Source organism: Dipodomys spectabilis, unplaced genomic scaffold, assembly GCF_019054845.1.
Source record: "Dipodomys spectabilis isolate Male_0828 unplaced genomic scaffold, ASM1905484v1 ptg000042l, whole genome shotgun sequence".
Lineage (NCBI taxonomy): Eukaryota > Metazoa > Chordata > Mammalia > Rodentia > Heteromyidae > Dipodomys > Dipodomys spectabilis.
Window position 1 is genome coordinate 6,256,606 of NW_024870719.1, and position 72,089 is coordinate 6,328,694.

Here is a 72,089-nt window from a genome sequence, read left to right on the forward strand (position 1 = left end):
TCAAGGGTGATCTTTTATTTTCATAAGCTATTATGAGGCTCACAGGAGCTGAGAATTTCTAGATAACCCAGTCCAATTCTCACATCAAAGATGAGGAAGCTGAAGTGAAAAGGAGTTGGTGCAGTGTTAGCCAGAATTCAGAAGACATTGAGCTTTAAGTGCTACCCCCGACCTTCATCTGCATGACCTGCATCTTATCTGATAGACTGTTCTTCCTATAGTCTAGGTAGATTTTAATACATTCAAGTACTTATGTCCAAGAAATAAGGAATCAGTAGATATACGGACAATTCTTTTTGAATACCCCAGGAAGCAATGCCTAAGCCAATCGGTGTGAATTAGGGAAGGAAAAACAGAAAAAAAGCTGTTTTCTTTGCTGTCAGGAGAGTGGTGTGTCTCAAGAACCAAAAATAGTGATCACATCCAACTAGAGCAATAAAGGGCTTTGTGAAGTTACTACTGGCATATCTAAATATTTGTGCCTGTGGTATAGGAATTAAAAAATTGATCAATGATGTGTTCTAAGTGTGCACTACATTGGGATTTTGGACTAACAAAGGCTTTGTCATTACTTAAAGATTTTTTTTTTTTGTTGGTTGTGGGGCTTGAACTTGGACTGGGAGCTGTCCCTCAGCTCTTCAGCTCAAAGCAAGCACTCTACCTCCTCAGCTACAGCACCACTTCCGATTTTCTGGTGGTTTATTGGAGATAACAGTCTCACGGCCTCTCCTGCCTGGGCTGGGTTTGAACTGCGATCCTCAGATCTCAGCCTCCTGAATAACTAGGATTACAGGTGTGAGCCACCAGCGCCCGGCAGTCATTACTTTTTAAAAACTAAAAACGTCTAAACTATTTTAGCTTTGCTGCACCAAAATGCAGTATCAGCTGACATGATTATACAAAATCAAAGATTATCACAGTTTATTTAATACTCAAGGTTTTCATGCTTCATATACAATAAACTGGATTTCAATGGTCACTTTTTAATGCTTTATTCATTGATTAAAAGAATATACATTTAACATAAACCACACAACATCAGTCATCAGGTCAAACATTCAGCTGGTTTCCTTACAGTTTCTGTCAGGAGTTATTTTATCTGATCACATGTACAAGATAAAATCTCCCCACAGCTGGCATCTGCACACACTGTGCCAGTGGATTCACACTACTGATGTACATATAAAACCCGCATGGTATGTGCTCACTGGAGACAAAACAGTGCACACCTGTCAAAAGGTCATTTAATAGAAGATGGTAAAACCATTTGTAAAACATAGAAACTTTTTCCATAAATAGAATCATATCTGGACATCTGTTGCATAAATTGTGTTTCCAAAGCTTACAATAGAGCAGCCAGGTCTCAGCACTGCTGGGCACCTGTGTTGGCTACTTACTTTATTATTGCAGACTGTCCTTTAACATTAAATGCACAACATTCGTACCACTTAAAACTGGGGTCAGGTGGAAGTCTCACAGAGACCACGTCTGTACCGCGGTTGCCCTGAACAGTTAAATTGGCTTTTAAAGCCTCTCAGATATAACAAGGTTTTAAAACATACTTCATGGAATGTTCTTCATGTAGCATAGCAGCTCATACCTGTGATAGAACAAGCTTTCAGTTTTTCCTTCCTTTCCTTTACATTCACTATTCACAGTGAAACAGGTGCATGTTTTTTTTTCTTTTTTCTTGTTTTTTAATTTTTTTTTCAGAGTTCTGAGGTTGCTGACTGAGCCACAGCACAGCTGTGTACCACAGGTCGAAATTCGACCTTAAATATTACAATCTAGCAGTATCTGGCTGGCCAGAGTGGGCCCGCCCCTGCCAGCATGTGGGCACTTCTTCATTTAAAGTCTATTCTTTGGCAGCTGACATGCGTGCTGACAGAGAAAAATCCAGTGACTTGTTGCTAGGGATTTCACGACTAATGTTTGTTTGCAAGCATGTATGTTTACAACTCTGTACTGTGATTTTGTTTATGAGGTTTTATCCTGGAATATAAGTTCCTTTTTCCTCTACTATGTGAAATCTGGGCTAAAAAGCTAACTTGAAAGTATAATGTGATTGATAAATAAAATTATGTCAGATAGTTTAAAAAATAATCTAACAATTTGAATATTCATGTTTATGTAAATGTATTTTTTAAAAAAAGATTAAGCAATATTCTAACCTAGTACTATATGAAATTCAGAATGGTAATTGGTGATATCAGTTATTATATAGATAATGAAGTTAGACTCTTGGCTTTCTGTCAAAATAACTCATTTGGGATCTTATCTCCCTGTCTATTCCAAATTAAAATTAATGAAATGCTACTGGAATACATAGATACAGTGCATTGCATACAAATCCACCAGGCTATGGATATATATATATATATATACGTATAAAAATATTTTGGCTCCTGAGCTCTGAATTCTGACACATAAAGAATAAAAACGTCCAAAAGGCAGAGTAACTCAGTGAAAAACAAAGTTAGCCAGCAACCTCAGACAATCTTCGGTTGTATCCTTAAGGGATGGTAACAATTCCATTAACCGTGAAAGCCCTATACAGTGTCACTTTGAACTTCTTAACCAATACCCGACTATGTTCTTTGATCAAGAAATAGAATATATATAATTCTATAAAGCTAATACTGATTAAACACAGCACAAAGGGATTAAGTCACACTACTGAAAAAAACATAATAGGACCCTACTTGCATATGTAACCACAGGAATTGTACATTAAAAAAAAGTTAAATGTCTTCGCTGAAGTTTTGCATCTCTCTGTAAAAATGACGGTTTGGTTCAGTGAAGACACTGAGTGATTCGATGTCCATGACTGCATGCCAAGGTTGACTGAGGCCCAGGGATACCTGCTCAATGAGGTTATGCACGGGGTCTACATCCTGGTCAGCCAGTTCACCTTGGTCAAAATCAATACTTTCTTCGGTGACTTCAAGCACTCTTAGGTCAGAGCCACGAAGACGAGCAATGGCAATGAGGTTGTGTGCCCACACTGTGTAACCTGAAAAGTAAGCAGAAGACAACACTGTCATTTCCTTGCAATGAAATTCTAGTCGGTCCAAACTTCTCAACAAACTTTAAATTTCTATTTCACTATTTTGGTCTTCTTCCTTTTAAAAGTGCTGAAATTGGAAAGAGAGGCATGACTGTGTAGTCTGGGGGCTGGGAAAGGCTAGAAGCTTGATACTATCTGCAAGACTACCACTGTAGGCAGTGAACAGTAATCTTGTCCTGATAGTTCATTCATTTTAAATTTCAAGTGTGTACATGTAAATAAAGTTCATAGCTTTGGATAGTGATTTATCACTAGGAACAGATTTTTATTTCATACAAATGTATTTATCAACAACAGCACGCTGACATTTTTCACTTGTGAAAAAATAACTATGGTGTTTCACACCCCAAAGTTTTGAGATGACGGTATAAACTGGGAAGAGAAGAACTGTCCATAGTGAACAGTCATGGGAACATTCAACATCAATTCCAGAGTAATGAAGTTATGTGAAATCTGGGAAGGAATAAAGGGGAGTGGATAGTTGGGGAGTTTTACCTATACTTCACATCATACAAGCTTACATTAGTTTAAATAATCTGACATTGATTCTTGCTGATAATTGGCCAGAGGATAAGGCAATACCTGAAAAGATACCCCCATTCCCTCACCAAAAATGTAAAAATGGAATGTAAGAATTGTGGTTTAGAGCCAGCTGGGCAAACAAATTCAAGATATCTTTCTCTTCAAATATCCAGCAAAAAGTTAGAAGTGGAGGCATGGCGCAAGTGGTAGAGTGGCAGCTGTGAGCAAAAAAGCCAAACGTGAGACCCTAAATTCAAGCTTCAGTGCCAGTACAAAACCAAAAAAACAAAGAAAACATGTACCTAATCAATGGATCATTTGAAAAATATCATGCCAATGAACATATCAAAGTTAAAGAGTATGAATGATTAGGCTGTGACCATAAAAGAAATTTCATTTTCTCTTCTGTGTTAAGGTTTTAAGAGTTTTTGTGATTTATAGGAAATACATTCACTACAGGTTAGACATGTGTGTTTTCTTAATTTCAAATGTCATTTTTGTGAAATACCACATGTAAAGGGAAAAAAAATCAGTATGGATGCTGGAATAGGACACTCAGGGTTGAGGTATGACTTTACCTTTGTAAATGATATATTCTAGCATAAACTATTTTAGGTGTAATGCCAATATTAAATTATAGTAAAATCACATACCATGAATTGCCAAAAGAGAGAGCTTTGTGCATTTCCATGCTAATAAAACCAAAGGATCTTCATTTCGGTTGTCACTAAGATCTGGAAAGCCAGATGTGTCAATCACATCATTCATTAATATAAAATGAGTAAGGAATTTATCATATTGCCTGGATATAAGATCTACAATAGCCCCTGACACACAGGTGATGTAGCTGTCAAAATGAATCCTCTCTAGTGGTATACTGGGTTTCAGAATCTTTAACATATCTTCACTCTTGATATCAAATGCCATCATATAGACCCGAAAGCTGGGGCTCTTCCGTGACAGGGCTTTCCAGTGCTCATCATTTGGCATGTTGTCCAGGGACTTGTGCATCACAGAAACATTGTGGACTAGGAGAGACAGTCGCTGCAAAGGCACGTGGTTGCTATCAGATAAGACTCTTGCCATCTCAGCTGTAAAGTCACAGAAATCCAGGGCGAGTGAGCGCAGACTCATAAATCGCTCTAGCTCCACTGCAGTGATGAGGGTGCTGTTACCAGGAATGTTGTTGTCCAGTAGACTCAGGTGCTCCATGGTGTGGGCAATAGAATTAGAGAGAGATGACAGGGACGTTGCCGTTACTATTTCCAGCATAAACCCACAGGACAGCCATTTCAGTTGCCTACTATTACTCAGTATTTCTTCAAACAGCTGCTGAATTCTACAAGGAAAACATGCCATAATGATTGCACCAAAACTTAGCTCAAATTTTTTAACACTGACTTTAAAAATAAATGGCATACAATATTCAACCAATTCATTGTTTCTATTACGCCCACAATAAATACCCTTAAATTCATATTAAAATATAATGAACAAGATATATGCAACACATTAAATATACAGAAATGTTTCTTAACCAAAGAAACACTATTACAGTAGAGAAAACTGATATACAACTAACTTACATTACTGCAAAGGTAGGTACAAAAAAATAATTATTTTGGGACTGGGAATGTGGCTTAGTGGTAGTGTTTGCCTAGTATGTATGAAGCCCTGGGTCTGATTTCTGAGTACCACATAAACAGAAAAAGTGGCACTGTAGCTCATGTCATAGAGTGCTAGCCTTGAGCAAATAAACTCAGGTACAGTGCTAAGCCCTCAGTTCAAGCAGCCCCAGGACTGGCAAAAAAAAGAAAAAAAGTTTTAAATAGCAATAATCTAGCAAGTCACTTGATTTGTCTTAAAGATTATAATGTGAAATGTAATATATAGTAAGGCCACTTTATAATTATTACGTGCTTTTGGTCATGTGGTAAAAAGAATAAAGATCAAGAGATTTCAAAAACAAAAATTTTATATTCTTGTGTATACAACATCTGCTGAGTATTTCCCTCTCCTTAATTTTGTGAAAATATGACTCAAAAAACAAATGATGTTCCAAAGGCCAGGTAAAAGTGATAATCCTAAGCCAAAAAGGAAATGTAATATGCTTAATTTAAGCAATAAAGTTAAAAAATTAAGATTTGTTTTCATCACACTTCTAGTTTAATGTTTATGGACCAGTTATTTCTAAAGACTGGTGCATACTGTTTAGCAGTGTGTCTGAAAACAAGTATTTGAATGAAAATTTGTATCTTATATAACAGAAACTCAGTATATAATTATTGAATATAGGTTATAAACTACTACACAGCATGGATTTGGATGTTTACCACAGCATGGAGACTATCTGTCTCCATATATATAACATATATATATATATAAAACATATATATTATATACATATTACATATATATCATATATATCTTCTCTCTCTCTCTCTCTCTCTCTATATATATATATATATAAATTGCGATTTTTAAAAGGCCGTCTGTCTTCAGATCAAGTTGAGTGGCATGGGACAAATAGATCAAGCATCCACAGTACAACACTGAATCCACAGTATAACTACCTGAGCACTTATGATTTTCCTCAGAGATGGTCTCCTTGGAACCTTATACCAATAATTTACTGACTGACCACAGCACTGCATTGTTAAGACATTTCCAGGATATAACTGGGCATTGGTGTTTATGCCTGTAATCCTAGCTATCAGCTGAGACTCTGAGGAATGAGGTTTGAAGCCAGTCTAACCAGAAAAATCAGACAGACTCCATTTCAACTACCCAGCAAAAAGCCAACATGGAAGCATGGCTCAAGTGGTAGAACATCACCAGGGGGCAAGAAAGCAAGAGTGATTCTCAGTTCAAACTCAGAAATAGTGGGGAGGTAAATAAAGAGAAATTTCTAGGATAAACATATGTCCATTTTTGAAAACAAGGATTATTACTCTTGATTGTATAATTTTTTTCAGAAAAAAACAAGAATGATTATTAATATAATGCACTGCTCACTATGTAACTTACTGTTTAATTTTTTTGCCATCTGGGTCCACCTTGCTGAGGTATGTATTTGACAAACTTCCTTGTTGTTGTAGTACGCTTATGTCTCCGAAAAGACTAAACTTCTGGAGGTTTCTATAAGAAAAAATATTTAAAATGGCTCTTTAAATGATTAATACCTAAAATATAAATATTGACACAGTAAAAATATGCAAAAGGAATATTCTAGAAAAGTTTCCACCTTAGAATCTAAATAAGAACATCCAGAGTGCTGCATACAATAAAATCACATGAATAGAAGAGGTATAAGCATTAGCGGAAGATAACCTCGGTGTAAAGATTGGTTCAGAAATTCACTGCTTCTATGGCAGTGACAAAACCTCGTAAAGCCGAGACTCAACTTTTCACCAGTAATAACTATAGCTAACTTGTACAGCTTAGGGATTAGTAACAAGATGATATATGAGGAACTATTAGTAACAAGATGACATTTGAGGAACTATATCAGTTCTAAGCTCTACATAGATATTAATTATGATATACAAGTTTCTCAAACTACTTAACAAATACTCTAAAGTGAGACACAACCCTGAAGCTATCTTTTAATTAAGAAATACTGACTAAAATCTTCTCTGATTTTTTTTTTTTTTTGTTGGTCGGTTGTGGGGCCTGAACTCTAGGCCTGGGCACTGTCTTTAAGTTCTTCAGTTCAAGGCATGCACTATACCACCTGTGTCACACCACCACTTCTGGCTTTTTCTACTTATGTGGTGCTGTGGAATTGAACCCAGGGCCTCATGCATGCAAGGCAAGCGCTCTACCACTGAGCCACCTTCCCAGTCCTCTTCTCTAATTTTATGATGAAATGTAATAGTAAGGGTGAAAATTTATGTAAAGTTATTTTTATATCAATTTAAGTATAACATGCTTTACTAATAGCAAAATATTAAGTGAAGTAGAAAAAGTGAGTAAAAATAGTAACCACTAGATGGAAATAGAGTACATTTATAGCACAAAAATTATGGATAAAATGTTTAAACCACAAGTGATGAAAAGATTTCAGTAAGTGAAACACAGAAACAAGTTGCCACATCATGGATAGTCCAAAACACCCCACAAAAGACATCCTCCCTCCCCGAGAATAGCATCTGGAAGGAAACCTTCCTCCACCCAAGACAAATGCCATCTTTGAAACTGACATAGAGCCTGCCACAGCAGCTGGCCAGTAGCATGGGCTGAAGAAGTGGCAACATTTTTCAAGAGGGCAAAGCAATCGGATACCCTTGCACCTCCCTTTCTGGGGGAAAACAAAAGACGTGTCCAGGGAGAGGTAGCTTCCAAGGGAGTAGGGGCTGGGGAGGCAGCCTCTTGTCAGCAGAACAAAGGCAAACTCAACACCCCAGACATATTGCAGCTCAATCTGTAGCTAGCTAGGCACTCTGGAATTACAAAACCAAAAGCCTGTAAAATCTCACTGGGAAAAAAACTGGACAGACTGTAAAAGCTGAGGACAGTTTCAGGCTGGACTAAAAGGAGGGTCTCAGAAGCTAGCTCCTCTGGGGAAAGCCCCTGATTCCAGACACACACACAAACTCTCTTGCAGAGATTCTAAGCAACAGAAAACAGCTACTTTCTTCCTGCTCTACCACACAAAGCAAATTTCCCCTCTCACTAAGCTAAGGCTGGGAAGAGGCATACAAAGACTCCAAGTTTGTAAGGTAGAACTTTTTTCGGTCCTCTCAAACTGGTTTGAGAACTCATCTGTCCAAGTTAGGATCACACAGGCCTGAGTATGGGAATCTAGGTAACAGCCATACCCATATCAAGAAGGCTTCTGAATTCAATTAAGCCACAAAGAAAGCTGTAAGGAAACAGACTCTACCAAGCTGAATAGTGAACACGGGGAGACTCAAGATCCCACAAACAAATTGGAGATTTTTTTCTTCATTATTGCTGCTCTGTTTAGTCCTAGATATACAGTCTACAGTGATTACTAAGCTTCTTTCTTAATTGGGTGCATAGTTAATTTCAGCTATATTTTTGATTACTTAATTTTCTATTTATCTACCCATCTTAGTATTTTAAATTATTATATATTTTTTCTTTTTTTAAACTTTGGTTTTTTTGAATCTATGTTTTAATTCTCTTCCTTCTGCTCCCTTCCTCTATACTTATTTGCTCTTCCCTCTATTTTTCGCTATATCATCTTAATTTTTCTTTAAATTCGACTTTAACCGGTTTTCCTTTAATTCTGGTCCTCCTGTCCTTCCTTTTCTTTAGTCCATTGTTCCTTGTCTGTGAGTTAGTTTGTATTTGTGTCTATTTTGACTGCGTCTTAGTGGCTCATCTTGTTATCCTTTTGGCTACAATTATATATAAGCTCCACTCCTGAATATCAATATCCCTCCCCAAACAAAGAAAAGGAGAGGCAGATAGGGGAATACCTATCTATGATTTTGAACCTCTAAAAGTCTGTGCAATTACAGGGCTCTGGGTTAGTTTTTGTCTTAAAATTGTGTTCTGCTGTGGTACTGGATTTGCTTTTGTTTCCCAATGGGCAGAACCAAACAACACAGGAGATACTTAAAGGCTTACTACACATAGAAAACCAACAAGAACACGATATTGGCAGAGAAATGGACCCTAACCAAAGAATCAGATGAATATAGTAAAAATTGATGAGGCACAATCCCTAAGAAGGTAAGTAACATGGCAGGAAATACCAAACACCTCTTAGTCCTAACTCTCAAGACTAATGGACTTAACTCTTCAATTAAATGACATAGACTGACTAGGTGGATCAAAAAGCAAGATCCAATAAACATAGTTGTGCTGGTAGTTTTAGTATGGTCTTGTTTGTGATCATTCAGGTAAATTCCCAAAAGTGGGATTGCTGGGTCATAGGGGAGCTCTATGTGGAGTCTTTTGAGGAACCTCCACACTACTTTCCAAAGTGGTTGAACAAGTTTACACTCCCACCAACAATGCAGTAGGGTTCCCTTCTGGCCACATCCCTTCCAGCATCTGTTATTAGAGTTCTTGATTATAGCCATTCTAACTGGGGTGAGGTATTATCTCAATGTTGTTTTTATTTGCATTTCTTTTATGGCTAGTACCAGCACAATTATGTTTATTGCAGCATTATTTACCATAGCTAAGATATGGAACCAACCCAGATGCCCCTCAGTAGATGAATGGATCAAGAAAATGTGGTATATATACACAATGGAATTCTATGCCTCCACAAGAAAGAATGACATTGCCCCATTTGTTAGGATATGGAAAGACTTGGAAAAAATTATATTAAGTGAAGTAAGCGGGACCCAAAGAAACATAGGTCCCATGGTTTCCCTTATTTGCAATAATTAGTATATGTCTGAAACAAGCAGAAACGGTCAGGTAAGTTGATGTTAGGCGAAATAAACCCCAAGATAAGGATTCAAATGTTTTTTCTTTCTTGCTATTATTTTTAACGTATTTATAAAGTATTTCTTTGTTGCTTTGTATGTCCCTCCCCCATGGTAGAACCCCTGTTTTCACTGTATTTGATGTTGGTATAAACTGTGGAGGGGAAGGTGGACCCATTACAACAATGAGATGTACAAAACCGATGTTTGAAAAACGAACTTAACAACTTTGGCGCAGGGGTGGGGAGGGGGGGATGGGAAGGGATGGGAAGGGGAAACAAAGGAGGCAACAATGCTTGATAAGAAATGTACTCATTATCTTGCCCATGTAATTGTAACCCCTCTGTACGGTATTTTCACACAAAAAAAATATGAAGAAAAAGAAGAAAAAAAGCAAGACCCATCTATGTGATGTCTTCAAGAGTAATACCTTGTCCACAAAAAACAAAATATATTCTGAAAGGCTAGAATAAAATCTATGAAGTAATGGCCCTCCATAAAAAAGGCAGGATTTGCAATTCTAATATCAGATAAAGTAGACTTCAAATTAAAATTAGTGAGACAAAGAAGGATGTTACACGCTAATAAAGGGATCTCTCCTATAGGAGGATACAGCATTTATTTATTTAATTTTTTTTGGGTCCAGTTGTGGGGCCTGAACTCTGGGCCTGGGCACTGTCCCTCAGCTCTTCAGCTCAAGGCTAGTGCTCTACCACTTGAGCCACAGCTCTACCTCCAGCTTTTTTCTTTTTGCTTATGTGGTGCTGAGGAATCAAACCCAGGGTTTCATGCATGCAAGGCAAGCTCTCTACCACTGAGCCACCTTCCTAGCCCAAGTGTTATTTTTTTAGTATACTGTTTGCAGTTATTTTTTTCTTTTCTTTTTTTTTTTCTATTTTGGTTTATTCCATGTTGTCACTGTTTTTGATTTCTGTACCTTTTGTCTTGTATATAAGTTTATCTGACTTGGGGAAGGGAAGGGGAATCTCAGAAGTGGTAGGACAAAGGGTGAACAAAGTCAACAGTGTTACTCACTAGACTCTATGTTGGAAATTAACTTTACAACGTGGGGGGAATGAAAGTGGGGGGAATGGGAGAAAATGAGGGAGGGGATAACACTGTTCAAAAAGAAATGTACTCAATACCTTATATAACTGTAACACCTCTATACATCACCTTTACAATAAAATTAAAGAAACCATCAATATGAAAAAAAAGAAAAATATCATTTTTTGATAATATATCCCATGTCAATAACCGTAATTTTACTGAAAATCTGATAATTCTTAAGAGTTAGGTTAAGGAATACTCAGTAATACATGTAATTATTTCAAACAAATACTCCCAGAGAATACTTCTCCCACACATATGAAAATATGTCTTAAGGGTAAGCAGGAGTTAAACAGGAGAAAGAGTACATGGCAGGGAATGAAGGGTACCTAGACGAGAAGGGAGCTGAATAATCAGCAGTTCAGAGTTAAGAGAGAAAGAGGAAATATAAAATAAAAAAGGCTATAAACATAGACAACATTCTGTCAAAAAAAATGTTTTTTGCCTTTGCATCAATGACATGGTCCAAAATGGTTTCAAGCAAAGTATAACATAATTAAATTTGTATCTGAAAGGTATTATAGCAATACAGCAGCCTATAAGGAGGGTAGAACCAAAATGAAAAGAAAATGTAGTATTAAAGTGAGTTGTTAGTGATAGAGATGGAGAGAATTCTTTTTTCATTTGTCTGTCATGGGGTTTGAACTCTGGGCCTAGGCGCTGTCCATCAGCTCTTCAGCTCAAGATTAGTCCTCTACCACTTGAGCCACAGTACCACTTCCGGTTTTGTAGTGGTTAACTGAAGATAAGAGTCTCACAGAACTTCCTGCCTGGGCTGGCTTTGAACCTTGATCCTCAAGTCTCAGCCTCCTGAGTAGCTAGGATTACAGGCTTGGAGACAACTCTTGGAAGCCTCCATGTACATATGTACGTGCATACACACACACATATATAGCCATATACACACTTTTTTGGGGGGTGGGAGAGTGCCAATATTGGAGCTTGAATTTAGGACCTCTCTCATTCTTACTTGGTTTTGATCAAGACTGAGGTTCTACCACTCCTAGCTTCTTGCTGATTAATTGGAATAGAGTCTCTCAGATTCAGCAAGGCAAGGAGCGACATTGTAAAAAAGAAGATTCTCTCAAATTTGTTTGGTGCCAGCTGTACTGAAACAGATCTTCAGATCTTAGCACCACCAAGCAGCTAACAGGCATGAGCTACCAGCACTGTATCTACCTACTAAGAAAGGAAAATGGTTACAAATGGGTGTTGGATTCTCTACCTGAGGTAGGAATGAGAGTGGCAAGAATAATTCCTATTATTTCTGGATGGTAAGATTGTGTATATGGTCAAGCTATTCACGGGTACAGAGATTATTATAAATAAGCAACTAGAGGGTTTTTGGATGCATGCAGAGGTGAAGTAACGAGGTAGTGTTTTTGCACATGTTCAGCTTAAGGTAAATTTAAGAACAGTTAAAACATTCTAAGCTTAGAAATAAAAGAATGAGTCAAAAAGGAAATTTTGACTACATAAAAATAAAAATCCTGAGGAAGTGGCGCTGTGGCTCAAGTGGTAGAGCGCTAGCCTTGAGCTGAAGAGCTGAGGGACAGCGCCCAGGCCCAGAGTTCAGGCCCCACAACCGGACCAAAAAAAAAAAAAAATCCTGATATTTAACTGCATACTTCACTAAAAGTGCTCACCAATATGGAAAAAAGAGTTACAAATGCTATTTATATATGTATATATAAATATATCTTAACCCCCAAATATATATAAACATATACAAATTTCTTTGAGTATATTATAAACTATTTATAGATAAATATGTATACATTTACATAAATTATATAAATTTTCTGCAATACACAAAACCATGCCTTAGTAAAGATATAGCTCAAAGATATTTTGGGGTTATCCTAACAGCTTGAAAACAAAAAGGTCTGATTTCACATAAATTAAGTATGAGACCAAAGTCTGATATTCTTTAATGGAGTACAACAAAACAAAAATCCAAGACTTTTTGATAATATAAAAGAAATAATATTGGCATGCAATAAAAAAATTATCTCATAAAGGGAAAAGTGACTCCAACTGCAAGGAAAATGAAAAAGATGAAGGAATTAACAAGGAACTTAAACCAGGTATTAAAAATACACTCAGCTAGGGCTGGGAAGGTGGCTCAGTGGTAGAGTGCTTGCCTTGCATGCATGAGGCCTTAGGTTCGATTCCTCAGCACCACATAAGCCAAAAGAACAAAAGCAGGAAGTGGCACTGTGGCTCAAGTGGTAGAGCGCTAGCCTTGAGCTGAAGAGCTGAGGGACAGCGCTCAGGCCCAGAGTTCAGGTCCCATGACCGGACCCCCCCCCCAAAAAAGTACTCAGCTGGACATTGATAGTTCATGCCTGTAACCCCAGCTACTCAGGTGGCTGAGATCTGAGGATTGTGTTGGCCTGCTATGAAAGTCCATGAGATGCTTATCCCCAGGTAACTGTCAAAACACTGGAAGTAGAGCTATGGCTAAAGTAGTAGAATGTTAGCCTTAGGCACAGAAGCTAGGGGACAGTGCCTAGGTTCTGAGTTCAAGCTCTAAGTCATGGACATGGTTACATACATAGACACACAGACAGACAGACAGACACACACACACACACAAAATACTCCATAAGTACTTATCAATCAAAGACACAGGAAGAAGCAATACTGTCCCATTTGTCAGTTACAAAGTAATTTGCATAAAACATTCTAAAAAATAAGTGAAAAGCATCAGGGAAAAAGAACTCAAAATATAGAAAGAATTCTTTTTTTATTGGTCCTAGTACTAGGACTTGAACTGAAGGCCTTGAATGCTCACTTTCTCTTCACTCAAATCCAGTAAGCAAAAAATTGAGCCATACCTCCCATCAACCTAATTGGAGGTAAAATTTTCCAAGTAACCTCTTATCTCCAACTAGAAGATAAGAGTTTCAAGGATCTGACTATCCAGGCGAAACCATGATTCTCATATCTCAGCTGGTTAACTTGCTAGGATTACAGATGTGAACCACTCATGGCTGGCTATATAAAGAATTCTTATTACTTTGTAAGACCAACTAGCTAATGAAAATATGGGTAACATTTATAGATATATTCATGAAAAAAATGAATAAAATTGCACACTGAAAAGATGCTATTTCTGACATCAGGGAAATGAAAATTAAAACTTCAATGAGATAACTACTCGCACACATAAGCAAGGTCTAAAATTAAAAAGATTGGCAATTGTTATTGAAGATAAGAAGCAACTAGAACTCTCACTTCTGGGAATGCAAAGGGACACACTTTGAAAATAGTTTAGTGATTTCCTTTCCTTCCTTCTTCTTGTCTCCACTGGGGATTAATTCTTGCCTCATGAGTAATAGGCAAGCACTAAAATTTTCTAAAACATTAAAGATACATCTATGGGGCTGAGAATGTGGCTTAATGGTAGAATGCTTGCCTAGCATGCATGAAGCCCTGGATTCGATTCCTCAGTACCACAAAAACAGAAAAAGCCAAAAGTGGCACTGTGGCTCAAGTGGTAGAGCACTAGCCTTTAGCACAGAGAGGCTCAAGGACAGGGCCCAGGCCCTGAGTTCAAGCTCCAGGACCAGGGGGGAAAAAAGATACATCTATGCTTTTGGGCTATTTTTTTTTCTTTTGGCTAACATATGATCAATAAAAATGAATGCTATTTGCTTTTTTCTTTTCAGTATCTTCAAGTAGTTGTACAAAGAGGCTGTCATTTAACAAAGAAGTCTATGAAAACAATATATCTTGATCAATGTCACCCCTTTTAACATTCTTACCCATTGCTTACCTACCCACTTCTTAATTTTGTAGGGTATACATTGGATTCTTGACTGCATTTTCTGCCTCTTCTCTTCACTGGTTACCACTTTCCCCTTGACTCCACCTGCTTCCTGGTGTTTTATTTTGCTGAACTTTGATTTTGCCTTTCTGAGGAATTACATTATTTGAGGTCTCCCTTTAATCTACCATATTTCAGTTAACACACTTGTATACTCTTGCATACCACCCAAAGTAGTTATGAAGATACATTTAGGATATGAGCCAATTCCAGGCATTTACTCAAGAGAAATGAGAGCACACATGTATATAAAGAACTTATGCAAAAGTTCAAAGCAACTACATTCATAAGAGGACAAAACTGGGAATAATCCAGATATTGAGCTAGAGAACAAACTAATCATGAAAAGACTCACACAACAGAAAACTCCATAGCAATAAAAAGAATGGAATACTTATGTGTATTATAATCTGGATTTATAGCAAAAGCACCATTAATGATCATATTTATTGTATGATTCCATTTATGGAATTTTCTAGAATAAGCTTAAAAAATTTAGATCACAATGCTCCATCAGTGGCTCCTTAGGACCTGTGACGGAGGTAACTGCAAAGGGACATGAAGGAACTTTTTTTTCCTTGTATGAAAAAATTTTCAATCAATTATGAGCCAATTAACATTTGAGACTTTCTATGCCTAATATTTCCTCTTCTTATGTAAATCAGGTAATTAAAAGGACCAATCTCAAGTATAACCAAAGACCATAGTATGATTTATGAGGACTAGTAATGTCTGCATGCTTCACTATAAAACTAAAGAAGTGTTCCTCATTTCTCAAGGCAACATAGTAAATTGGATCACACATATTTTCCTGATCTAATTAGCTGAAATACAAAGTGCCTTCCAATGACACTTTTTGTCCATAGAACACTTTCCCATTATTTTTTCTTTTACCCTCAATATCCTTCTTGAGGTAGTAAGGAAAGGGAGCTAGAAATTTCTATTTTGCGCATGAGAAAACTACATGAATTCAGACCACTTGGAGAGGACCTTTCAGACTGACAGAAAATGTTCTGTATTTCAATTGTGGTGAAAATTTATAAAACAAAAATCACTGAGTAACCCTTAACTATGAGTGAATTGGGTTGGGAATGTAGGTCAGTGATAGAAAATTTTCCTAGTATGTACAAGGCCATGGGTTCAATATCTAGCACAACAAAACAAAAAACCAACAGTGAAAAAAGTGTTCAGTTAAGACACAAGAAGACACAAAGTAATGACTTAAAAAGCTATGGATTACTCTACAGTGTAGTAACCATTTTTTCCCATAAATTAAAAACAAAAGAAAACAAAAAACTTATTTGTCATTTTTGCTTAAATTATCAACCATATTTTGGGGTTATGTCTTGAAATTCAACAGTTGCAGCATATCCCTACATTATTAGTTTATCTAATTTTCTCAGAGTTTCTAAGATTTTTAGTATTAATGCTATTAATGAGAACAACATTTTCAACTTTAAGTTTATACAAAGTAACTGATCTTGGAATGATGAGTTTAAGTTTTTCATTGATTGTCTTCATTTATGTAAATTTAAGCTGAGTTACAGAAGTTAAAAGTTAAGATTTGGAAAGAGAATGAAAAGTAGTGTTATTCCTAACTGCCCCCTCCCTGCCCCCCAATATACCCTGATCATGTCTGTTCCATCATGAACATGATATTCTTACAATCTGAACATTTATTTTTTTGTTTAGGTCTGAGACCAAGACTCAATATGGTACCTAACACTTTGCTCACTGGCTAGCACTCTACCAACAAAGCCATGCCTACTACACGGTACTTCTGTTTCTCCTTGTAGTGGTGAGGATCCAGCTCAGCACACTAGTTACGTGCTAACGTTTGAGCTACATCTGCTACTCTTTACCTTTTACTTTTCAATGTCAATGTTGTTTAACTTAGAAATGGTATAGATGTACTTTCTGGGAGAAGAAGCACTTGGATTCTCAAAGGTTAAGGACAAACTATCAGAAACACTGACACAAGCATACAGTCCTACAGGACTATTTTTAAAAAATGAAACAACAATAAAACAAAACAGTGGGGAAAAAAAAAACAGTGGGAAAAGGATGAAGCTTAGCACAGTGGTGAGTGTAACACTTGTCCAGCATGTACGAGGCCCAGCAGCTGATCCTCAGAAGCACAAAAAAAGAAAAAGCCTTAAACTCTATAGATCTACACGTACGTACTGGCTACATTTCAAATGTAATATTTACTACATTTACCAATGTATATCTTTATCCACATAGCTGCCAACTTTTAAGATTTATGTCCCTCCATATGTAGTTAAGGAGGACTTAGCAGCACAGAGCCGACTAGAGACTAACGTAAGAACCAAAAGTAAGTACTTTTTTGTTGGGAACAAAGCTAAATTTATTTTAGGACTAGGACTTCATTGTTTACCAATCTGCTGTCAAGCCTTCAAACTTTGAAAATGCCTTTTCAAAAAAAAAGTGCACTGCACTATTTACCATGGATGAATGGATCAAGAAGATGTGGAATACACACACACACACACACACACACACACACACACACACACACACACACACACACACACACACACACACACACACACACACACACACACACACACACACACACACAGAATTTAATCTATTAGAAAGAATGTTATTACATCATTTGGATAGACCTGGACAAAATTATGTTAAGTGAAGTCAAGCCCAGAGAAAGAAAGGACATGTGTGTTTTATCATATGTGGAAACTAGAACTAATCTATGAATGCAAATCTGTCTGATGGTTGGGGTTGCCAGCAGACAAGACCACATATGTATTTTCCTAGCTCAAAAAAGTATAAAGGCTATTGATAAAAACTACCACTTTGAGTCTTTAACTCCCATTTCCTGCATGGGACTTTTTTTTCCCCTATTTCTCTCTGTTTTAACTTATTATACTCAAATAGATCTTTACTAAGACGTTCTTGTGAGATCCTTCTTTTTTATTGAGACACCTTGAAGTTCTTTTCATGTGTGGATCTCAAGTACCTTTGACTTTTGTATGGTCACATGTCAGGAAATCATTTTAAGATAAGTCTTATGTTCAAATACTTCACTTGTAAAGAGCAGAAGCCTCTGTATTTTTTGATCTCCAAGATCCAAAGCACATTTCCACCCCTGGGTAAATGAAGGCTATCCTAAGAATCAGTGTGAGGTCAGGATTTTGGTTGTGACTTGGATGAAGAATCATGGACAGAAGTCTACATGATGGGAAGTGTGGGTTGTACTGTAGAAGAAAGTGGAGGGATACAGATAGCTGGGAGGTGGGATATCAGCTGTGCAATGCAAGTGAAGCGTTGAAACACTCAAGGGTCTAGGCTTTGTCCCACTAAGGAAGGTCTAGGCTTTGTCCCACTAGAGAAAATAACTTTGGCTTGACTGAGTTTTGTACTTTCAGAGCTCCTACAGATATTTGCCCATGGCCAGGCCTTCACTGGTAGTGTGCCTCTGGTGTAAGAAGGCATTCAACCAGACTGCCCTCAAACTTAGAAGCTGGAGGATGTTTCTGATCCTGATGCAATCACTGAATCTGCATAAGGAGAACATTAATAGCAGTTAAGTCTGCTAATGGTCACAGTACTGTGAGAACCCTAGCAGAAAATGCAGGGCAGGGCTCAGCCTGCAAACAGTTCTTTCTGGTCTAACCTGTTTCATCAATCACCCCTGACCCATACACCAAGAAAACTGAAAATAGAAAAGCTTAGAAAAAAGGGGAAGCATTTCCATCCTTTATCTTTTCAGTGAGGGAAGAAATATTACTGGTTTAATTTTTTAAACCTGCTCTGCAGATTGTGTTTTTCCTCACCATTCTTTCTTTTTCGTGTGTGTGTGTGTGTGTGTGTGTGTGTGTGTGTGTGTGTGTGTGTGTGTGTGTGTGTGTGTATGTGATCTCTGTTTGAATTGAGGGTGTCATGCTTGCTAGGAAGGCATTCTACAACTAAGCCGTACCTCCACCTCTTTTTTGTGCTGGTTATTTTTGAGATAGGATTGCTTCCTACCTGGGCATACAACTGGACTGAAATCCTTCTGTTATAGGCTTTCTGTCGTACCTGGGAATGACAGGAGCACACCACCATGTCTAGTTTCTTTCCACTGAGATGGAGTCTCATGGACTTTCTTGTTTGAACTGGCCTGGTACAAGATCTTCCAGTCTCAGCCTCCTATATACTCTGGGATGACAAGTGTATGCCAATGTGCCCAGATGTGGGTTGAGAAGGGGGGGGGGTGTCTCTAAAACTTTTCTGCCAAAGCTGGACTTAAACCATAATCCTCCCAATTTCAACTTTCCAAGTAGCTAGGTTTACAGGCATAAGTCACTGGAGCCTGGACTATTATTTCTTATACCTCTATTCCATATATTTTCCCTCTGTTTTCTATCTTGCTTCTTCTCTTTTTCCTTGTCCTATCCCTTGTTTTAATATATCCTTATTAAAACATACCTTTCCTATTTTTTTTTTTTTTTGGGTCCGGTAGTGGGGCCTGAACTCTGGGCCTGGGCGCTGTCCCTCAGCTCTTTAGCTCAAGGCTAGCACTCTACCAGTTGAGCCACAGCGCCACTTCCGGCTTTTTTCTTTTTGCTTATGTGGGGCTGAGGAATCAAACCCAGGGCCTCGAGCATGCAAGGCAAGCGCTCTACCACTGAGGCACCTTCCCAGCCCCACCTTTCCTATTTTTTAAAGACTTAAAAATATGCTATCATTTTTCTTATTCTTACTGTGGGTACAGCTGATGCTTCCAACTGCTTTTAGCCATATTTAAATGTCCCGTTTATTTCTGAATTTTTGATATGATAGTCTTTTCTGTCTCCTCTGTGTAGCAGAGATTGAGACCTCACAGAAAGCTGTAAACTAACATGTCCCATACAAAAGATGCAGAATTGAGCTGGGAAGGTGGCTCAGTGGTTACAATGTGAAGAGCAAAGTACAAAGTAAGAATACTGGAAGCTACAAGAGAAAAACATAACAAATACCTTACATAAACAAACTCATCAGCATTACCTCAGATCTCTCAGCAGAAACACTAAAAGCCAGTGAAGCATGGGATGGTGTATTTCAAGCCCTCAGAGTAAATACTAATCAAAATTTCTTCTAGCCAGCACAGTTACCCTTTAAAATAAGTGAAGAAATAAAGACTAAGGCACAAACTAAAACAAGTCATGACTACTAAGCCAGCATTACAGAAGATACATAAAGGAAATGTTGTATACAGATAAGGAAGAAAGACAACAATTGTTAGAGGTCAGGAGAGAGTAAGTTTCATGAGAACATGAATACTAGGGAAGAATCAGATGTAGTCAAATGAGTAAACCAAAATCCAAGATGAATAATGGAAAAAGAAAGGAACAAATAATAACCAGGAAAAACACCCAACACTATTACAGATATTAATAACAAGTAGCTCTCAATAATAACACTAAAAATAAACACCTCTCCAATTAAAGTGTTCAGACCAGTTCAATGATTAAAACAACAACAACAACAACAACAAAAACAAAACCCCCAAACAGCTCCAACATTTGCTTCAAAAAACACATCTCAATGAAAAAGATACAGCTACAAGATGGGAAATGTTATGTAACGTTAATGGAACCTGAAAGCAAGAAGTAATAACTAAACTCACATTTAACAAGTAGATTTTATTTTTTGTCAGTCATGGGGCTTAACCTCAGGGCCTGGCACTGTCCTTGAACTCTTCTGCTCAAGAGTAGCACTCTACCACTTTGAGCCACAGCTCCATTGCCCGTTTTTGGGTGGTTAATTGGAGTTAAGAGTCTCATGAAGACTTTTCTGCCCAGGCTGGCTTTGAACCACGATCCTTAGATCTCAGCCTCCTGAGTAACTAGGATTACAGGCATAAGCCACTGTGGTGCCCAGCTAATGAAGTAGATTTTGAAGTAAAATTAAAAAGATGTGATAAAATAGTGGGGTGAGGGAAAGAGGGAGAAAAATGAGGAAGAAGGTAACAAGTTCAACAAAAAATGTACTTACTACCTTACTTATGTAATTGTAACCCCTCTGTATATCACCTTGACAATAAAATTTAAAAAATAAGATCATTAAGTACCCCAAAGGGGAAAGTCCATTATGATATAACAATTGTAAATATATATGTACCAAAGATTAGGGACCAAATTTCATAAAACAAACTACTAGTAATAGATGGATAGGACCAGAAACAATAATATTGGGAGTTTTCAATACTCTCATCTATTGACTGACTGAGACAAAAAAGTAACAAAGAAACCTCAGAGTTAAACTGCATTATAAACCAAAAGGACTCACCAGACATTCACAGAATAATTCCACTGCTGGTAGAATACATATTCTTTTCAGCAGTCCATGGAATGTATTAAGAAACAGATCACATCTTAGGTCATAAAAAAAGTTTTATTAAAAAAAAGAAACACACTTCAATGGATAAAATTCAACATGCCTTTGTGATGAAAGCCCTGAAGAAACTAGGAATAGAAGGATCATCCCTTAACACAATAAAGGTAATACATGCAGATTAAAATCCAACATTATACTGAATGGAGAAAAATGGAAAGGATATTCTCTAAAATGAGGACAGAAATAGGATGTATACAATCATTCCTCTTATTCACTACATGCTTGAAATCATATCCAGAGCAATAAGGAAATGAAAGGGATACAGGCAGGAAAAGAAGTCAAATTACGCTCGTTTGCAGATGATACAATCCAATCATTAAAAGACTATAAAGTGGGCTGGGAATGTGGCTCTTAGTGGTAGAGTGCTTGCCTAGCATGCATAAAGCCCTGGGTTCCATTCCTCAGTACCACATAAACAGAAAAAGCCAGAAGTGGCGCTGTGGCTCTCAAGTGTAGAGTATTAGCCTTGAGCACAGAGGGGCTCAGGGACAGTGCCCAGGCTCTGAGTTGAAGCTTCAGGACTGGCAAAAAAAAAAAAAAAGACTGTAAAGACTTGAGCAGAAGATTTTTAGATATGACAAATCAACATGTATAGCTTAGCTATACATCATTGGTGAACTTGCTGTCTAAAAAGTGAGGAAAGCAATCCCATTCACAATAGCTTCAAACAACAAAAACAAGACCACCAAAACCTCAGCATAAACTTAACCAAAGATGCTAAAGAGCTGTACTATGAAAACTACAAAAAGCAATACTGATGAAGACAGGGAACATAGTCTGTGTTCATGATTTAGCATAGTATTGTTAAAGACTATAAATAGATTTAAGACAGTCCCCAACAAAATTCGAATGGCATTCTTCACGGAAACAGAAAAGACTCTGAATAACTAAAACATTCCTAAGCAAAAAGAAATGCTAGAGATATCACATCTGACTTCAATCTATAACACTATAGAAATACAGTAATAGTAACACTATGGTATTGCCTCAAAAAGACATGTAGACCAAAGGAATAGACAAGAGGACTCAGAAACTACACAGCTACACAGCCACCTGGCTACGCAGCTGTGTAGCTGATTCTTGAAAAAGGTGCCAAAAACATACAATGCAAAAAATAGACAAACTCTGTAGGAAGAAAATACCTTGTCAACATGTAGAATATTGAAACAAGACTCTTCCCTCTTCTCCTACAAAATATTAACTCAAAATGGATCAAAGACTTTAATGAAAGACCTGTATCTTGAAATGATTAGTGGAATAAATGGACAAATGGGATTTCATTAAATTTAAAAGCTACTGAACAGCCAAGAGCTAAGGGTGTGCATGTGTATGTACGTGCATACACAGCCCTAAAACAAAGCAGCAACCAAAACCACCTACTGAACTGTGGCAATAGGGAGGAGAAATGCCTCACTTTGAAGCTGCGAGACTGTCCATAACAAGACTAATAACAATTTTTACGTAACCTTTTAAAGTAGACATGAAATCTGTTATATGGAATTTATTTTATTCATTCATTTATTGCTAAATAAGTTAACTAAAGAAGTGAACAGTTATTCCCTGCAAAACCTTTATTTATTCAAAAGGCATGTAACAAAACTGTTTGGGAAAGCATTATTGTTGCTTAGAAATATTTTTCTCTCACTCTAATTCTTCAGGTTAATTTGATTTGGTTTCTATGGTAATATTACTAAGCACACAACCAACTCACTTGCCCCTTTCCAAGTTCTAAGGAATATTGTGAAACAGCACAATATTTTAATATAATGACTGGTAAAATCTTTCTAAGGTATGCAAAGGGCCACAATATCATCAAAGAGAATGAATTTCTTCAACTTGTGTTTTTCTTTAGCCATATTTTAAAAAGTCATCAGTTCCAGATGTAGAACATATTAGGAAGGACTTACAATTTGGAAACATTTTACAGGCTGCAATCCTACTCAGTACTTATTCAATTAATAAAACACATTGCATGCCAATGACAGAAGTAAATTATGGTAGCCAAGTTCCTAATACCCATGAACTTCTTATATTTTTTTCTTTCTTTCCTAGGACTTTGAACTCAGGATCTGGGTGCTGTCCTTGAGTATTTGCTCAAGGTTATTAGTGCTCTGCCCTAGCCCCACTTCTAGCCTTTTTAGTGGTTAGCTGAGGTTGACAGTCCCATGGCCTTTTCTCTCTGGGCTGGCTTTGAACTGTGATCCTCAGACCTCAACTATTCTTTGAGTACAAATAGAGGTCTCAAAAATTACTGTTCTTTTTTAAAAAATAGGTAACAGCAAAGTGTTATTAGTAACATTGTAATGGTATTAATGGCATTGTTGTTCTGTATAAAAATGTTCATAATTTCCAGAGCCACAGCCTAATTTCGTGTGTAGGGTAAAATGTCACTGACATCTGGAGTTTGCTTTCAAATACTTCAGCAAAGAAAAAAGAAAGCAAATGTGGCAAATCTTTACTGAATGTAGGTAGTAGGTTTAGTGAAGTAGGCAGTAGGCACAGTGAAGTTCGTGCATATAGTTTTCATGTGGAAAATAAGAAAAACAGGAAGTCACTTCTCTAATCATATAACATTGGTTATATGATAATTACACTGCCTCAGCTCCATTATTTGTAAAATAGTAAAATAAAGGTGCTATTAAACAGGTTCTTGGTAGTAAAAAGTTAAAACACTTCAAAGACAAATATTTTCAGGAAATAAGCTATGTTCAAATCCTAAAACAAATCATTAATGTAAAGAGAAAAGTGTTTTGTAGATATTTAGGGCATGGGCTGGGAAGTTGGCTTAGTGGTAGAGTGCTTGCCTCGCATGCATGAGTCCCTGGGTTCGATTCCTCAGCACCACATAAGCAGAAAAAAGCTGAAAGTGACACTGTGGCTCAAGTGGTAAGAGCGCTAGCCTTGAGCTGAAGAGCTAAGGGACAGCGCCCAGGCCCAGAGTTCTGCTCAAAACGACAAAAAAAATAAAAAATTTAAAAAAAAAAAAGATATTTAGGGCGTAACGATTAAAAGAGTATTGTAATGTTTACATGTAACTTTTATATTCATGTTCCATTTTTAGAATATCTCTCCAGATAAAAATAAACACAGCCTAGCAGGGCAGCACACACCTGAAATCCTTGTATCTGAATCCTAAATTCTCTTGAGGCAGGAAAATTGTGACTTCAAGCTTAGCCTGGGCTACATAGTTTGAGGTAGCTCATGTCTATAATCCTAACTCAAGAGGTTGAAGGCTAAGATTGATGGATCTTGGTTTGAAGGCAACCAACGCAGTTAAATTCCTAGGATTTTTATCTCTAATTAATCGGCAAAATGGAGATGTGGTTCAAGTGGTAGAGCACCAGCTGTAGTGACAAAGCTGACTGAAAGAGCAAGACCCTGAATTTAAGTCTCTGTACCAATACACAAAAATAAATGAGAGTGTGTGTGGGGGAGATGGGAAGGGATGGGAAGAGGAAACAAAGGAGGAGGCAACAATACTTGATAAGAAATGTACTTATTACCTTGCCCATGTAATTGTAACCCCTCTGTATGGTATTTTCACAATAAAAAAATAAGGGCTGGGAAGGTGGCTCAGTGGTAGAGCGCTTGCCTTGCATGCCTGAGGCCCTGGGTTCGATTCCTCAGCACCACATAAGCAAAAAGAAAAAAGCTGGAAGTGGCGCTGTGGCTCAAGTGGTAGAGCGCTAGCCTTGAGCTGAAGAGCTGAGGGACAGCGCCCAGGCCCAGAGTTCAGGCCCCACGACCAGACCCCCTCCCCCCCCCCAAAAAAAGAGTAAATACCTACATACTTACGTACATAATCAGATCACTCACTGCTTCTACTGCTCCCACCATAGTTGAAGTCATCAGCAATATTTCTTGCCTGGATTACTATAGCAGCCTCCTGCTTCTACCTTTGTCATGCTAAAAGTGATTTCCCACATAGCACCCTGAATTCTGGGTCTGGATCAGCTTCTTTCTACCCATGCCTCTTGAATAGATGGGGTTACAGACACATGCAACCACACCTGGTTTGTTTTTTGAAGTGGAGTCTTGGTAACTTCTCTGGGGCTGGTCTCAATCTGTGCTTCTCCCAACCTCCACCTCATATGTAGCTGGGACTACAGATGTGAACCATTGCACTCAGTTAACTTAATTATGTTAAAATTCCAACATAAAGAAATACTTATTTTCATTTTAGCATAAGAATTTCCTTATTGTGGTTATTAACAGTCTTAAGAAAAACCTACAAGTATAGACTTATCAGGGCAATTTTGGCAGGTATATTAACCATATACCTGCTCAAAAAGTATTCTTTAAAATCCAACTGCAGCGAATTAAAATCCTTCACAATTTTCTAGATTCTCTGAACTATTTCACATAACTAAGACTGAAAGTTGAGCTCTTGGGCATGATGACCTGTTCTCTTTTATGGTTCAGAAATGGGATCTCATTCATGTGGTATACATGCCTGTAAAGGTTAAAACCTTTCCCAATTCCCCTCCCACCCTCCAAAAAAGGGGAGAGTACCTAATTTTTCCTTTTTTAAATTGATAGGATAAAATAATCCACATAGTTGCATAAAATCCTCTTAGGTTAATTCTATTCTTCTTAGTCCATGTTCAACTTAAGTGTTTTTGTAGCCACATAACATTTTTAATAAAAATTCTCTTCCTCAAAAATGGCAGTGAAGAGCCACAGCCAAGTGAAACAAACACTTTAGAGAAATGTTATCCTGTAGAACTTTCTGCTACAGATAGAACTATTCTAGTCTGTCTGTATAACATAATAGCCACTAGCTACTGTGACTTTAGAGCACTTGAAATGTGGCCAGTGGGATGAACCAAATCTTTGGTTTTATTTAATTTAAAATTGAAATAGGTATGTATGTTTGTTAGTGGCTACCATATCTGGCAATGTAACATTAAAGCTCAGAAATGTCACTGATCTAAACTAATATGTTATTAGCTTTACTAGGACCCATTAATTAAGGTTATTTTTCAGAATATAGAAGTTTCATCTAAGAATTACCATCACCTCCAAGTCCCAAAAGTTACCTGTGAAAGGCCTATTTAAAACTGCTATTTAACATGTTAAAATAATAGGTCAAGAAAATTGAGTCTTACAGAGAAATGATAAAAAGTATTTGCTTTTTCCCTTTCTTTAACTAGTCAAATCCAAGCAGCAAGTAAGTAGTCTTGCTCTACTATTCTAAACCTGCCAGGGGCTGGGAAGGTGGCTCAGTGGTAGAGTGCTTGCCTTGTATGCATGAGGCTCTGGGTTCGATTCCTCAGCACCACATAAGCAAAAAGAAAAAAGCCAGAAGTGGCGCTGTGGCTCAAGTCGTAGAGCACTAGCCTTGAACTGAAGAGCTGAGGGACAGTGCCCAGGCCCAGAGTTCAGGCCCCATGACCAGACCCAAAATAAATAAATAAATCTGCCATATTTTTCCAACTCTTCTGCCTCCACGCAGGCCAAACTACCAATATCTCCAGCCTAGATGAGTACAAAAGCTTCCAAATTGTTCCCACTTTCTCCCCTTGCACCACTGAGTTCATTATACATTTACCAGACAGATTATCTTAAAATGTAAATTTGATCACATTACTTTTTTTTTTTTTTTTGGTCATGGGGCTTGAACTCAGGGCCTGGGTGCTGTCCCTGAGCTCTTTTGTTCAAGGCTAACCCTCTACCACTTTTGAGGCACAGTTTACTTCTGGTTTCCTGTGGTTAACTGGAGAGAAGTCTTGCCTGGACTGGCTTTGAACCTTCATCCTTAGATCTCAGCCTCCTGAACAGCTAGGATTACAGGTGTGAACCACCAGCGCTCGGCTTACAATACTTTTTTTTTTTTGGGTCCAGTCGTGGGGCCTGAACTCTGAGCCTGGGCGCTGTCCCTCAGCTCTTCAGCTCAAGGCTAGCGCTCTACCACTTGAGCCACAGCGCCACTTCCAGCTTTTTTTTTTCTGCATATGTGGTGCTGAGGAATTGAATCCAGGGCCTCATGCATGTAAGGCAAACACTACCACTGAGCCACCTTCCCAGCCCCATCGGCTTACAATACTCTTGTCTCTAACAAACTGTCAATTACTTTTATTCCTAGACTATAATCCAAACCTCACTTCACAAGCTTACACAGCCCCCACTCCTTCCTCTCTATCTCAGAGCTCATTAAGATATACTCACTCATTTGCTGTGGTCCTATCATTCTTTCCTACCATTAGTGCAGCTCAAAAATTTGTCTGGTATAAGCCTTTGGGACCTACGGACTGTGTTTAGAATGTTATTTTTTTAGACCTTCAAACAGGCAACTCTTGCCATTCCTACTATAGTTCAAATGTCCTCTAAAGAAGTCTTCATGGACTAGCACTATTACATAGTCATCTTTTATTGTAAAATTTCCATTCATTTCCCCAATCTGAAATAATCTTTTATTGTTTTCCCACTCAAGAATATAGACTCCATGAAAATGAGAGGAACCTTCTCTTTACTGATTTGCATATACTAAACTATCAATATTTGGAGGGCTCCATCCACTGATTTTCTGTAATTATTATCTTGGGTCTTATATAAGTTGATCAAGTTGGGTTAGTTGCCTTAGGAATAGTACTATACTGAAATGGAAAAAATAGGAATAATTTATTATTTTATTCAAAAGCTGCTCAAGGGCTTCATTTAAGTCTGAAAAAATTATTTCATTTGTACTTTTATTGAATTTTATACTCTGTCCTCCATCTAGCAGCTTCTCAATAATTCTAAGTAAGAGCTGGGTACTAGTGACTCATGCCTATAATCCTAGCTAGTAAGGAGGCTGAGATCTGAGAATTTGTGGTTCAAAGCAGGCCCAGGCAGAAAAGTCCATGAGACTCTTATTTCCAATTAACTATCAAAAAAGCAGTAAGTAGAGCTGTGTTTCAAGTGGTAGAGCACTAGTCTTGAGCATAAAAGCACAGAGATAGTGTCCAGGCCTGGAGTTCAAGCCCCAGGACCAGTACAGACATGCACACACATGTACACACATGTACATACATGTGCACATACAATGCTCATATAGACTACAGAAAACCTTCTCTCTCATAGCAGCCCTCCCAGAAATTAATTTCTTTTTTACCTTCTCTTCTCAGTGTCTGACCCTACTGTCAAGGTCATATATCAATTTTAAATTAAGAAGTATGTTGGAATTCACAGGCTCACCTGCCTTCTTTATAAAGCAACTGCTACATGGGAAACAGGCTGGTCAAGTCCCCAAAGACTTTAAGCTGTAAGTGGCTTTTTAAAAAGCAAATATTAATTATTAATAAATATTAATAAACTAAGATATGCTGTTCCATATAATAGTTATTAGTTTTGATGAGAAAAAGTATTTAGATAAAAATAAAGGCTATTAAGACACAACATCTTCAAAGCATTTTTGATAGTAATCTTTGATTACTATCATGTGTCTGAAGAACTTTTATTATTGCTTTAAAAGTACAGTTACCTTGGAGTTTGTTTAAACTAAGAGAAAAATATTTTCATGCAATACATACTTGGTTCTTTAAATAGAAATTTAACAGCAAAAAGAAATAAAGAGGGGTTGGGAAGGTGGCTCATTGGTAGAGTGCTTGTCTTGGATCATGAAGCCCTGGGTTTGATTCCTCAGCACCACATAAGCAAAAAGAAAAAAGCTGGAAGTGGCGCTGTGGCTCAAGTGGTAGAGCGCTAGCCTTGAGCTGAAGAGCTGAGGGACAGTGCCCAGACCCAGAGTTCAGGCCCCACGACTGGAGCCCCCCCCCCAAAAAAAAGAGATAGAGTTCTTAGCTGGGTGCTGGTGGCTCACACTTGTATCTTAGCTACTTAGGAGCCTGAAATATGGAGAAAAGAGATTTTTTGCTAGCCCCTAGGTAAAAAAAAGTCCAAGACTCATCTAAAAAAAATGATAAAAAAGGAATGGTCAGTTGTGAGCCACACAAACTACCAACATTTTGGGTTATACATATGTCGCTTTTAGAAATACTGTAATAGCCTGTATGTAGAGACATGTCTTAGGTGGGCACAGGGACAAAACAAAAAAGGAAAGATACCACACTGGAACTACTCAATTAAAAAAAAGTCATCGAGAAAGAAAAGTAACTTTGAGGCTGGCCTCCAGTAGTCTATGCCTGTATTCCTACCTACTTAGGAGGCTAAGACTGAGAGGATCATGGTTTGAGGCCAGCCTGGACAGAAAAGGTTTTTTTTTTGCTTTTTTTTTTTTGCTTTTTTTTTTTTGTTGGTCGTCGGTCATGAACTCTGGCCTGGCCGATGTCTGTCAGCCTATCAGCTCAAGGCAAGCACTCTACTACCTGAGCCACACCACCACTTCCGGTTTTCTGGTGGTTAACTGGAGATAAGAGTCTTATAGACTTTCTTGCCTGGGCTGGCTTTGAACCTTGATCCTCAGATCTCAGCTTCCTGAGTGGCTAGGATTACAGGCGTGAGCCACCAGCACCGGGCTCAGAAAAGTTTTTGAGATCCCTTTCTTAATAAAGAGCTGGATGAACCAGTGTTCATCCTGTTACCTTAACTCTATGAGAAACCTAATATAGGTAGGTGGCATCCAGGTGTATGCCTGGGCAGGGATTGATCCTATTTAAAAAATAACCAGCAAAAATCCCAGTTGAAGGCATGGCTCAGTGGTAATAGTGCCTGGGTGAAGATCTAAGATCAAACCCCAGCACCATGAAAGAAAGAAAGAAAAAAAGAAAGAAGGAAAGAAAGAAAGAAAGGAAGGGAGGGAGGGAGGGAGGGAGGGAGGGAGGGAGGGAGGGAGGGAGGGAAGGAAGGAAGGAAAAGAAAAGGAAAGGAAGAACTATATTGAACTTTCATATTGATTTTATATGTTATATGGTACTTTGACTTATACACGATGGCAAAATTTTAGACTTTTCTTCTCTATTTTTTTTTTTGGTCTGATCATGGGGCCTGAACTCTGGGCCTGGGCGCTGTCCCTCAGCCCTTCAGCTCAAGGCTAGCATTCTACCACTTGAGCCACAGTACCACTTCGGGCTTTTTTTTTTTCTGCTTATGTGGTGCTGAGGAATCGAACCCAGGGCCTCATGCATGCAAGGCAAGCACTCTACCACTGAGCCACCTTCCCAGCCCTCCTTCTCTATTTTTGGTAAACAACTGCATGGTAAAGTGAAGATAACGTTTTCCTCTGGATTTCACCTCAGAGTGGGTTCTCAATATTTTCTTTAAAAAAGAGCAAGTGTGGCACTGTTTTTAGCTTATTTTTAAAATGTATTGTGAAAAAGTCTTCTTAGATGTGTCTTGGTGAAATGATGTTGAGGAAACAATACAAAGGTAGGTCTCCTTAGCTGTGTATGCCAAATTCACAAGACCAGTATAAGAATCATGAACACACCTCTTTACTATAAGAAAGTACAGTACTTTGGACCTACTGTATGCTTCAACAGCCTATGTGTTAAGGGTTTGGTCCCAGTCCGAGCAATTCTGGGAGTTGGTGAAATAGGGTGGAGCCTAGAGGGAAACTTTAGGTCATTGGGGGTTACCCTTGAAGAGATTGTAGGTCTATGGTTTCATCCTCTTTATCTCTACTTTATACTCTGGATATGAAGGGAGCACCATAGGCTTCCTGCCTTGCCATAAGCTCACATGCATGGGCTAAAACCTCCTAAGCTGTGGGCCAAAACAAAACTTCTTTTCATGTTGATTTATCTCACAGACTTATTATAGTAACAACATGCTGGCTACTATAGAGGGCATAAAAGTAGACCCAAGTATGAACTGATCAATCTACATACTTACAAGGTCATCTATAATCCAGAATTTAAAAAAGGAAAATCAACCTGTTCTAAAATTTCTCTATCCTGGTATAAAATGGATTAATTAAAAAAAGTACTATACCACTTCAGTATTTCATTCAAGAAAAGGTTATGAAAAATATATATACAGTCCAGAAAAACTGCCAACAATTAGATGATGACAGTGCACCTATGGCTACTGTTAAATTGTTAAGTAGCACACTTGCCTCGCATACATTAGGCTCACGGTTCCATCAATATGCGTGAGTGCACATACATGTATGCATATTGGCACATACACACACAAATTCAGTATTTTTACTATTTTACTGACTCTATTATATATCACTATGGGCCACAAGCTGTTTAATTTTTCTCTAGTCAATATTCAACTTGACAGATTAAAAACCATAAATTTCATGTCTAAATTTGTTTTGGATGTAGATTTCTTTCTTGCACGTTAAGCAATTGCTCTGATCACTGAGCTAAACCTCCAGTGATCCATCTCTTATTGAAAAACTGCAAAAGAAATCTAGCCTACTTAACGTTTAATTCAATTTTTGTGTACTTACTGTATTTTTTCTTTTTTCTTTTTGTTGGTCATGGGGCTTGAACTCTGGGCCTGAACACTGTCCCTCAGCTCTTCAGCTCAAGGCTAGTGCTCTTCCACTTGAGCCACAGCACCACTTTCGGTTTTCTGAGTGGTTTATTGGAGATAAGAGTCTCACAGACTTTCCTGCTTGGGCTGGCTTTGAACCTTGAGCCTCAGATCTCAGCCTCCTGAAAAGCTAGGATTACAGGTGTGAGCCATTGACACTGGCTGTACTTACTGTATTTCTGTTCTACTTATCAAGATGATAGGTATCCTAGCCTGATGCAGAAAGGGGATTTTTGAAACCGAAGAACTATTTTATCTTTTAAGAGGCAATTTTACTCAACTCTGATTATCCTAATGCATAAATGGTAGGGTATCCCTCATCACTGTGACAGTACATGTGTATACACACCTGAATCAAACCAACAAAATGTCAATTATTCCCTCACAAGGTCAATATCCTTGAAAAATCAACACAATTCACAGTTATGATTTAGGTCTTTTCCTGAGAGGTATGAAAACAACTAGAACAAAATAAAACAACAGTCTGAACTTTATGAATTGTACTCCACATAAACCCTTGAAGCAGAATGTTTATGATCTGGTGTGATTCACTCTCCCCTTTCCTACTTATAAAATGGCAGAAATCACAGCAAAACCATTAACATTTGACAGAACAATGTCAAATGTTTTTTTCTTTTTAGTTACTAAATTTTATGGTTTGAATAACAACAATAATAATGACAACAACAAATGAAGTCACTAACTGAAGTCACACTGTTCTGGGTTCTCAAATGTACCTGAAGCCTGCAATTTATGATTATAGAATCCGAAAAACTATTAAATTACAAGCTTTACCAGAGTGCCTAAATAACTTGGTTTAAAACTTAAAAACTAGTCTCATTTGTATTTCTAACATTTGACTTAATAAACCAATACTTACACTATTGCCAGTGTTGAAATACACTTTCAAAAGTAAGGATATTAAGTTCTTTACAAACATATCAACATAATTTATAATTAAAAATTTAAATTATTAGTATACATAGTAATTAGTACACACTCTATCCAATTACTGTACTTTTTAATTCTAGATGTATAGAATGAATATGTTACCAAAGCACAGCATACTGTTCTATTACAACACATGAAACACAGAAAACCTTAAAATTAGGGATGACAAACTGCATTGTGTATAGAATTGATAGCAGACCAGAATGGGAGCATAGGTAGGCCTTATAGACAGATGGATTAAGATAGTAATTAAAGTGGTAGGGGTGAATAAGACTAGGAGAAGCAAATAAAGGGAAGATGGAATATACCACTATTTTGCGTATGTTATTCACAGGCAATTAAACATCCAAACAATTAAAATATCTCAAATAAACCAGGCACTCTGAGGTTTGTTCTTACTAAAACAGACATTTTTTGGGATGTTTGCACAGAAGCTGATTTCAGAACAGAAAAATGTAATTGGTGTTCGCTGACGTCACCCCCCAATTTGGGCCTCATCAGTAAGTTGCTTCTGGGTCAGCTGGTGCTTCAGCCACACGTTTAACTCTGAGAAATGGTCTCCAACCTGATTAAGACCAATTTTCAGCCTTAACAATATCTCGACAAAAATCAAAGGAAAGGAATGCAATGGCTTGGTGTAAAAGGTGGGAAAACACATGGTTCCCTGGAATATTGGAGCCATGCTCCAGATACAATCTGAAGCTTGTAATGTTTAGTTTTTAATATCTTGATTCAGACAGAATTATGATAAACCACATACACAGACATGCAGGCATATCCTAGCATTAACCAGTCCTATTTGCTATTGCTCTCAGTCCTATTTGCCATAATGATAGTGGCGAATTTATTGCAAAAGGAAGGGCATTTCTCATGTAGGAAACAATGTTGTATGACAATGTTCACATTGACTCTATTAAGTGTTAGCTTCCTTTCAATAAAATGGGATTAAAATCACTCCTTGATTGACTCACAGGGTTACTGAGAGGCTCAAATAAGAAAGAAATCTTGTCAGGCTCTGGTGGATCACAACTGTAATCCTAGCTACCCCGGAGTCTTGAGATCTAAGAATTACATTTGAATATAAATCAGGGCAGGAAAAGTCAAGACTCTTATCTCCAATTAAGCACCACGAAAATTAAGTCAGAAGTAGAGCTGAGGCTAAAGTGGTAGAGTGCTAACCTTGAGCACAAAAGCTCAGGAGTAGCAACCAGGCCCTGAGTTCAGCCCCTAGGACACACCAGTCTCTCTGTCTCTGTCTCTCACACACACACAGAAATGTGAAAGTATTTGTAAAATCTACAGACATTATTAATATGTCAAGCTGTCCTCTTTCGAACTCTCTTCCATTTTTTGAGTTTCATTGTAAGGTTACAATATCCAGATCTAGAAAATACATTTTCTAGAACTATATATTTTGGAGGACGTTACAAAATTAACAGGGTAGAGAAGTTAAAAAAAAATGGTTAGGCTACTGCTTCTGAGCATGGGGAATTAGTTCTAGAAATTATAATTAAATGAGGACAGCCTTCCACAAACTCTTGGTAGACGCTAAGTAGTTTTCTCATCCCACACCTCTAGGCTACGCTGTGTTACTTTTAGGGGAACCACTGGGAATAAATTGAATCTGGCGGTGCATTGGGAGGGGCTTGAACTTCTGACCATCCACCTCTTACCCCAACACCTTTAACAAACATTCCTCCTTCTCCTCTCTGGGCCTGGCACATTCCAATTCAAACTATTATTCCAGGCAAGAATACGACTGTTAAGGATTTCTTTTAAGGAAACTCTGGTAACAATGGGGTATCAGTACCCGCCCCTTCCTCCTTTCCCCCCGTGTCGAAAGAGCTATTTCTAAGTGGTCAGGGATCGGAGTCAGTTTTGCTTCTCGCACTGGCTTCCCTCGCCCACGTAGAAGATGGAAGAACGACGGCGCTAAGACAGCGCTGGTCACCTCCATCCTACCATCGGTGGTCGGTCACAGAGAGGATGAACGAGACCAAGAGCCCGGAAGGTGGCCAGGAGTTGCTGCCCGCTCATCATCGCAGTTCCCCAAGTCTCCTGACAAGTCCCATTATGGCCTCTTATGTCAGGGCAAGAGCCAGACTCGAATCGACAACCCCCCCCCCCATCCTGAGCGCGCCACGCAGAAGCCGGGCGTCGCGTCCGTGGATCCATTTCGGGGGGAGAGGGGTCGGAGGGGGGGGGCGATCCAGCGTCGGCCGGGCGGGCCGGGCCGGAGGGGGTGAGGGTGGGGACCACGACCAGCCTACCTGTTGTTCCGGATGCTGACGAGCACACAGAGGACCAGCTCCAGGTAGGTGCGCAGCACTTCCAGCCACGGGGAGGAGAGCTGCAGGGCCTCGACTTCTTCTCCTCCTCCGGTGCCCGTCTCGACGCCGCCTCCGTCCCCCGGGCCGCCGCCGCCGCCGCTCAGGTAATTCTCGGCGGCGAACTCAACGCGCAGCTCCCGCACGAACCAGCCGCACTTGCGCATGAGGAATTCGAGCCGGGGCTGCTCGGCGGGCGAGACGCGGAGGCAGATGCGGAGCTGGGGCCACAGGGCCGGGTAGAAAAGACACTCGCGCCAGTGCGAGCAGGAGGCCGAGGCCCGCAGCCGGTCGGGCGCCGACAGGAAGGAGAAGATGTGCACGATCAGCTCGCTGGGGAGCGACGCGGCGCCCGCCGCCTGCCCGCACAGAGCCATCCGGTCCCGCCGCGGGCTGCCGGCGGTGGGCCGCCGCAGCCGCCGCCGCCGCCGCCGCAGACCCCGCAGCAGGCCCCGCAGCCGTCGCAGCTGCTGCAGCCGTAGCCGCTGCCGCCGCCGCCGCCACCGCGCCACCCGGGCGGCCCCGGCTCGGGTTCGGGCTCCCGGCGGTCGGGGCTGCGGCACTGACAAGAACAACAACATCAATGACAAGGAAGCAGGGGGCGGAACCGTCGCGGGTCTCGGCGGAACCAAGTGGGGCGCAAGTTGTGGAGACGCGGGGGGGGGGGAGGGAAGAAGGTTTTTGCGGGTGTGGTCTGTGGAGAGCCAGCCGCTGGCCTTTCCGACTCTACTCACGGCAGCCTCGTACCTGCCGCAAGCCCAGTTACCTCAGACTTCTCTCCGGTACGGCCGCGGAGCCCGGAAGCGGCCGGGCTTCTCGTACGCAAACGGCAGCTCTCCCCGCGCCAGGAGGCGGAGGCTCGGCAGTGGTAGGGACTGATCTTGACGTCACCGACGGTGGGTGGGGCTTGGCGCGGGCGAGCGCGACTTCCGGAACTGAGGAGAGAGCTTGGTTGCCGGTAGGGAAGGGGGGGAGACGTGGCACGTGACCTCTGACGCACACAGGGCGGTGCGACGTGGGGGCGGGGCCTGGCGGGGCCTCCCTGGGCGCCCCCGGGGTCTGCGGTTGGGGCCCTTGGACTGTGGTAGTGGCGGCACCTGGGCGTTGGTCCAGGGCTCTAGTTACTTCTCTAACGTACTTTCCAGTCTCTTGAGCTGAGGATTCGCGACACAAACTCCGGCGTGCGGTTTTTGCTACTGGTCCCACTTTCCCGGACCATCAAGAAGTTTTGAATTTGCACCTCTGAGGAGGAGGAGGAGGAGGAGCAGGCCCAGCCTGAACCGGATGTGTCCTGAGAGGGGGCGCGGGGCGCGGGGCGCGGCGGGGCGGCCTTGGGCCCGGCGGGAGGCGAGGCTGCAGGTGGACTGGGTGCGCGCTCCGCGGCGGGAAGGGAGTGAGGACAGCGCCACCCTTTGGATATGGAGGGAAAAGGAAAATAAATATCGTCAGGTCTCCGGGGCTTGAGGAAGGGGGGGGGGGGATCCCAGTTCCAGGCACCGAGACTTAAAGGCGAGATCGTGGTGGCGATAAAGAGTTCCTTGGCAGCTCTAGGTCGAGAGGAATTGTCGACACAGGGTCCCTTCATTTCTCCACCACCTGGCTGGTAGGGACAGTGAAGGAGAAGGGTGCGGTGGTTTTTATGTGAGGATTCCTTTGGAGACTGCCACTTCAAAGCTTGTGATCTTTATTTTTTTGTTCGGTCGTGGGCCTGAACTCTGGGCCTTGGGCGCTGTCCCTGAGCTCTTCATCTCAAGGCTAGTGCTCTACCCATCCTCAGATCTCAGCCTCCTGTGGAGCTAGGATTACAGGTGTGAGCCTGGCTGCTTGTGAGATATATATATATATATATACATATACATATATATATATACACATACATCCATACATCCATATATATACATATATATATAATTATATCTAGGTAGTTGTGCAAAGGAGCTTCCATTCAAAGAAGCAGTTTATGACTACAATGCGTCTTCAATGTCACCTCTTTGAACATTCTCACCCATCCTTCCCAACCCACCCCTTCTCTCACCTTTCTTATTTTTGTAGGATATCCATTGAATTTCTAACTGCATTCTCTCCCACCCTCCACACCCTTCATCTCCTCATTAACAACGACTGTGGAACGGCCTTGTTCTCTTTTGTTAAAACACCCAAGAAGTTAAGTTATTCTAGATTTTTCTTTCCATGGGAGCAAAAACTCTTCCCCTGGTGATTCTTGGCTGCAGTTTGGCATTTTGTACTCAATAGGGTGCCAAAAAATACGTTGTTACCCGTGAATTCTCTTCAGCCCAGTAACTGTTTAAAAACGTCATTCTTGTTAGGTCACTTCTCTGAAAGCTTGTCTGCAAGAGTTCTGTGTAATTGCTATATCCTGTTAATGTTTAATGAGCAGTTAGTTGTGACAGCAGTAAATTAGGAAGAAGACTTGAGTTTAAAATTTTAATTAAATTCATGCGAGTATTTTGAAGTGAGCATAGACATCTAGATTTTCTAAAGGGTACATCTCTATAAAGCGCTTGTATTAAACAAATACATCTTAACATTTTTTGAATATTGTCGAATATTCCGTATTTAAATTTAAGGTTTATCTCCTAAGTTTTTTTTATAGTGCTTTGTCCAAATTAGGATCCAATTAAGTGCTGAAAGACAATCCTTTTGTTTTATTGTACATGTTAAGTCTCTTTGAAGCTAAAAATAAAGGGTTATCTTTATGAATCTAAAATTTTAAGAATTAATCTTTGTGTAGCTGCTCTCACCAGTTTGTTTTCACATTCTGGTTTTCCAAAGACACTAGCTTTCTGACTGATCTTTTAGTGCTTACCGCACACCCTTAGTCCCATTTTTCTAATAAACATGACAATGCTAAGTTAAGGATTTCACTGTCTTTTTGAACAACTATCAATAGGTTTTTATTGCCCAGAGCATCAAGAACTTGACATCCTTCCATGTGAGTCCAATGTTTTCTTTTTCCTCCTTAAAGTGATTTGTGAATTATTTGTGTTTCCTGCAAATATACAACTCTCCCATCAACCATACACCTAGAAGGTTTGGCAGCAAATTATAATTCTTGCCTGAATCAGTTTTACTAGGGATTGTAAAAGGATAATTTCTTACTCTTCCATCTATGCTTATTAGTTTGCATTCTTTTTTCAGTTACTTCTATTTATAAACTTCCACTCATAAACTCAGAGTATTTAGTAACCTTGAAATATACTCCCATTGGTTCTTTTTTATTACCCACTTTGGCCTTAGAAGTTGACAATTTTGTTTCTAGCTTTTCCTTTTTCTGAGTATTAGTATGTATGTTTTGAGTGCTGTATGGGTTTTATCCAGTTGTCATCGTTGCTTCTCAAATTCAGGTGCTTCCAGAGCTTTTGAGAGAATTCTATGTAATTATTATTACAATTATTCCACGAGCAGTTTTAGTAGAAATAGTACTGAACTGGATGAGAAGATTAAACTGATTTTGACTCTTTTTTTCTTTCTCTTTTGAATTAGCTGTGATCTCTCTGAGTGATCTTTAAACAAGTTGCTTAACCTTCCTGGTCTTTATTTGCTTTACCTAGATAAGCATAGTTTTAGCATAGATTTCTGTAGTACTGTTTTTCTCTTGACTTTTAAAATATGGCAGCAATTTATTTAGATATATTTTACATGGCATAAAATTCACTTATTTCAAGTATATAATTGAATGATTTTAAGTAATTGTGCAACCATCACTATAAATCAGTTTTAGAAAATTTTCAGCCTTCTACTAAGATTCTTTATGCCTATTTATAGCTAATCCTCAGTCCCACCTGACCTCCCACCCCTCACCACAACAAATGTACCTTTTGTCTCTACCAATTTGCATTTTGGGACATTTCCAGTAAATTGACTTATACAATATATGAATTCATCTTCTGAGCTTCTTTCACTATGTTTCTGAGGTTTATTTAGGACGTAGCTGACATTATAGAATTTATTTCTTTGTGTTGCTGAAAAGCATTCTATTACATAGGCTTTTTTGGTATTGTTCTACCTATTCACCAGTTGATAGACATTTAGATTGTGTCAGTTTGGGATTATTATTAATAATACAAATCTTTTTTAAAATTTTTAAATTTATTTCTATTTTTATTTTTTTGAGTCCGGTTGTGGGGCCTGAACTCTGGGACTGGGCGCTGTCCCTCAGCTCTTCAGCTCAAGGTTAGCACTCTACCACTTGAGCCACAGTGTCACTTTCTGCTTTATTCTTTTTGCTTATGTGGTGCTGAGGGATCCAACCCAGGGCCTCATGCGTGCAAGGCAAGTGCTCTACCACTGAGCCACCTTCCAGCCCCCCAAATCTTTTTATTGTTTAATTGCCTGGGAATGGAACTTAGGACCCTGGGCTTTCAGGGCACTCTACCACCTGAGTCAAGCCTCTAGCCTTTTTTTTATTTATCTTTTTGGGAGACAGTCTTGTGTTTTTACCTGGATTATGATTCTCCTATTTATGTTTCCCTTATAGGTGGGATTACAGACATGACTCACCATGCTCAACCATGCACAGGTCTTTGTATGGGCTTTTAAAATTTTCTTCTTAGTTCTGAGGATTGAATCCAGTGTATCATAAATGCTAGGAAAATGCTCTACAACTGACCTATATTCCCAGCATCTCCAATACCTTGACACATTTTAATTTTTTTGGGGGGGAGGAATTGCTTAGGAGTGAAAGTCATGGGTCACATGGTGGTTTCTGTACATAGCTATTTTTTGGGGGGAATATTACTGGGGTTTGAACTCGGCCTTATGCTTATTAGGCAGGTGTGCTTCTGGTCCTTTTGCTTTGTTAGCTTATTTTTCAGGTAGGTATTGTTTTCCTTGGCTATCCTGGGACTGTGATCCTCCTACTTCTCCCTTTGGAGTAGCTGGGATTACAGGCATACACTACTATGCTGGGCCTGTGTATAACTTTTTAATATACTGAAAAACAGTTTTCCAAAGGGACTGTGTCGTTTTTTACTCTGCAAACAATGTATAAGAGTTTTTAGTTTTCTAAAATTTTTTTATATTGGGAATAGACTCTAACTGGAGATTGCTATTTTTACTTTAGCATTTTATTAGCAATATACTGCCTTCTTGTGCACCATTAATAATTAGCCTTTAATTATTAGGACTGTTTCCTAGAGAGAATAAAAAACTTCCTTAAAATAGAATTCTTTTTAATGTTATGCTGAATTTTTAATTTTCTTATTAAATGAATGACGACAGGAATATTGTTATCAATAACATAAAATGAACCAGACATGAATTAACAAGATACAATCTTGCCCAATTACAATAGTAAAACAGTAAATTCCAAGTAACATAAAATTTATTTATCAAGCCAACACCTATAATATAATTAAATGTTTATGGAGTATATATATTTAGCATGTTAAGTGAGATTATTTTGCATTTATATATGTGTGATATACTGCTATAATAAAACTGCCTTACAGAGGACAGAACGAAGTCATGTATTATGAAGTTATAAAGTCTGAGATATGAGTTAGAGTGTGGGAGGAAACACGCGCATTCTGAAGCTCCTAAGTACCTAGTACTACTAAGTACCAGTTTCCAAAATTGGCATTTTGTTACTATGGCAACCAACATGCTTATTTGGATTTGAAACCCAGGCAACAGATAGGATTATAACATCAGGGTAGATGTATATTCTCATGGATTGGTATCCCTTCCTGTTGATAGCCAATGGTTTCTTTTTTTTTTTTTCTTACTATATTTATGATAGGTTCTTTTATAGATGTGTAATAGTTATTAATGTAATCTTTCTGGGAGAGAACTGAAGAATTCAGTATTCTCATAGTCCTCCATTTAAAACGTCAAACTTAGTGCTTTTCCAAATTAGGAATTAGGATATTGAATGTATATTGCTCATAGTTTTCTGCCCATTATTGCTTAAGTTTGGCAACTTGCTTTGGGCTAAATATGTTTTATTATGCCAAATCACTTATAATTTTATAACCAAGAAACATTTAAACTAGATCACAAAATGATGCTTAGACTACAATGAATATTGCCCAAATACAAACATTTCTTTTTTTTTTTTATTGTAAAGGTGATATATAGGAGTGGGTTACAGTTACATAAGTAAGGCAGTGAGTACAATTCTTTTTAAACAGTGTTACCCCTCTCTCTTTTTCTCCCACTTTCTTTCCCCTCCACTCCCTTCTTCCCCAAGTTGTAAAGTTCATTTCCAACATAGTGTCTAGTGAGTATCACTGTTACATTGGTTTACCCTTTGTTCCACCTTTTCTGTGAATTCCCTTACCTCCCCAAGGCAAATAAACTTATATATAAGACAAAGGGTATTGAAATCAGAAAGTGACCACTGGGAGTAAGCCAGAGGAGAAAAAAAAAAAACCCCACAAAAATGAAAAACAAAAGAAATAACTGCTAACTGTCAAAACAACCAAAAAGCCGGTGCTGGTGGCTCACGCCTGTAATCTTAGCTACTCAGGAGGCTGAAATCTGAGGATCGAGGTTCAAAGCCAGCTCAGGCAGGAAAGTCCGTGAGACTTTTATCTCCAATAAAGCACTAGAAAACCGGAAGTGGTGCTGTGGCTCAAGTGGTAGAGCGCTCTCCTTGTGCTGAAGAGAGCAGGGCCAGCACCCAAGCCCAGAGTTCAAGCCCCACGACGACCAAAAAAAAAAAAAAACCCTCCCCCCAAAAAACATAACAGAACCCCTCATTTCCATATCATGGTGATCATTTTGATAATATGGTCATATGTACATAGCTATTGGGCTATTGTGAACCTCTGCTAGGTCTATTCCTAGTTATATACTAATTATTACAAATGAGGGAACCAATGAAGCCTGTGATTCTTTGGGTCTGGCTTACTTCACTTAGTATGATTTTTTTTTTCAAATATTTCCATTTCCTTAAAAAATTTTTCTTCCCTGGGCAAATCCTAGGTTTCAGACAGTGTTGGCAGTTGGATGACATGACTCTCATATAATTATCTCAGCATAAATTTATATATTTATGTAGAGGCACAGAAGCCTCCTGGGAAAATAGATCTGGAAACCAGATTTATTTCTCTCTACTTGTTCTGTAGGGTTGCAGTGGGATAATATTGTAGGAAAAAGAAATGAGGACTAAAAGGAACTTGTCTTTAGGAAGGGGGCAGTTTGCAGTGGTGAGTTGAATGCCGAACAAAGTTCACTAGTATTTTGGCTAGGTGTAGCATATACATACATACATACATACATACATACATACATACATATATATATATATATATATATATATATATATATAGCAGTTATAGCAGTTATATATCAGATTTACTCTAACCAAACTCCCAAGCTGATTGAGCAAGCTTGGAGATTATAATAGTTTTGTCAATAAAGCAAGAATTAATATTTCATATCTCACAAGAATCAGAAGTAATGCAAAAAAAAAACTGGGTCATGTATTATCTTTTTTTTTTTTTTTTTGGGTCCGGTCATGGGGCCTGAACTCTGGGCCTGGGTGCTGTCCCTCAGCTCTTCAGCTCAAGGCTAGTGCTCTACCACTTGAGCCACAGCACCACTTCTGGCTTTTTTCTTTTTGCTTATGTGGTGCTGAGGAATTGAACCCAGGGCCTCAGGCATGCAAGGCAAGTGCTCTACCACTGAGCCACCTTCCCAGCCCCTGGGTCATGTATTATAAGACAGGAGGTAAGATGCCTGTAGCTCACCAGGCGAGGCTTCTTTCAAGTAGGAAGGTGAGCTCCGTGTTCTACATTTCCTAGTTTTTCAAGGGAAACTAAGATCATGACTTTTTGGACTGGGGCTTACACTCCGCCTTGTGCTTCCTTGCTTTACCACTTGAACCACATCTCCAGCTTTTAAAATGCTCAGTTTTTAAAACGCTAAATCTCTTGCTTGCCAGTTTATCACATTAGAATATTCTGTGAGACTACCAAGTAAGATTTAGTATTCAGAACATTGCCTTACAAATTCTTTTCTAGAGCTATCAAAATTGTGGGTGGTGGGAACTTCTTGCTCCTATCTAGTCCTGCTAGCTTATTCTTACATATTAAAAAATCAACTTTCACAGCTGTTTTTCCCTTTTAGAGTTAAAGAAAAAAATACCAAAAGATAAAAAGATTTAACTTGTATGCATATTGTGAAGACTTATTACATATTTTGCCTTTTATTCAAGAGGATAAAATATATTAAAAACAGACTATTGCTGTCTTTAATGTAGTTAGTTCAACTAATAGAGTTCCTTGACTTCTAGTTAAAAATCAGTAATTACCTAATTTCAGATATTTTTTGTAGTACTGTGATTTGAACTCAGGGTCTTGCTTTTTCCAGGCAGGTATTCTTACTGCCAAGCCATGCCACCAGATCTAATTTCAATGGTTTGGCTCAAGTTAAATTCTTTATAGATATTATCCCACAATGGGGCTTATGGGATTATTACTCCAAGTAATCCTGGATTCCTTTGATTGCACAACTACCTTAAGCAACAAAGTGATACTTTCCTTTTTCTTTCTCTCTTCCCACTCCTGCATCAAAGTGTAACTGAACTTCATAGAGACCAGAAGGGGAAAACAAAAATTGGAGCTAGGACTACTTTCTTTAACTCTCAGGGTGCCATGGTTTCTCTTTCCTCTTCTCAATGGATTAGGGCCCCAAAATGTTGGACCTAACTCATAGTCTAAATGACCTTCTAGCTCTAATTTCCACTTTCATTTGCAAAGTTATTTCTGTTTTCTGTTGAGTTTCCTGAGGGAATCTAATTGGGTTATTTTTGGAAAGTAGGCCATAAATCACTGGTTGATGATATTCTTATTGATTGGTTGCTTCTAGGCCAAGTTTCCTGTTCCAGTCCACTGATTTGGTACTGATATTGATGGGGGATTATGGGACAATAGAAGGTATGGATTTGGTTGGAGTATATGGTATGCATATATAGAAATATGAAAACGAAACTCCTTCATAAACCTAATATGTGCCAATAAAAATGAAAAAATGCTTTGAACAATTGGATATGAACATTGGAATTAAGAGAGAGGAAGAAACTATCTTCAAACAAATGTAGACATATATAATTCTGAAATCATGGCTTACTGACTTTTTGTCTAGAGATGCCGAGAATTCTATATTGAGATAAAATGGCCTAAGATGCCAAGTGACTTTTTAAGGTAGTTTTGGCTAGTCTTAGTATAACCACTGTTGGCACTGTATTTGATTCCAGTGCCCTGCATCTTCTATATACATTTTTCTAATTTGGGGAGGGGAAGGGAAATAGCAAAATGCTGAAACAAGGATACAGGATGACCCATTGTAACAATGAGATGTACAAGACACTATGTAGAAAATGAGCTTTACAACTTCATGGAGTGGGGAGGGAGGAATCAGGGAGGTAAGGAGGGAAGGGATGGGGGGAACAAGAGAGGGGGTAACAATTCTGGATAGGAAATGTACTCATGACCTCACTCATGTAACTGTAGCCCCTCTGTACAGTATCTTTACAATAAAAAATATTTTAATAAAGAAAAAAAGAATCACAAACAGGAATTGAAGACTAGAGCTAACTCATAGCATCATTAATCTGTGACTTGATTTGAGACCATGGGCTTAAATATAATCATTTAAAAACAGAGAAAAAAAGAGTCTTTGCATTCCCTTGCTTGGATCCATTAAATGTTTTCCAAGTCATATAGACTGAATAACCATAGACTTTATCATAAAGAGACATTCTTCATGGTCAATTACTACAGTGTTCTCATTGCAGAATTTGATGTCTAATCCTTTGAAAGAAACATATTTAGTCCATAGGTGATGATAATGTTTTTATATAATAAATAATTGAGTATTACTTTGCTCTAGGCCAAAGAGGTTTTACTTGATAAACCAACTTTAGTCAGTTATAGAGACTAGGGAGTAGTATCATACTGAGAAAGAGTTTGAGGATATGTCCCTGTTCTACTAAAAAAGTACTATGTTTGATTTGTGATATCTGCCATAGTTGGAAAGAATTGGTAATGTAAATGAACTGTACTTTCTATTACTAGTCAGGAATAACAATAGATGTGATGGCATAGCAGTGTATGTTTTTAACTTTATTTCTCTTCTATGTGTACATACTTTAGATGGTTACAATCATGTCAGTTGCATGTATTTTAAATAGGAATAGGTTGCTTAAGTAGTAAATCTTTGAAATAAATTCTATTAAAGTAGGATTAAAAATAAGCTACAATGAAAATAAATTTCTAAATTTTAAATTTTATTATCTCATCTGATTTTTCTGAAAAAGTGAACCACTTCATTTATATTGAATATTAAAGGAGGAATAATATTTTCACAACACACATATACAAACACACAACATAAAATACAACAGATTTGTCCATTCACTTGAAGATCAGTTTTCCCCAAATTATTTAGAGTTTGACACAGCTCTAAAATAGAGCCCTTCAGCAAGACATTTCTAGTGCTAATGAATGATATATTTTATTAACCAGAATAACACATGGATATGTAAACCAATAAAATGTAGTACAAAAGCACCCGTGCTGAAAACAAACTTGTTATCTCTTACTCCTTGTTGTCTAGTTCATCCCTAGAAACAAACATTTTAAACTATGTTGGTGTTTAGTTAATATAACTTTAAGTTATATTCATCTATATATTTTGAACGACTAATTTTAGACAGTACCGTTTGCTCCTTTCATAAAATATGAAAATGTATCTTAATTGTATTAGTCCCATTTTCCCCCATCTTCATATATGAATTTAAAATTTTAGGTTTGCTCTTTAGTCTTACATTAATTAGCTTTTGTTACATGGCAATCATATATTATGAAGAAAAAAAGAAGATGGATTATAATAGAAAAGTTTTCAGCAAATACTCATCTTTTCATTTCTCACCCATCTTTAAAAAGAATGGATTTCCCTTCTTGACTAATGATATTGGGCTTGGGCTTGTGGCTTGCTTTCAAAAGAACATGGATAGAAGAGACAATACACCAGTTTCAAGCTTAGGCCTTTTATAAACATCAAATCTTTTCAATTTCCCTTTTTGGGACTTCCTACCTTTCTTAAACAAAATGTCCCAGGCCAATGTAGCATACCATCAGAACCCTAGAAGGTAAAACATGGGATAAACTTCACTCTATGTGGACTGCAGCAGGGTGACCTGAGTTGATCTATTAATTTCTAAGTAAGAGATACATGTTTATTTTTTGTGTGTAACAGATTTTGTGGCTGTTTACTGTGCAGACAAAGTTGTCAAATATGAAAAGGGGTACCTGGAAGCAGAGTATAAGGAAGACTCAAACACATTGTTTTGGCTTTAGTAATGGATGATGGTCAGCAAGAAAATCTTCTGGAGGTTGGAAAAATTGGAGAACCATTTTGCTATGTTACCATTTGTGCTAACATTGAAGACAGAAAATGTATCTAATGCAATTGTAGTTCTGGGCAAAAATGAATGAAGGCAAATGTTTAAAGCATAAGCTGATACTTTAATCCTTGTACATGATCAATTATTGCAAGAATAATTCAATATAGTGCATGTAACTTTTGAGTCTCCCCTATTCTAGCTACTTAGTTCATCATCTTAATATATGTGTGTGATGGAATATGCCAGATATCCTGTTTTTCATTAGTGTGGATAAACTGTCAGCTTGCTGGTCTCAAATGGAACTAAGGAGGTCTTACCTTTAGGTTATGAAAACCATTGCATAAAGTTAGTTTTTCTGGTAATATTTTACCTGTCTCCCTTCTTTACATTTTAGAGCAGGTTTGTATTCAGTATGGATGGCCGGATGCTTGTTATGGTTTGTTTATGGTATGTCTCTCATTGAGTCATGTATTGAAGGGTTGGACCCCAGCTGGTGACATTATTTTGGAATGTTTAGAAAACTTTAGGAGGTAGGGGAAGTAGATTATTGAGATGTTGTTGTTGTTATTGTGTGTGTGTTTGCATGCACACACACTGGTACTGGTCTTAAACTCAGGGCTTGGATGCTGTCCATGAGCTTTTTTGCTCATGTCGAATGTTCTACCACTTCTAACACAGTTCCACTTCCAGCTTATTTGCTGGTTATTGGAGAAAAGAGTCTCACGGACTTTCCTGCCTGGGGTGGCTTCATCTCAAATCTCATCCTCCTGAGTAGTTAAGATCACAGGTGAGACCCACTGGCTACCAGCTTTGGAAGTATATGTTTGAGGTATATGTGTTGATCTTAGCACCTCTCTGTTCATCTCTCTTTGCTTCCTGTCCACCACGAAGTGAACAGCTTCTTCCTTCACATGTCCTTGCCACTGTGTTGCTTTGCCTCTCCCTGAGCCAGAATCAAAAGAGATACCTAGGGACTGAAATATCTGAAACCATGAACTAAGATAAATCTCTCCTCTCCTTAAGTTGTTTATGCCAGATGTTTTATCATGGTGATGCTTTGTCCGACTGAACCTTGCTGTAATGAATAAACCTGAAAATTTCAATGACAGCAAAAATATTACTCTTGTAATAGTCCAATAAGGGTATTCTTTTCAGCAGGAAGTTTTCTTCCATGTGATGATTTAGTGAGCTCAAACTGAATTCCTTTTGTCTAAGATTCTGTCATCCATAAAATGCCCTGTGGTTCTCTGTCTCTTGCTAATGGAAGGTGGGTAGAGAGAATGGACAGAGGTAGTAAATTGTCTTGGCAAGGAAGGGATACATTACTTCTGTTTACATAGTGTTGGCTAAAACTAGACATCTAGAAGCAAGAAAGTGTAAGAAGTGAAGTTTTGGTTATGCAGTTCCTTTGCTCCTTCCTTTCTTCCTTCCTTCCTTCCTTCCTTCCTTCCTTCCTTCCTTCCTTCCTTCCTTCCTTCCTTCCTTCCTTCCTTCCTTCCTTCCTTCCTTCCTCCTTCCCTTCCTTCCTCCCTTCCTCCCTTTCTCTCTCTCTTTCTTTCTTTCTTTTTTTCTTGGTCATGGCACTTGAACTCTGTGCCCGGGCACAGAGCTCAGTTCAACCACTTTAGCCACAGCGCCACTTCTGGTTTTCTGGTGGTTAATTGGAGACAAGAGTCTTACGGACTTTCCTGCCTGGGCTGGCTTTGAACTGTGATTCTCAGATCTCAGCCTCCTGAGTAGCTAGGATTACAGGCATGAGCCACTGGTGCCTGGCTCTACTTTTTCTTTTGATGCCAGTCCTGGGGCTTGAACTCAAGATTTGGGAGCCTTCTCTGAGCTTTTGCTTAGCACCAGCACTCTACCACTTGAGCTACAAATCAACTTCCTTTTTTTTGAAATTGGAGATAAGAGTCTCATGGATTTTCCTGCCTAGGCTGGCTTTGATCTACAATCTTCAGCTCTCAGACTTCTGAGTAGCTAGGATTAAAGGTGTGAGCCACTGGTAACTGGCTTCTAAGCAGTTATTTTTAGAAACATACACGATTTTATTGCTATTATTAAGTTGTAGTACCGAGGGGTTATTATTTCATAAGTCAGGTAATAATTATGTTACTTTTTGGACAATGTCACCCCTTCCTTTACTTTCCTGCAGTTTCCTCCTTCCATCCCTGCCTACAAGTTGCACAGTTCAATTTCCACATAGTATATACAGAATAACATGACTGCATTTGTTCTCTTCCTTTCTGCACCCTGTGTTTGCTCCCCCCCAGAAAAAGCAAGCAAGCAAACAAACAAACCCCCAAATCAACAATAAAAATACCACCTCCACCACCAACAAAACCCATTTTTCCATATCCTGGAATTCATGTTGATATATAGTATTTTAAATGTTCTTTGTATTCTCCCCCCTAAGAGTACCCTCCTTTAATCTGACTATGTATAAATGCCTAGAATCCTGTATAAGTTATCATATTCAGTTACAGTTATATTTTAGATCTAGCTTCACATATGAGAGAAAACATGCATCATTTGTCTCTCTGATCTTGATTTACCTCACTTAACACGATTTATTCTAGGTCTATCCATTTTTCTGCAAATGTCATTATTTTTTCTAATGTGTGAGTAAAATTCCATTGTGTACATGTACCACCTGTTTTTGATCCACTCATCTATTGTAGGGCATCTGGACTATTTCCATTACTTGGCTTTTGTGAGTAGTGCCACTATGAACATGGATGTGCAAGTGTCTTTGCCATATCCTGACTTGTAATGTTCTGGGTAGATGCCCAGGAGTGGTATGTATGGGCCATTGGGAAGTTCGATGTTTTTGTTTTCGGAGGAACCTCCAAAACTTCTTCCATAGTGGTTATACTAGTTACATTCCCACCAGCAGTGCAATACAGTTCCTTTTATCCCACATCCCCACCAGCATTTGTTGTTGTTTGAATTCTCTATGTCAGATGTAATAGTATCTAAAAGTTGTTTTAATTTGCATTTCCTTTATGGCTAGGGTTGTTGAGCATTTCCTCATGTGTTTATTTTCCATTCTTACTTTATTTGAGAAGTATCCATCTCCTTTGGAGGGGGCCTAATTTCTTGGGCCCCTTCTATATTTTGGATATTAGGCCTTCGTCATATGTATTTCTGGTAAAGATCTTTTCCTTGTCTGTTGATTGTCTTTCTTTAGTAATTATGTCCTTTGCTGTGCATAAACTTTGTCAAGTCTCCCTCCTAGTTGCTGAGTCCCTGGGCTATGCTATAAATTCTATATGTTTCTCCATCTTGCATTAGTTTCAAAGTTTCAGGTCTAATGTTAAGGTATTTGATCACTTGGATTTGATATTGGTGCACAGTGACAACTAGGGATCCAGTTTTAGTTTTCTATATATGGATGTCCAGTGTTCTCAACACTACTTATTGAAGAGGTTATCTTTTTTCTATTGCACATTTTTGGCTCCCTTGTCAAATATCAGTTAACTGTAAGTTTATGGCTTTATTTATGGGTCTTTTAGTCTGTTCTATTGATCTTCTAGCCTGATTTTATGCCTGTACCAAACTGTTTTTGTTATTATAGTTCTGTAGTAGAGCCTGAAGTCTGGGGTTGTGATACCACCAGCATTGGTTTTTTTTTTTTTTTTTTGGCCTAAAATTGCTTTGGCTATTTGAGATTTTTTTGTTGTGCCATATAGATTTTTGGATTGTTTTCTCTATATTGGTGAAGAACATCACTGGAATTTTAATGGGGATTGCCTCAGATTTGTAAATTATCTTTGGAATGATATTAATTCTAATTATCCATGAACATGGGAGGTCTTTCCATTTCCTGACATTGTCTTTGATTTTTTTCCTTCAGATTTTTATAGTTTTTACTAGAAAGGTCTTTTGTTTCCTCGGTTAAGTTTATTCCTGAATCTTTTTGAGACTATTGCAAATGGAATTCTTTTTCTGTTCCTGATTTCCCTCTTTGATTGTATATTCTGGTATATAGAAAGGCTACTGATTTTTTTGTGGGTTGAATTTATATCCTGCTACTCTGCCAAAGTTATTGATCAGCTGAGAGCTTGGGCTGGAGTCTCTTGTTTCCTTTAGATATAAAGTCTAGGCAGTTACTTTTAAAGGACAAGCCTATACTGTGAAAGAGGGTGGCTGAATTTTCTTTGGCAGCTGGGCATCTGCCACATCCTTGCCACGCTATGTTTGGCTGATGGTCAGTATTATACTCAGTGTATTTGCAGAGAATGGAGAAGGAAAAAGAAGGTAGAATATATGATTGATTTGTCCCTTCTATATTCAGATTTTAATTATTCTGTTTTTGGCCTTCCATCTCCCTGTTTCCCTAATGTCTCTTAGAGACAGTTTTCCAAGTGTCTTTGAGTTAGAATCTCTCTAGGGATTCAGTAGGCAGGTCAGTTTTCATTTCAATAGCAGCTTCTTCTTACTATGTTCTGTTCTGATCACATTTTCACAATATTTTCTATCTAGTTTTTGTCTGTCAGAAATTTTCCTCTGATCAACAACAATTTATTTTTCTGCGTTATCTATTGCTGTTTCATACTTGTTAGTGTCTTTCCTTCCCTAAGGGAAAAATATATACTGTGCACTTGTAAAAATTTCCCTTTAGAGTCTAGCATAGGAAACAGCTCATGTTGAGTACATAATAAATTTCTGTTAACTGAATCTTTGAATTGTTTAAGATCTCTCAAACTATGGTTTGCAGACTGATACAAGACCAATAACTGTTTTGGTACTCCTTTGCTGGAATATAAAGACAGAAACAGTAAGTTTTAAGACTGTTATATCCGCTCAACAGAATAATTCTACATCTAAGTAAAAACTGTGGTTCTTAAGGATAGGTGTGTTGGCTCATGCCTATAACTCCAGCTATTAGGGAGGCAGAGAGATAGTTGTTTGAGGCTAGACAGGGCAGAACTTAGTATGATTTTTCTCTCAGAGTTGAGGAACCATTTTTCTGACAAGGTCTATTTTGATATTTATAACATCATTTGTGGGCCATAAACAATTATGGATATAGGTAGATGGATTGAGGGCAACTGATGACAGTCATATTTGTCTATCCTATCATGTACCAAATTATTTTATGGGTCTTATTTAACATGACAGTAGTAGGAAATAAAGAAGTTTCCTGCTCCTACACCTATCTCAAAGAACAAGCTGGATGTGGTGGCTAAAACCAGTATTTCTAGCTGCATGGTAGTAAGGTCAAAGTTGAAGCACGCCCCAAGCAAAAGTATAATACCATATCTGATATTTAATTGAAGTAAAAAGGGCTGGCCTATGGTTCAAGTGTTAGTGTGCTTGCATGAGGTTCTGACGACCCAAAGAAATAAACAAATAGCAAAAACAATTGTATTTCCTATTTTGGCTTTTTTAAGTTAGATTCCATCTTAACAAGTACTTGGGCATGGTTGTGGTCACCTGTCGTCTCAGCTATGTGGGAAGTTTAACTAGTAAGATTGCAATAAAAGCCAGCTAGGATAAAAAAACAAGGCCCTATTCAAAAACAATTAAAACAAAAAAGACTAGGAAATGGCTCAAATAGTAGGGCCACATGTCTAACCAGTGCAAGGCCCCAAGTTCAACTCTCTAGTATCATCAAATAAGTAACTGATAAAAATAATTTCAAAATAAAAACTTGTTTTTATCTTGCTTTCTTACTTTTGTCAAGATTAGGAATCTGCCTCTACTCCTACTCACTACTGAATTTCAGTCATGAATTCAGAGACCTGGCATAAAATAATTAATATAACCACTGTTCCTAGAGAATTAGCACTTTTTTGCTTGTAGCATCATATAAGAATTGGCCAGGTGATGGTGGCTCACACCTGTAATCCTAGCTACTCAGGAGCCTACGATCTGAGGATTGGAGTTCAAAGTCAGCTGGGGCAGGAAAGTCTGTGAGACTCTTATCTCCAGTAAACTACTCAGAAAAAAAGATGAAAGTAGTGCTGTAGTTTTCTCACTAGTCTTGAACAATAACAAAAAAAGCTCAAGGACAATGCCCCAGCCCCAGGACTGGAAAAAAAAAAGAATTGAACAAGTTACTATATATATATATATATATAATATACATACATATATACACATATGTACATATACATATATACATAAAAGTTACCATTTTAGCCATTTTAAATGTACATTTCAATAATATGAGTATATTCATATTTAGTCAGGGTGCATTGTACTCACAGACTGACATGTTGAATTGAAACCATTTTGTAAAACTACAGAAATAAGAAACTAAAATTAAAAGTATATTCACAATGTTATATGATCATCACCACCATCCACCTATTGAATGTTTCATATTCCCAAACTAAAACTCCATGCCAAACAATAATTCTTCTCTCTCCTTCCTCACAAAGTAATTATCTAAACTTACTTACTTCTGGATTTTCTAACTTGCCTGCCTGGTTTGCTACCAGTATAAGTGAATATTTATTGAATTCTCCTTTTATATATGGAACTTGCCCAGACACTGCCTAGGGTTGAATTACATTTATTAAAAAAAGCTGCACAATTTTCCATAATATTAGCTAGTTTCCTGGGTGACAGATTCTTATTGCATCATATTTTTTAATCTTTCATCCAAATTCTAATTAAATGTGCAAAAGTACACAAGCTGTATTTTTATTTTAGAGGTTATCAGGAAAATAATGCAAGTCCAATATCTAAAATAGATATTGAGCTGAAATACTTTAATTGCATGTGAGATTTTTGAGTACTTAATTGAACATATTAAATATGATTAAATATGGAAGAAGATGATAGCTTGCTTATTTTTAAAAGCCTGGAAACATTTTTATAGCTATTTATACATTTTTTGAGCTATCCTAATTTTATTTCTTTCATCCTAACATCTTTTTCTTTGTCATGTTCATTTGTGTCTGTTTCTTTCCTTGACCTCTAAGTTCATCTATTTCCTATGGTTTTCTTGTTAGACTTTTACTTAGAAATCTCACCTTTTTCAGTTTCAATTATCTCTCTGTAGGCTATCAACCTTCTAAGTTCTGAATTTAAAACTGTGACCTGAATTTTTTTTGTGTGTGGTCTACTGAAAAATACAAAATGTGTTCATTATGGGGTTCTTTTTTCCTTTGACTTTAAATCTTCAATGTATGAATGAATGAATGTATGTATATATGTATATGTTTCATCTATTGGTGTTGGGGACTGAAACCAGAAGCTGTCTTGGAAAAAAAAAGGAAACAAAGCAAAATGGAATACTTATGTTGTCTATTCTCTGTCTCCCTCTGTCTCTCTCTCTCCTCTCTCTCTCTCTTTCTTTGCATTGCTACTTTCCTATGTTCAGTTTTAGTCGTTTTATTCAGAATGTTCTCTTATTTTCTAATAGCTTACCTTGTTTTCTCCAAAGAGCTTTATCTTATTATCACAGAATGTTGTATTTCTTTTTCAAGCACCAGTTACTCTATTTAATTCTGTAAAATTCTGAATGCTTATACCACTCCTAATCTTGTCTTTATGTGTTATATTTTTAATGTCTTCCCACCATGAACAAAGATTTATGGTAGAGACTATAATTTAAAATACTTTTCTTCCACGGATATTAGGATCCAAGCTCTGCTTCTGAGAGGCAAAGTATGGATAAATAGTCTCCCCCACCCTCATTTTTAATGATGGAAATAAAAACATCTAAAACCGAAGCTTACGGAAGAACCACTTGTTCTTGCCGGTCTTGCATCTCTTCTCAAACTTGACATGGGCCTCCCGTCTTGCCTTGCATTTAAGAGTTGGGTCTCTGAAGACATCCTTGTTGACCACAGTTTTGTCCAAGGGTATATCCCCAGAGTACCTTGTGGGCATAAGGTGATTGTAGTTATAAACTTTCACAAAGGACCTGATCTTTGACCTCTTGGTGATCTTCTTCTTGCCCATGTTAGCTGTCACTTTTCAAGGATAGCGATCAATTCCTGCCACCTAAGCATGGCTTTAGGGGTAATCTGAGGTGCCATCATCAATGTTCTTCACAATGATGGCTTTACGTCCAGAGTCGCGTCTGGCCAGGACCAGCACCACTTTCCCGGGTTTCATGAACATGCCCATTTCGACAGCACCCAGCAGCCCTACAGCTGATAAATAGTCTTTCCAAACATTAGAAAGCTGGAGAAAGTTGGGCTGGTCAGGAACATTTTGACACTGAGTCTGCCTTTTCACTTTAGTTATAGCGTTATTGATAACATTTGACTTTGGCTTGAGAACCAGCAGAAACTCAGATGTTGGTAATGCACTTCCATTAGAGGCATAGCTTCCTAATGTTTGTTCTTTCTATAATGGTGCTGTAAACCTTGCATATACACAAGTAGTGACACCCTAACTGAGTTTGTAAATACAGCCCTCTCTGATGGTACTGCATGACTTTGGAGGTCAACTGGAAAAGTGTCTAGGCATACCATATCTTTTCTCCAGCTGTGTCTCCTGCTCTGAGGGCAACCACACTGCTAGTAAGATGTTGGATTCTTGGCTAAGTCAGGAGCTGAATGTGAATGTGTGTGTGTGTGTGTGTGTGTGTGTGTGTGTGTGTGTGTGTGTGTTAGATAACATTTATTTAAGGCTTACTGTGGGCCAACCTCACTTCTAGCTTCAATGCATATTAAGTTTTTGAATACTCATTATCTTTATGAATTAGCCATATTCATGAAAGAAAATTGAGGAAAGGAGAAGTCAAATAACTTTCTTTGATAGAACCACCTGTATGAATGAGGTGAGATCCTAGGAGCTTTTTATCTAGAGTTTATATCTATCTCTCTATGTCTCTCTCTATCTCTCTATCTTTTTGTTGGTGGTGGGGCTAGAACTCTGGACCTAGGCACTGTCCCTCATCTCTTCAGCTCAAGGGTAGTGCTCTACCACTTGAGCCACTGCACCACTTCTGGTTTTCTGAGTGATTTATTGGAGATAAAAGTCTCATGGACTTTCTTGCCTGTGCTAGCATTGAACTGTGATCCTTAGATCTCAGTCTCCTAAGTAGCTAGGATTACAGGCATGAGCCACTGGTGCCCGCTTAGAATTTATATTTTTAAATGCTGTACTCTAATAACATACATGAAATGCTGCCACCCCTTTTAAACTATTCTCCCTCTAGAGAGGCCTGTGGAGAGCGCCTCCCAGAGCAGAGCAGGGCAGGCCTGTGGAAAGTACAGAGGCCTGGAGAGGAGGAGGAAGGGAAGAAAGGAAAAGCCTTCCCCTTTGGAGATTTGGAGATTTGGAGGTCTGAGGTTTGGTGGTTTGCAGACCAACTAATAAAGGTTGGGGGCAGGGGGTCAGGACTGCCTATTGGAGGCTTGGAGGTTTGGTGGTTGAGGCTATTCTTGGTTCTGGGTATTTAGCCCAGGACAAGATAGTATCAAGACCCCTTTCTGGTGTCAATAGTGTAAATAAACTTCTTTTGTCCACCTTTCATTGTCTGTGCCTCGATGGATTGTCTCACTCTCCGTAGTTCATAAGTGTTCCATATCTTAGCTATGGTGAATAATGCTATGATAAGCATAGTTGTGCTGGTAGCTTTAGTATGGTCTTATTTGTGATCATTTGGGTATATGCCCAGAAGTGGGATTGCTGGGTCATAGGGTCGCTCTAGGTGGAGTTTTTTGAGGAAACACCACAGCTTTCCAGAGTGGCTGAACAAGTTATACACTCCCACCAACTGTGTAGTAGGGTTCCCTTTTGGCCACATCTCCTCCAGCATCTGTTGTTGTTGGGTTTCTTTTTTCTTTTGTCAGCTATGGGGCTTCAATTCTGGGCCTGAGTACTGTCCCTGAGATCTTCAGCACAAGGCTAGCGCTCTACCACTTGAGCTACAGTGCCACTTCCTGTTTTCTGGTGGTGAATTGGAGATGAGTTGGACTTCTTTTTTTTTTTTTTTAAGCAAATCTTATCAGAAAAAGAAGAGAACACACCCAAATAAACAAACTCAGAGATAGGAATGGAAACATCACCACAGAAACAACCAAGATTCAGAACAGTATAAGGGAATACTTCTCAAACCTTTATGCTAATAACTTTGGGAATATGGAAGAAATGGATGATTTCCTAGCAAATATCGACATGCTGAAACTAAATCAAGATGAGTTAAACCAATTTAACAGACCCATATCAAGCATCAAAATAGAAACAGCAATAAGAGACCTCCCACCCAAGAAAAGCCCAGGACCGGATGGATTTACAGTGGAATTCTACAAGGCCTTCAAAGCAGAACTTACACCAATACTCCTCCAACTCCAAAGAGAAAGTTCACTACTGAACTCATTCTATGAAGCCATCATAACCCTCATCCCAAAACCAGGCAGGGACTCATCAAAGAAAGAGAACTATAGACCCATTTCTTTGATGAACATCGATGCAAAACTTCTCAACAAAATTTTGGCCAATTGACTTCAACAAGTCATCCAAAAAATCATACACCACGATGAAACAGGATTCATTTCAGGTATGCAAAGTTGGTTCAATATATGCAAATCAATAAAATTCACCACATCAACAAGAGTAAGGATAAGAACCATATGGTTATCTCACTAGATGCAGAAAAAGCATTTGACAAGATCCAACACCCCTTTATGATGAAGGCTCTGGAAAAATTAGGAATCCATGGAACATTCCTCAATACAATAAAGGCTGTATATGCCAAACCTACAGCCAGCATCATACTTAATGGTGAAAAACTAAAGCCATTTCCCCTAAACTGAGGAATGAGATAAGGATATCCACTCTCTCTACTTCTCTTCAATCTAGTATTAGAATGCCTAGCTACAGCAATAAGACAAGATGTAAACATAAAGGGGATCCAAATAGAAAAAGATGAAGTAAAACTCTGCCTTTTTGGGCTGGGAAGGTGGCTCAGTGGTAGAGTGCTTGCCTTGCATGCCTGAGGCCCTGGGTTCAATTCCCCAGCACCACATAAGCAAAAAGAAAAAAGCCAGAAGTGGCGCTGTGGCTCAAGTGGTAGAGCGCTAGCCTTGAGCTGAAGAGCTGAGGGACAGCGCCCAGGCCCAGAGTTCAGGCCCCATGACTGGACCCAAAAAATAAAAAATAAAAAAAAAACAAAAAAAAACAAAACAAAACAAAAAAAAACTCTGCCTTTTTGCAGGTGCCATGATCTTGTATTTAAAGAATCCCATGGACTCCACTCCCAAATTGAGCTGATTTGAAACTTTGGCAAAGTAGCAGGGTATAAAATTAACCCTCAAAAATAAATGGCTTTTCTGTATGCCAACAATGAGAAGAGTGTGGCTGAAATCAGGAAAGCAACTCCATTTGTAATAGCCCCATAAAAAATAAAATACCTAGGAATTAACTAAAGCAGTGAAGGACCTCTACAATGAAAACTTTAAAAACCTGAAAAAGGAAATCAAAGTAGAACTTAGAAAGTGGCAAAACCTCCCATGCACCTGGATTGGAAGGGTCAACATCATGAAAATGGCAATACTTCCCAAGGCTATGTACAGATTCAATGCAATACCTATCAATATATCAACCGCATTCTTCAAGGAAATAGAAAAGGCAATCCAAAATGGAACAATAAAAGACCTTGAATAGCAAAAACGATCCTTAACAGAAAGAACAGTGCTGGAGGAATATCAATACCAAATTTCAAACTCTACTACAAAGCCATAGTAATCAAAACAGCTTGGTACTGCCACAAGAACAGACCTCAGGACCAAGGGAATAGAATTGAAAACCCAGAAATGAATCCCAGACCTATAGCCACCTAATCTTCAATAAGGGAGCTAAAAAAATAGAATGGAAGAAAGATAGCCTCTTCAGTAAATGGTGCTGGCAAAATTTGTTAATCACCTGTAGAAAACTAAACCTAGATCCTTATATATCACCCTGCACCAGAATCAACTCCAAATGGATCAAAGACCTCGAAATCAAAGCAGATACCCTGAAAAGATTACAGGAAGGAATAGGAGAAACTATAGGGATCCTTGGCACAGGCTGAAATTTTCTTAATAAAGACCCAGAAACACAATATATCAAAGAAAGGTTGGGCAAATGGGATTGCATGAAACTGCAGAGCTTCTTCATGGCAAAAGACATAGCTAGCAAGATCAATAGAAAGCCCACAGATTGGGAGAAGATCTTCACTAGCCATATAACAGATAAGGGTCTCATATCTAAAATATACTTAGAACTCAAAAAAATTAAATCCCCCAAAGACAAATCCTCAAAGAAACAACTGCTCCATTGATAAGTGGGCTAACCATTTAAAGAGAGGAATGGGAAGGTGGCTCAGTGGTAGAGTGTTGCCTTGAATGCATGAGGCCTTGGGTTTGATTCCTCAGCAGCACATAAGCAGAAAAAGCCAGAAGTGGCGCTGTAGCTCAAGTAGTAGAGTGCTAGCCTTTGAGCTGAAGAGATGAGGACAGCACCCAGGCCCAGAGTTCAGGCCCCATGACCAGAAAAAAAAAAAAAAAAAGATTTAAAGAGGGACTTCTCTGAAGAGGAAATAAGAATGGCCAATAAACAGACACATAGGAAATGCTCAACTTCTCTGGCTATAAAAGAAATGTAAATCAAAACAACGTTGAGATTCCACCTCACTTCAGTTACATGGCTATAATCAAGAAATATAATAACAGATGCTGGAGGGGATGTGGCTAAAAGGGAATGTTACTGCACTGTTGGTGTGAGTGTAAACTTATTCAACCACTCTGCAAAACAGTATGGAGGTTCCTCAAAAGACTCCACATAGAGCTCCCTATGACCCAGCAATCTCACTTCTGGGCCATACTAAAGCTACCAGCACAACTGTTTATTGAAGCATTATTTACCATAGCTAAGATATGTAACCAACCCCAATGCCTCTCAGTAGATGAATGGATCAATAAAATGTGGTATACAATGGAATTCTATGCTTCCATCAGAAAGAATGAAACCACCCCATTTGTAAGGAAATGGAAGGACTTGGAAAAAATCCTATTAAGTGAAGTAAGCCAGACCCAAAGAAACATAGGTTCCATGGTTTCCCTTATTTGCAATAATTAGTATATGTCTAGGATAATCTTAACAGATGAGCAGTATAGCTCAAAAGCTATGTACATATGACCATATAAGATGATGTTAAGTGAAATGAACTTCAAGACATGGACACAAGAGGTTCTTTTTTTTTTTTTTAAATTTTTATTTTATTGTAAAGATGCTGTATAGGGGGTTACAGTTACATGAGAAAAGTAATGAGTATATTTCTTGTAGAACATTGTTATCCCCTTCTTTGTTTTTGTTTTTGTTGCTTTTATTTTACTACATGATTTCTTTTTTGTTTTGTGTTGTTTTCCCCTTATGTTTTATCTCCTGTTGTCAGTGTATTTGATTTTGGTACCCTGGGTATTGTACATATGTTTATCTGAATTAGGGAAGGGAAGGGTAACAAAAAAATGACGAGAAGCCAGGTGCCGGTGGCTCACGACTGTAATCCTAGCTACTCAGGAGGCTGACATCTGAGGATCATGGTTCAAAGCCAGCCCAGGCAGGAAAGTCCGTGAGACTCTTATCTCCAATAAACCACTAGAAAACCGGAAGTGGTGCTGTGGCTCAAGTGGTAGAGCGCTCGCCTTGAGCTGAAGAGCTGAGGGACAGCACCCAGGCCCAGAGTTGAAGCCCCATGACCGGACCCAAAAAAAAAAAAATGGTGAGACAAAGGACAAAGGGAGAACCAATGTAACAGTGATACAAGACAATATGTTGGAAATGATCTGTACAGCCTGGGGGGGGGAGGGCTGGGGGAGGGAAAGTGGGAGAAAAATGAAGGAGGGGGTAACAAGTTCAACAAGAAATGTCCATTTCTGACTAGCTTATTTATCTAACTGTACCCCTCTGCACATCACCTTGACAAAAACATTAAAATTAAAAAAAATTTGCATTTAAAAAAAAGAAAATTGAGGAAGAGGTAGGTGTGGGAGAGATGTGGGGGGAATGATGAAAGAGGTGACCTTGATCAAGGTACACTTAATTAATAAACTACTTGGTTGAAGGTCAACTCCTTTGTACAACTACTTAAAGATAATAAAAATATAATTAAAAAAGTTAAAAACTCAGGGATAATGCCTAGACCTGAGTTTAAGACCTAGGACTAAAACACACACACACACACACACACACACACACACACACACACATATACAGAATGTAAATGTAGATGTTGGAGCCAGGCTGCCTGGGTTCAAATTCAAGCTGCCACCTCCTAGCTATGTGACTTGGGCAGGTTCCTTAATCTCTCTGTGCCTCGCTTTCAGCTACAAAATGATCATTATGAAAATTATGTGATTGAACTTATAGAGTTTTAGATAATTTAAAAGAAATGCTATACAAATGATTGCAAGTAGTGTTCTCATTATTCTATAATAATTAATTGAGTATTCCCTTCTCTCAATTAATTCTAAAAGTTAAAAGCTAATACAGATCAGTTAGCTATTAACTTTATTATAATTATACAATGCAGAATCAGGAAGGATAAATTAAGAATATTCTTTATCTATGATCTGAAGCTATGACCTTAACATAAAGTTTCTAGGATTAAATTGGTTTGTTATTTTGTTTTCTACCCCATATTTTTTCAAAATTATATAAAACGAATTTTATTATAATTGGATGGTGATAGCCACTCCTTGGGTATTGAAGTTGCATTTTTTTCCTTCTTACAATATAGTAAAATACTGCATCGGATTTTATTCACCAACTTCTCTGTTACACTTGGTTATAAAGAACACATTTTATTTTTGGAGACAGTCTTTTCACAATCCATGAAAGAAATAATTGGATCTTTCAACATTAAATTTTTTGCACTATGAAAGATACTGCTAAAAGAATGAAAAAAATGTGGCTGATTTAATAAGACATTTGCAAATCAAATATCTGATAAAGTTTCTATATCCAAAATATATAAGGAATTTTTTTTTTTTTTGTCAGTCGTGGGGCTTGAACTCTGGGCCTGGGCGCTGTCCCTCAGCTCTTCAGCTCAAGGCAAGCGCTCTACCACTTGAGCTACAGTGCCACTTCCGGTTTTCTGGTGGTTTATTGGAGATAGGAGTCTCACGGTCTCTCCTGCCCGGGCTGGCTTTGAACCGCGATCCTCAGATCTCAGCTTCCTGAGTAGCTAGGATTACAGGCGTGAGCCACCAGCGCCCGGCTTATATAAGGAATTTTTAAACCACAACAATAAGAACAAAAAGCCCACTAAAAATGGACAAAAGATATGAAAAAATGTCAAAGATTTACAGATAATCATATGAAGAAATACTCAACACTGTCATTAAGGAATGAAAGCTATCACAAGGAGATTTACTGCATACCTGTTCGGGTGGTTAGATGGCAAACTCAAGAATTCCAGGTGCTGATGAGCTCATACTTGCAGGGAAAGTGCACAGTGGTAGAGCCATTATGGAAGACAATTTTACAGACTCTTGTGAAACTAAACATAACTTAACATATGACCCAGCAATGTATGTGTTTCCCAAGTCGATGTCAAGATATACACCTACATATATGTTTTTTTTCACCATCTGCCAGCTTTACTCACCGTCATTAAAAAACTAGAAACCATCAAGAAATCTTTCAATGAGTGCATGCATTACTTGTGATATATCTGTACAATGAATGGATTATTATTTTATGATAGGCAGGAACAACCATTAATTACCAGTACAACATGGCTGTGTCTTAAGTGCATTTTGTTCAATTAAAGAAGTCAAACTGAGGCAGCTGCAAACTCAATGATTTCATTAAATGACATTCTAGAAAGGGCAAAACTTTGGGAACAGAAAGCTTGTCAGTGATTGCCATGAGTTTAGGAAGGGGAAACATCTATCTATCTATCTATCTATCTATCTATCTATCTATCTATCTATCAGACTTTTATGCCCGGGCTGGTTCTGAACCATGATCCTCAGATCTCAGCCTCCTGAGTAGCTGGGATTATAGGCCTGAGTCACCAGAGCCTTCAAGGGGAAACATTTAAATGGAGAACCATAGAACAATTTTTAGAATGATGGAACTAAATTGTAGCAGTAGATTTTGATTGTTTATTATTTACTCATTGCAATCATCTGGATTTCTATATTCCTCTTTTTCTTATTTCTCTATTAAGTCACAACCCTCTAAAATGTGTATGGAGATTCTGTGAGGATGTCCTCAGGAAATTATGCAGAAAATAGATTTGTTTCTGATTAACCTTAGCTTATAGTTGGCCTATGCCATAGCTTAACAGTATTCTTATTTTCACACTCAAGCTCTTCCACTCAAATTTCTACCTAAGCACATTAGTTTTATTTTCCAGCCTGCCTACTCTTTTGTTAACAGCTCTATTATTTATTCATCCTTGGGAATAGATTACACAAGATGCTGCTAAAATAATCCAAATTCTGACACTTGTACCTAGTAGACCTTCAAACATATTTAACTAAACAAAGGAAATACCTTGGTTTGTTCCTTTTGGATAGTGTTGAGGAACTTTTTGGGTTTTTTTGTGTAGTGGAATGTGAGTCTCTTTGTGTATATTTGGATTTCTCTGGGAACCATTTTGAGATAAAGAAACTATTGCCTATGTCAAAAGAACATGAAGATTTCTATTTCCTACCCAAGATTTTACATAAAATTTCCACTTAAAAAGAGCCTGTTATGTTAAAATAACAAAAATATAATTTAAATTTTAAGTAAGCTATTATAGCAAATTGAGGAGTAGAGCTTTTCCTGTTCCCTCTGATTTTGGGCTGAAGTCCCAGAGCTGAGAAAAGCATAGTAGGACCTGGAGATTCTAAAGAGGGATGCTACTCTGTCTATGTAGAACCTGTTATGGCTTCTATTCTTGCCAGGGAACCAGTTCTAGGCAATTCCTTGCATATGCTGGCTCTGCATAGTGTTGTATGTGCCAACTCTTCTGTAGGTAGTTAGGATGAGTGGGATGGTACTCCTCTAATTCAGCTGCACTCAGGCCAAGTACCTAGAAGAATTTACCTTCAAGATGCTGTCCACTTAGGAAATGACCATTTTCAGATAAGTAAGACTCTTTAAAATTTGTTTTATTTTTGTATAGAAGTTACAGTAAGACAGGCAGCTGGTCATATCAGCAAAAGTTGGAAAACAGATAAATAGCACTCATGTCAGTGTTGAAACAATAAAATAGAGATTCATCAACTTAACCATTAGAACTATCTGCATCCAACTTACAAATATTTTTTCATTTAACAAGGTCCTATTTAACTTTCATTATTATTATGCTTGTTATCAGGTTATAGGCAAACCTTAGGCTACTAAACATAGTGTTTGTGGTTTGTAACTTTATAGGCAATAGTTTTTTTCTGCTTCCATTCTCCATATATATATATACACTTAAAAACCTTATCTGAGTAGCTACAATTGTCGCACCCGTCATTCCACTATAGATCTTGTCTACTTGAACTGTTATTATGGATAGTGTCTTATGTTTCCCTGATGATATTAAATATAGGGATTAGATTTTACATCTTTCAGAAAAGAAAGACTTGGTAAGACAGTGTTTTCAGAGTAATAAGTTTTTCTTAAATATTGTCAATTCTGTTCCAACAAATACCAATGCCAAATAAAAACTTCACTTCTAAACAGAAAATGTAATAGATTTAATATGAAATTATGTGGTTGACTTTTGATAGGGTTGTAATAGGAGATTAATGTGTTAGTGTTAATGTGTGGTCACATAGAAATACAATTGTGTGTGTGTGTGTGTTTGAGAGAGAGAGAGAGAGAGAGAAAGAGAAAGAGAAAGAGAGAGAGTCCAATGAGCTCCCTTCCCATAGTTTAGTACACTCTTTCCCCTTTCCACAGCTTAGCATGCTCCCTTTCTAGGCAATACTAGGCCCGTTTAGTAAAGGCAGTATATAATCAGCCTTCAATCCCCCCTTTGCCTTAAGATGACACTCCTTTGGGGCAGCTACCACCATATAAGGCAGCAAGAGACCCTTAGAGTGACCTTCAGGTCTGAGCAGCTGCAGAGCCACTTATCCACTACTTGGGCAGCAGCCATAAATCCTCCTATCCCCTTCTAGCCCCTCCTAGCCTCGGTAGGTTAAATAGGTCACCTCAGACAATAACCGGCACTCCTCATTTCTCTCTTGCCAGTCCTCTTGCTGGCAATAAACCTTTTCTTTGTTCTCTGTACCTGGATGTCTGCATGGTTTTCTGGCAAAGTCCAAATAATCTAACAGAGAGAGAAAGAGACACAGAGAGACAGACAGATGTTTTTCAAGCCTGGTTTTTCTAGGTTTTTGCCTTCTACATGAAGCAAAGGGAGCAATCCAGCTTTTGTAAGTAATTGCAGACCTCTCTGAGTTCTGCAGGTTTTCTAAAGGGAAACTGCAATGAAATTCTCATACTCACTGCCACCTTTGCCTGTTAAGAACACAGTGGAGGAAGTGGCGCTGTGGCTCAAGCGGTAGAGCGCTAGCCTTGAGCTGAAGAGCGCAGGGACAGCGTCCAAGCCCAGAGTTCAAGCCCCACGACCGACAAAAAAAAAAAAAAAAAAAAGAACACGGTGGAGATGACTCTCTCTTCCCTCAGGTTTGGAGGAGTAAGAAACACAGAATGTACAAGGAACTCTAGCCTCTGGTAGTTCCAAGTAAGAGCTTCTTTCTTGGTGGTGTTTAAAGCTAGACATCACTCAGCAGTCTCTGACAATTCTACTATGTTTAGATGGTAGTTCTTTGTCTTTCCTTCGTTCCTTCCTCCCTCCCTCCCTTTCTTCCCTCCCTCCCTCCCTTCCTTTCTTCCCTCCCTCCCTTCCTTCTTTCCTTCCTTCCTTCCTTCCTTCCTTCCTTGCCTTCCTCCTTCCTTTCCTCCCTCCTCCCCTCCTTCCTCCTTCCTTTCCTCCCTCCTCCCCTCCTTCCTCCTTCTCTCTCTCCCTCCCTCCTTCCCTCCTCTCTTTTTTTCTGAATATTGTTTTATTATCTTTAAGTAGTTGTACAAAGGAGTTGCCATTCACCAAAGCAGTTTATGGACACAGTACATCTTGATCATTGTCACTTCTTTCAACATTGATTCTTCTCTTAGGGGTATTTCCTAGCAATTACAGCCCTTGAATAAAAGCTCTTAGTTATCTTTTATCTTCAGTGCTGAGCACAGGCCTAACAGATAAGAATTAATTCAATGAATAAAAGAATGAGCTGGGAAGCTGGACAGCTGAGAGCAATAGCTGTCCTCCCAAACCTTGCATCTTCCCTCCCTCTTCCACTCCCTTTTTCCCTCCCACCCTCCCTTCTTTCTTTCCTCCTCCTCCTGATCCTCACCTTCTCCCTCCTCTCCCTCCTCCTTTTATTTTGTTCCTTTCTCTTTTATTTTGTTCCCTCCCTTCCTCCCTCCCTCCCTTCCTCCCTTCCTCCCTTCCTTTCTTCCTTCCTTCTCTCTCTCTTTCTTTGTGTCTGTCTGTCTCTCTTTTTGTTAGCACTAGAGTTTCTTAACACAAGGCCCTTGTGCTTGTTTGGCTTGTTCATTTGACTGACACTGTACCACTTGAGTCATGCTTCCAGCCCTGCCTTTTTTCTGGTTTATTTTGAAGATGGAATCTCATGAACATTTCTGATGTGGCTGAATTTCAATCTCCTAAGTAGCAAGGATTATAGGTATGAACCATTAGCTCTCAGTTATAGTTTTCTTATGTGGCATCTATAAGTTCATGTATAAGCTAATTACAATGCACATTTATACATCTGGTTAAAGTATAAAAAAACCTCTTGATGTTTCTAAATTTAACATGAGTGTAGTTACCTTATATTCTCTTATTACATCAGGATGTTTTTTTATGGGCACTTTTACCAAATATATAATCGTATTTTCAGAAATTTGCTTTGAATTATTTATATAAATTACATTTATTACATTCTATTAAGCATGCTTTGTGTATCTGCACCTTATTTGGTGCCAAGGGTTCAACAAGGAGTGGAAAGACAAACTCTGCCCTGTGGCACTTGCATCTGCCAGTAGTGATGGTAGCAGTCTCTTCTTTGATTCCTGACTTGTTCTGAAATGGTTTAGTGTTTCATTCTTCAGTAAGGTATATGCCGTAAGCCTTGGTAAACAGTTAACCAAACTTCTGATATTCTTGTAAGCTATATTTCTTAAAGTTTTTATTAGGAATTGCTGAATTTTATTTGTAAGGTTTTCAGCAGCTAATGTTATGACTATTTGGATTTTCTCCTTTGCCACTTTTTAGAAATAGATCTTTGATGCTAAATCTTCTCTAATCAAATATGCCTAATTTAGTATAAATTCAAGATATCTTATGTGATGTGTTACTCATTTAGTACTAAGTCAAGATGTCATATTACAGATTAGCATATTAGCATATTACATCTGTAATATGCTAAGCATATATGGTATCATGTAAGATAAATCCTAAACACAAAGTGTTCCAACCAAAGTTTTAGAGTTTAGTATTTCAGATTAGGGATGATGATCTGAAATTTATATAGATTTAGTGAAGTCTATATAAATATTCTAAAATCTAAGAAATCTGAAATACTTCTGTTTTCAAAAAGTTTAGATGAGGAATATTCAACTGCTAGTTACAATTTTTAATTACCAAATATGGTAGATTTTATTTTCTAAAAGTGAACAAAGTATCTATTCCCCATCCCACTTTATTTCCTTATAACAGACCTTGAATGTTTTGTTGAACACAATAGCCTACCTAACTTTCACATTCCAAATAAATAGTTAGATTCATGCATCTCTATAAGCTAGACAGCTGTGAAGATGGCATCTGGAAGTCTTAAAAATGGTGCAAGTGTGACTATGCAGAAATAGCTTCCGCTCTGGGATCCTTTGCTATCTGAATCCTGAGCCCAAGAAGCCAGCCCTTCGAGAGACCTTTTGTAGCTGTTTGAGCTGACAGTCCCATCTGAATGCCCTTGGACAGCCAGCATCAACCACCAGATATGTGAGTGAATGGACCTTCTTATGGGGTGTAGCTCCCAGCTGAGTCACTAGTGTATATCAGGTCTTCTGAGACATTGTGAAGCAGAGATGAACCACCCCTCCTCCCATGCCCTTTCTGAATTCCTGATTCACAGAATCTGTCAGCATAGTGAAATAAATGGTAGTTGCTTTATGACACTAAATCTGGGCTGGTTTTCATATGCAAATAAGAAATTAGAGCAACAAGAAAAGTCCAATTTATATGCAAATTACTAAATTTTCCCTTGTTTTAAATTCAATACACATTAATTGTTGTTATGCTAGCATCTCTAACAATTCCCGCAGCTTCATGTGTCATCTGGTGTCAGATGAGCAAAATTCTAGTGGTAAAGCAATCATAATAGAGGTGTTATATTTGGAAAATTTAAATAATCCCTCCAAACAAGAAATAAATTTCCCTTAAAAAGGCCAAGAATGCTACTGACAGTACTAGGTTATTCTGTGGATAAAAGTGGTTATAAAACTTTATACTATATTAATGTAAACTGAATAGTAATTAATAAATAGCTTCAAGAATAATTTGATATTTTAGTGCCCAAACATTGTCAATTATAGTTTTTTTTTAAAAAAAAACAAAGTGTTAATATTAAGAGTGTGTTAACAAACATGACACATATCTGATCAGCACTAGAGATTGGTCACTAATAAGGGACAGATTGTATACTCTTTTATCTACATATGTATTTTCCTATCTCCTTTTAAGACTTCCAGGTGCCATTTCATATCTGTCTAGCTTATAGAGATGCATGAATCTCACTTACCTACAAGAGAACTGTGATATTGGGCTTGAACTTGCATACATGTATGTATGCATATTATATATGTATATATAGTTATTATTTATTTTTTCTTATAAAATAAGCTAATTTAAATGTACTTTTCTGCCTTTTACTTTCTTTCTGTTTTTGGTTGGTTGTGGGGCTTGAACTCAGGGTCTGGGTGCTCTCCCTGAGCTTTTTTGCTCAAGGCTAGCACTCTACCACTTTGAGCCACAGTGTCACTTCCAGTTTTCTAGTGGTTAATTGGAGATCAGAGTCTCATGGACTGGGCTGCCTGGGCTGGCTTCAAACCGCGATCCTCAGATATCAGCTTCCAGAGTAGCTAGGATTATAGGCATTAGCCACCAGTGCCCAGCTTTTCTCACTTTTCTTTTTTTCAGTTACATTTCATGTAAAGCATGATTTAATTCTGATTCATTGTTTTTGAGCCTTTATAATATTCCATGGTGTGGATATACTATAATTTATTTGGCTGCTCACTAGTTTATTTTCTTATTTTTTCCTGTGATACCTCTTTGTATCTGTGTCTTCAATTGCTGAGGTTTTATTTCAGTTTCATAGATTTCTAGATAGAGAGTATTGGGTGGGATGTAGTTGTAATATGATGATGATGATGATGATGATGATTGTAGCAGTATTGGAGATTGAATTTAATATTCCACTTGCAAGGCAGAGGCTCTATTATTTTAGCCATACCTCTAGCCCCTAGTTTCATTGGTTATTTTCCAGGTACTATCTCATTATATATCCACACTAGCTGTGTTGTCATCCTCCTATTTGTATTGATGAGGATGAGAAGAAATGGTGCCATTGGTCCTAGCCATTGTACTTCCCTTGGAGCTAAGACGATAAGCATGAACCACTGCATCCAGCCATTGATTGAGATGGATTTTTTTTTTTTTTTGGGTCCAGTCATGGGGCCTGAACTCTGGGCTCTGTCCCTCAGCTCTTCAGCTGAAGGCTAGAGCTCTACCACTTGAGCCATAGCGCCACTTCCGGCTTTTTTCTTTTTGCTTATGTGGTGCTGAGGAATCGAACCTAGGGCCTCATGCATGCAAGGCAAGTGCTCTACCACTGAGCCACCTTCCCAGCCCCTGGATTTTTTTTCTTGTACATTTTATTTTTTATTTTTATTGGAGTCTCCTGGATTTTTATGTCCATGCTGGCCTTGAATGAAGATCTCCTGATTTCTACCTCCCATGTAGCTAGGATTATAGTCTTGAGCTACTGAACCTGGAAATTTTTTTGTAATATGATAAATACCTTGGTCATATGATAAATGCTTTCCAAATATTTGTAATGCTTTATATTTTTTACCAACAATACATGAGTGCTCTCTTTTGTTCACTTCCCACCAATTTAGGTTTTATAGATTTTGAAATTTTTATCAATCTGATGTATGTTAAGGGATTTCTCAATATTCTACCTTTCGATATTACTCAGTTTGAGGATTTTTCACCTTTTCTTTTTTGCATTTGCTTTCATACAAATTTCATTTATTATATTCTTTGCTTAATTTTCTAATATGTGTATATTTCTTATGAAAGGTAATATAATATCAAGAGTAACATTTTGTCATTTATATTCCAAATGTTTTTCCTCTGCATTTAATATTTGTATATGACTTTAATTTATGGTATATTGTGCCAATTTACTAGTTGAGTCAATAAATTTTATTTCCATAGTTACTAATATTGAATAACATTGTATTGCTGAGTATGGTCTATTTGGTCATGATAGTATTCATTTGATAAATTGTGAGGTTCTATTTGATTAACTCTATTTAAGATAGTTGTACTTTTTTTTGGTGGCTTATTTTTCTTTGTAAAGGGTTGCAAAACATTTCCGGCCCTTCATTAGGGTCTACAACATTGTCTCTTCCCTGTATTAGGAGGCAGGATCTATTTCCCTTCCTTTGAATTTGAACTGGACTTTGACTGAGTTGAGGAGGTAAATGCTGAAAGAATGATATTGTGATATTTCCAAAAGTTGCTGGATATTATGAGGAAGCTCTGGCCACAGAGACCACTGCAGCCCCTGCTAATATCTCTAACAGTCGGGATAAATCAAACATGAGAATGTGCCTGCAGATATTCCAGCCATAGCCTTAGAGCTACCTGAGCTCATTCTGAATGGAATATAATGGAATTATCCTCTTCAAGTTGGGCAATTGATTACTATCATCATCATCATCATCATTCTGAGAAGGTTTTCACTAGGTAGCCTTGAATTTATGATCTTCATATTTTTGCCTCCTGAGTACTAGGTTTATAAGCATGTATCCTCATACCCAGGTCAATCTTTTCTTCTCCCATTTGCACTCTTCCTCCCTTTGTTCCTTCTTTTCCTTCTTTCCTCTGCCTCAACCCCTTTCCTTTTCATTGTTGTGCTGGTGTAGAACACCAGCATGCTACCAAGCATTCTATCACGGAGATTCTTGATGGTTTTAAGCTACTAAATTCTGGCAGAATCTGTCACAGACACTACAATGGATTTTGTTATCTGAAAGTGAGGTGTTGTGTAACAGAAACATGAAAATGTGTCAGTGACTGATGGACAGGACTAGAGAGTGGGCAAGAGGTGAGAGGACTATGGGTGAGCGAATGAGAGCCTGCCAGACTACTGGTCCTTAAGAGGCATTTGCTCGGGCATACTGCAAAGTGAGAAAAGTCTTTGTGAGCTTGGGGAAAGCAGATACTAACTATACAAGGGCAGGAGAATTAGAAACATTTCTACCTATGGTAATGTGGAAAGTAGAAAATGGTTATAATGGATTGCATGATAAAGATATTTTCAGGAAAAAAAAGTGGATGGTGTTGTCTGGCTACTTTTTACTGCTTACAGTCAAATTTGATAGAAGAGAAATAAGCTAAAAAAGGAGTTTTTAAAATATAAGGAACCAGAACGTGTTAGGTTTGAAAAATAAAACTTTATCTTTTCCGATTTCTCCAGATGGCAGACAATCTAAAATTAAGGAAAGGCTTATGGTAGGAGATCAAATCTAGGATCTTATCAGGCAAACATGGCTTATTGAGAAGCCAAGAGAGTGATTGTAAAGCTCTTAGTTAAGATCTCAGAAACTTTAACATCATACTACACCCTGACAATAATCTCTAAGTATCATAAGGAGCTCCCTGTTTTGCAGTTCATCTTCACTAAAGATCCTCTAAGAATTTTTTTTTTATCCTGCTGACTACAGACAGTCGTAGACCGTGGATGGCCTGGAAAAGTATGAGTACCTCACAAGACTTCTTTTTTTTTTTTTTTTTTGGGGTCCGGTCGTGGGGCCTGAACTCTGGGCCTGGGTGCTGTCCCTCAGCTCTTCAGCTCAAGGCTAGCGCTCTACCACTTGAGCCACAGCGCCACTTCCAGCTTTTTTCTTTTTGCTTATGTGGTGCTGAGGAATCGAACCCAGGGCCTCATGCATGCAAGGCAAGCGCTCTACCACTGAGCCACCTTCCCAGCCCCCTCACAAGACTTCTAAGAATTAAAAAAAAAAAAAAAATTAACCTCTGTATCCTTGCAGGAGGGTCGAAGGGCTTATCTTGAAGAGATTTCTTAAGTTGGCCTGTGTCTAGTGGAGTGGATGATAATTTGATTCCCAAAAAATCACAGTGTTGTTTTATATATAGATGTATATATAGCATATATACATATATACACGTACATATATTTACATACATATGTACATATATATATACATATATTGCTTAGTTTCACAAAATTGAGTCTAAAGTACAGAGACTTCCCAAGCTCTCTCCACTCTTCCACATTATCAACATTGCCCACCAGAGAGAGATGTTTTTCTTTTTAAGCAATGAAAAAAAATCTATATTGACACTTCATTATCACTCCAAGCCCATCGTTTATATTAGAGTTCATCTTGGTGGGTTTTGACAAAAGTAAAATAA

At 38.3% G+C, this 72,089-nt stretch overlaps 1 protein-coding gene and 1 pseudogene across 1 annotated transcript; both read right to left on the reverse strand.

Annotated features, from left to right (window-relative positions):
• Window positions 1-976: 976 nt before the first annotated feature.
• Window positions 977-35,871, reverse strand: Fbxo33 (F-box protein 33). The gene is made up of 4 exons (XM_042677859.1): window positions 34,990-35,871; window positions 6,617-6,727; window positions 4,243-4,928; window positions 977-3,013 (listed from the first exon to the last, which is right to left on the reverse strand). Exons 1-4 carry the CDS (start codon window positions 35,625-35,627, stop codon window positions 2,742-2,744), a joined length of 1,707 nt encoding a protein of 568 aa, XP_042533793.1. The 5' UTR covers window positions 35,628-35,871; the 3' UTR covers window positions 977-2,741.
• An 18,223-nt stretch (window positions 35,872-54,094) lies between these two features.
• LOC122106517 lies at window positions 54,095-57,528 on the reverse strand (annotated as a pseudogene).
• Window positions 57,529-72,089: the final 14,561 nt, after the last annotated feature.

What these genes read in the sequence shown, in the direction of transcription:
- Fbxo33 (XM_042677859.1), bottom strand. Translation starts at nt 35,627, where the DNA reads ATGTTGTTGTTCTTGTCAGTGCCGCAGCCCCGACCGCCGGGAGCCCGA. An exon ending in GTCAGCATCCGGAACAACAG is followed by an intron (nt 6,728 to 34,989) that starts GTAGGCTGGTCG and finishes TTTTTCTTATAG; the next exon opens with AAACCTCCAGAAGTTTAGTC. An exon ending in GATGGCAAAAAAATTAAACA is followed by an intron (nt 4,929 to 6,616) that starts GTAAGTTACATA and finishes TTTTCCTTGTAG; the next exon opens with AATTCAGCAGCTGTTTGAAG.